This window comes from Sceloporus occidentalis, unplaced genomic scaffold (assembly GCF_023333645.1).
Source record: "Sceloporus occidentalis isolate IW3139 unplaced genomic scaffold, rSceOcc1.0.p SCAF_3, whole genome shotgun sequence".
Lineage (NCBI taxonomy): Eukaryota > Metazoa > Chordata > Lepidosauria > Squamata > Phrynosomatidae > Sceloporus > Sceloporus occidentalis.
In genome coordinates this window covers 101,375,246-101,447,334 of record NW_028316983.1, presented here as the reverse complement: position 1 = coordinate 101,447,334, position 72,089 = coordinate 101,375,246, and the positions used below count along the sequence as shown (strand labels likewise).

The 72,089-nt window shown below is 41.6% G+C and overlaps 1 long non-coding RNA gene across 1 annotated transcript; it reads left to right on the top strand.

Annotated features, from left to right (window-relative positions):
* The first annotated feature begins 56,011 nt into the window (after positions 1 to 56,011).
* Positions 56,012 to 66,110, top strand: LOC149316491 (uncharacterized). The gene is made up of 3 exons (XR_016280705.1): positions 56,012 to 56,543; positions 62,664 to 62,722; positions 65,570 to 66,110. It is a non-coding gene; the product is annotated as an uncharacterized LOC149316491 (long non-coding RNA).
* The last annotated feature ends 5,979 nt before the right edge of the window (positions 66,111 to 72,089 follow it).

Here is a 72,089-nt window from a genome sequence, read left to right as displayed (position 1 = left end):
ATTAGTGGGAGGGAAACAGACATTATTAATATTTCAATATCATGGTGGAAAAAATATCCCTATTTAGCCAACAAACTTTTCTTTACCAACAAATTAGCTGTCTTACCAAATGAGATTGGCTGGGATCGTTATAATCCTCTATTACTTCTACTGGCATTAAATGTCTGAGCAGATTGTCTATAACTAATTACTAATATCTTTTCCCGCTCAGGAGTCAGTGTTGTCTGGCTCCACTGCCCAGGCATGTTTGTACTATGGTTAACCTTCATTTCAAAAAGAAAGAAAAATAAATACAACAGTTCAAGACAACATCCTAATTTAAACTAACGGAAGCATCCTATTCTGTGGGTTCCTATTCCATCATAAAAGTAGTAGCCATCTGTGAAAAGTATAGATGTGGGAACCTCTTGAAGGTTAGGTTGGTAATTGAGAATAACATATTCCTTCACGGTACACAGGATGGTGACTCCAGGTGATTCTGATTTTTGTTTTTTGTTTTTCCTCATTCACTCAAATCCATGTGTGTGTCTGTGACTGTGTGTGTATAGCACTTTCCCCAATGTCTTGGAGTTAATCTTTCATATGAAGCATATCAAGCAGGAATATGCCAGTTTGGTGTCCTATTTTTTCCTCTTCCTCTTTTCAGTAAAATAAAACCAAAGAGACCTGAGTTCCTCCTACCCACTACCATCCAGAGGGAGAGATGGGCAGGCCACCTCCAGGCCTTGCCTGAAAAAGAAGGGCCCTGCCTCTGTCCACCATTATCCAGAGGGAGAGATGGGCAGGCCAGCTTCATCAGGCCCTACCTGAGAAGACAAAGGCCCTCCCTCCATCCACCATCCAGAGAGAGAGAAAGGCAATCCAGCACCATCAGGCCTTGCCTGGAAGAAGAAGGCCCTCCCTCTATCCAGAGGGAGAGAAGGGCAGGGCAGCTCCATCAGGCCTTGCCTGAAAGAAGAAGGTCCTCCATCCATCCAGAGGGAGAGAAGGGCAGGCTAGCTCCATCAGGCCTTGCCTGAAAGAAGAAGGCCCTCCCTCCATCCACCATACAGAGGGAGAGAAGGGCAGGGCAGCTCCATTGAGCCTAATCAGAGTAAGAAGAAGGGCCCTCCTCCAGTCCATCTGTCATGGTCCAGGCCTCCGAGGGAGAGAAGATCTGCTGGACTTTTCCCTTTCCCCTTTTAAGTCTTATCTCTTTAGATTGTAAGCCTGAGGGCAGGGAAATGTCTAATTAGCAATTTGAAAGCTGCTCTGATAGAGGAAAAAGAAGAAACTGAAAAAACAAAAACAGACCACTTGGAGATAGTAAGGGGGGAGAAGGAATAGAACCATGCCTATTTGCACTATGTTACTGACCATGTATCAGAACTTATCACACATGAATTTACAGTAGAAAAGCAGTGCGATAAGGAGACATTGACAGGTTCTGCCCATCAGTGAGAAGGAACACTCCAGTAATGGATGAACTACAGACCAGCTGCTGAACAGACAACATTGTAAGCTAATACAACACATGTGACTATTCTGCTCTAATTCCACTTTTTAAGCCTTGTATGATAAAGCCCACAGTCTCTGGTACTGGAGGTCATATAGAACCATCATCACTAGAAGATACAGATAATTAATCCTCAATTATTTTCTCCAGTCCCCTTTCAAAGCCATTCAACTTTGCAGCCACCATAACATCTTTTGTTAATGAATTCTACAATTAAGTTTTGTGCTCTGTACTTCCTTTTATCTAACCATATTATCTCTTCTCACTTTCCCATCAATCAGATACTTTTCTATATTGGCTTGAAGAATGGTGAACTCTCTCTCTCCTTTGAGTCTTCAGACAGGGATTGGATGGCCATTTCTTGGAAGTGATTTAGTTGTGATTTTGTTGTCCTGAGTGGAAAGAGGTTGGGTTAGATGGACTTTGCAGTCCTTTCCATGATTCAATGATTTTGTTCATTTTCTCCACATCATGTGTCCACATCACACATGTCTAGTTCATTCACAATTTTGGTTTGTGTTCACATCATGCATGGGCTGGGAGGATACTTTTTCAAGTCAGCCCTATCCTTCCCTGTGGTGGGGCCTGCCTTCTCATGAGAAGACCAGTGCCACTGCAGCCACGTTAGGAGGGGTGAGCTTGGCTTTCTCCTTTCCTGCAGTGTGCCAGCTTCCTCATGAGAACACTGGCACTGCCACAGTGGTTAGGAGCTCCCTGCAGTGCGAGGAGGGCCTGACTGGGTGTCATCCCTTTTCTGGGGTGTCATCCAGTGCAGGCCACACCTCACACACTCTCCTTGTCACACCACTAACTTTCCATGGCTATATGAAAGGGGATCCCCCCTTAATATAGCTTCCCACCAATTTACCTGGCATAGATGTTATGCTAATAATTTCCTAACCCCTTCCCCCATTCCCATTTTAACACTGGTGTTACTCTGTCCATTCTCCAGGCCCTAATATAGCAGGGATGGTAAGGATATAGAGAGACCCATGTCAGGAAAATGTAATGAGGACCACTCTTCTGAAACTCACTCCATCCCCTGCACCACGTCTCTGAGTAGACTTGAAGGATTACCTTCCCAGTCCAGACTCACCCTTTTTGCCACCCCTCTCTCAAACACAGCCATGTAGTGGCTAGTGAAGACAGATTCAGCCAATGATAATTGCTGGATATGTGGTTGCTGTTATTATTTATTCATTCATTTATTTATAGCCCGCCTTTCTCCCGATATAGGGACTCAAGATGGCTACCAAGAAATATAAAATAGTTCAAATTAAAAACCATATGCAAGAATTAAAAAATATCAATATAAATATTAAAAAAACAATTAAACAATTAAAAAAGTTTAAAACCTTATACATTAAAAATATTTAAAAGACCAGCCCTCATAAGTGTGGAAAAGCCTGATGGCACAAAAATGTTTTTACCTGCTGCCAAAAGGAGACAAGGGATGGGGCCATCATGGCTTCTCTAGGGAGGGAGCTCCAGAGCTTGGGAACAGACACCGAAAAGATTCTCTCATTTGTTCCCACCAAATAAGCCTGAGACATTGATGGGACAAAGAAAAGGCCTCTCCGGGTGATCTTAGTGCTCTAACGGTCTCAGGTTCAAATAGCTAGTGTATGGCAATGCCTTTACCCTCTGTAGGAGTCCTGTCAGATCCTGGAAGATATCTACATCATTGTATGCTGGCTATCAGGACATATCCAGAGGTAATTTTCAACACCTCTGCCTCCCCAAAACAAACCCTTTCATCTCCTTGCAGATGGGAAAAAATACCCCCAGATTCATATTTTTGCTGCCCCATCTAATTGCTAGCAATGTTCTGATGAATGATACACAAAAATGCAACATCCAAAGCCTTCTGGAAGTCCCAGAGGATAACACTGTCATCATGCACCAGCTATTTGAATGTAGCAGGTGACAATCCACAGCTGGGGAAAAATGGGATGGAGGAAGATTTTTACCCTCCCCTGCAGGAACACCTTCAAAAATTACACAGTTTTAAAAGACATTCCCACAATTGGGATAAAATTGATAACATTGTTTATATTTATATATTTTAATGTTGTATTGTTTTTTAAAGTTGTATTGTTTTGAACCTGCTGTTTGACGCCTTGGGTCCCTATACTGGGAGAAAGGCAGGGTATAAGAAAATATAATAATAATAATAATAATAATAATAATAATAATAATTACACCAATACTATATAGGTGCTGAACATAAGAAGATAGTACATATTTTAGTCAGGAATCAGCAAATTTCCATTTGAGTTCTTTAACAAAGAAGTCTCAGAATAGTTTTTTGTGGGTTTTTCAGGCTATGTGGCTATAGTCTATAAGAGTTTCTTCCTGATGTTTCACCAGCATCTGTGGCTGGCATCTTCAGAGAATGCTAACCTGGAAGAGAATGGGTATATATCTACTGTGTGACCCTGGGTGAGGAGGAGTGATTCCCATGTTAATCTGATCATTGTCTGCTGGGAAAGCCCCTGGCCCTGAGTGGTTTCTCATTGCCATTTGCTGAGTCCTGGTTTTGGTGTTGGCTTCACTGGTAGCCAAACTTTATTTACTTTGAGGGTTTCTTCTTTCCTGTTGAAGTTGTCCAAGTGTTTCTGGATTTCAATGGCTCCCCTGTGCATTCTGACCTGATAGTTGTTGGCATGGTCCAGAATTTCAGTGTTTTCAAACAGCATTTGTTTGTATGTTTCATAGATTGAGAATCATAAGAGCTGGAAAACACCACAGGGGCCATCCAGTCTAACTAACTCTGCCATGCAAGAATATAGAGCTAAAGCACTCCTGAGGGCTGACATCCAACCTTTGTTTGAAGACCTCCAGTGGAGAATCCATCATCTTCTGAGGCAACCCATTCCACTGTTAAACAGCTCTTACTGTGAAGGCATTCTTCCTAATGTTTAGGTGGAAACATTTCTCTGCTAATTTGATTCCACTGGTTCATGTTCTAGTCTGTGAAACAGCAAAAAATCAAACTCATTCCATCCTCTACACAACATCCCTTCATGTATTTAAATATGTCTTAAGTTTATCACACAGGGGAAATCTGGTGCAAAAACGGGATTTGAATGCTGGAAAACCCCTGCAAAAGCAGCTTGATTGTCACACAAGTGAAATGAAAAATGGAAAATAGGTAAAAGCCACTCCTTTTTACTTTCAGGATTTTCTGAAAGTAAACAGGAGCACTTTTTGTCTACTTTTTTTCTACTTTCTGTTCGAGTTAACATCACTTTAACTATGACATTGTGTGAAAATCAACCAGCTTTTGTGTTTTTCCCGATTTAAACTCCCATTTCTGCATGGAATTTCCCCCATGTGATAAACTCCTCTGTCATGTCAACCATTAAGTTTCTCTTCTCTTATCCAAGGTAAACATATCCAGATCCTTATTCTTTTTAGGGCTATCCCACTGCCTGAGGGAAAGATGGTGCTCTTCATTCCATTAAAAAAAACCAAGACCTGATATTTGAGGAAAAGATGGGGTGGAGGAAGAGAAAGGAAAAATAATGCAGAATGCACATAAATTAACATACTATGAGATGTGACGAGAAGAAAATGGATTAGTTGAAGAGTGGATTAGCCAAGAGAAAGAGAAAGGAGTAGCTGGGAGATGGGTTACAAATAGGACAGGTAGGAGATGAGGATGTGAGACTGCTATATGGAGTAAAGAGAAGGAAAGGTAAGATATTGTATCTGCAGAGAAAGAGAAGTTAACAAACCTTGAGGTGCAAATGCAGAGAATGGTAGATTAGAGGTGATCAGCAGAGATGAAAAAGATGTAGCAGACTGTTGAGATAAAAAAAAATGCTTATTGGAGCAGAGAGAGAGTGAAAAAACAGACATAGACTTTCCTCAGACTGCAACTACATTATTTATCCTCATTTATTTATTTCAATATTTAGCCATTACCTGAAGATCCCAGGGTGGCTTACAATAAAATCAGCTTCCGAAGGTTTAAAAGGTTAAAAATATATTAAATAGCTTTTCAGTTTAAAAACAGAGAATTTAAAACTGTTTAAAACAATATTGAATAATATAACTATGGTCCAAAACATGCTGTAGAACTAATCCAGTTTGAGACAGCTTTAACTGAGACGGCACTGAACTAGAGTGCTAGGGAATCCTGAAATTTGTAGTTTATTGTGGCACCAGAGGTCTCTGACAGAGAAGGCTAAATGTCTCACAAAACTACAGTTCCCAGAATTCCCTAGCATTGAGCCAGGGCAGTTAAAAGCCGACTGGATTATTTCTGCAGTGTGTTTTGGACCTGTAAAACATGTGCAGCCTGGCTCAAATCAGCTTGGCCTGAAGGCTTAAATAAAAAGCCAGGCTTTAACTTGGCAGTGAAATGAGTCTAATGTCAATTCCAGATGGAGGGACTCCCACAGCCAGGATGCCATCTCAGAAAAGGTCCTCTCCCATGTCCTCTCACAATGTATTTCAATGTATCTCCCTGCTCAGAATACCTGACAAATATATCACAGCAGGCAACCACGAGTCCTAATCATGGCCTCTCTGAGCCTGATGCCAATATGTCTTTCTCCATTCAGAAAAGCTCTGCTGAACAGTGTGCTGAAGATAGAATAGAGAAGGCATAATAAGTTTTCCCCCCACACTCACTGCTGCATACTAGGCACAATGAGAGGAGGTCTTTGCCAATTTTCACTTGTATTTGCTCCATGACTTGCTCTGTGACCTATGCCACTTGTACTGTAGCCTTTATACAGGCTGTTTCTTTTCCTGTAGATCTTCTGTAAAGCAAGGTGGTTTGTGAGTTTTACAGCATTGAACTGTATATTTAGGAGTGATTGCATCAATGACCCTTTCCACCTCACCATTCCATAGTGAGACCAAGGCCTTAATAGTATTGCCAACCTTGACAGCCACAACCCCCCCCCCCCCCCAGAGAACATTCAGGACTCAGATTCCTTGAGTCTATGGGGGTTAAATGATCTTAACCAGTCCCCCACCCCTGCAGGGAAGTCTGCTACAGCCAAACTAAACTTCACAAGGAAATGATCTGACCATCACAATAAGATTGTTGTGTATGTATGTGCCTTCAATCTACCTATTGATTTATGATGACCCCCATGAATTTCGTAAGGTTTTCTTACACAAGAAATACTCAGAGGTGGTTTTGCCAGTCCCCCTTTCTGAAATATAGCCTACAACACCTGGTATTCATTGGTGGGCTCCCATCCAAGTGTTAACCAGGAATGAACCTACTTAGCTTCTCAGATCAGATGGAATCTAGCACCTTTATTCTACAGCCCCCTTAAACCAGATCACCCTTCATCCATACAATAGCAAAAATCAAGTATAAGCCATGTCCTGCCACATGTGTCAAACCAATGATATCCTGAGACAACTTCATGATTGTCATGGTAGACATGAAGTCCTGTGCAGTTCCTGTCAGAACAGCCTCAGCGGGGATGCTGAACTCCTCTAGAACCGCAGTCCTGGGATTCTCCAACACCACCTCTAAAACCACTTCACTCAGCTCGTGCAGGGAAGCTGCTGCACAGTGGTGTAGGAGGTATATCAGAAGCATCCCTGTTCAGTCTCTTTGGTCCAGTTCAAAGTCGAAACCCTTAAAGTTAGTGCTAGACTTGATGGGCTTCCTTATGAGAGTGATTGAATCCTTATGGATGACAGCAACCCTTTCCTGCCCCAGGCCTCCAGTATTGCCTGATGCTACACTGTATATCAAAGTGGACAAAGCTGGGACAGACTGGTACCACCAAGCTCAGGCCTCAGTAAAACATGCCACCTCAGCCCAGTCATCCACATCCAGGTTGTGGATGGTCATTGTTTTATTACAGACTGACCTGGTATTCAGCAATAGCAACAGCAGAGCAGAAGGCAGGCAGAAAGGGCAACTTGGATCTTGAGGAATGGGGGATGGACCGAAACACAGGATAGGAGCCCTGGTGGCAGAGTGGTTAAATGACTGTACTGCAGCCACTAATAATAATAATAATAATAATAATAATAATAATAATAATAAATTATTATTATTATTATTTATATTCCACTTTTTCACAAAGGAATTTAAGCAGATTACAACAGTTTAAAATTGAAACATCATAGTTTAAAAATTACAATTTATAAAGCCCCAAACCCAACCCTCCCCTCAATCGTAAAACTTATGCAACCCTTAAAAAATTATTAAACAACAAGAAATTTTTAAAACATTCCAATGTGAATAAGCTAAAATTGCGGGCAGTTGGTGCATATATGAGTCTTTCTCTAAAAGGGGAGGGGAGGACAGGGAACAAGGATGTTACTCAACTTCTAATATTGGTATCGATAGAGGGGAGAGGCAGTATAATGGATCTAGGCTAGTCTGGAAAGGCCTACCGGAAGAGATCTGTCTTAATAGCTTTTTTAAAGGTTTCCAGGATGGTAATATGATGGATCTCATCCGGCAGGTCGTTGCAGAGCCTGGGAGCGGCTGATGAGAAGGTCCTCTGGGTCACCGCTGAAAGTCTAGTCTTCTAAGTTGTAGCAGGTTCTTCCCAGAAGACTGAAGTGTGTGGGGAGGATTATATGGAAGTAGGTGCTCCTGCAAGTAGTCAGGACCCAAGCCATGTAGGGCTTTAAAGATTAGAACCAACACTCACTCACAAACCATAAGGTTGTGAGTTCGATACCAGCCAGGGCTCAAGTTTGACTCAAGCCTGCATCCTTCCAAAGTCACCACAATGAGTACCCAGCTTGTTGGGGGCAAATAGCTTACAGTTGTAAACCACTTAGAGACTGCTTAGGTGGTATGAAGTGGTATATAAATGAAGCTGCTATTGCTATTGCTATCTGTTCCTTACCTGGCTTGTCCAGCCCCCAGAACCATACCTCGTAGTGCCCTAGTTTACATCAGTAGGGTCATTCTGTTCCTTTCCCACTCCTGATATTTACCCATGCACATGTACAGACAAAACAAATACAGAAACATAAAGCCAACAAAATATCAATGCAGCAGGTCAGGGACAGTAGTAACAATACTCACCTCTCACATGAGTGACTCCATTTCCCCCCCAGCAATCCCTGCCTCTGACTCAAGGATTCTGGAGTTGGACAGCAAAAAGGGAGCCAACATTCTTACTGGGGGAGGCACCATGTTATCAGACCCTGCCTGTCACCCAAGGTCTAATGTCCATTCTCCAACTGAGAAAGGGTGGTGCTTCTGCCCCTGGGTCTTCCCAAAATGGTGACCCAAAGGAGAACTCCCTTTGGTGTCACCCCTTTGGTGTTGATCCTGATGGCATTAAGCAGAAGACATTAAGCATCAGTTAGACTTGTACAGAGTAAGCCACTGAAATAAAACATCAAGTGTAACAAATGAGGAAGAGAGAGAGAAAAAAAAAACAGACCTTTCAAGACAGTGCTCTTGCCCTAAGATTCTTCCTCTCCCCCTATAAATCAGAGAAGAGGGAGTGGGCCCTGAAACTTTGATAAGCCTAGCACAACTTGAAGTGGCTGCCTTTTTATCACCACTTGATAATGACTGGCTCTGTCTATCTGCTAAAGAGGTTTAAAATTCCCTCTCTTTTCGCCATTGTTTACTTCATCTCCTGATTCTCACTTTCTGGAAACATCCAGCAAGCTCATCTGGCATATATCTTCAGCTGTACTGTCATCCCATGGCCCAAATACTTCCCTAGCTGGTTTCTTATTCCTTATGTATTTAGAGAATTCTTCACTGTCGAACCAGATGCTATTTGTGACATGTTTTTCAGAAGCCTCCTGAACAACCCCAAAACCATGGATTGAATGATGCTATGCAGGCAATCAAATTTGACTTTATGATTATTCCACTGAGGGCAAACAAGAAGAATTGAATAAAAAACCTTATGTAAACTAACTGGCATCCATTTCACAAGTCTCAAATGAGGGAGTCCCTCTACCCTTCTATTTGACTGATTGCAAATGTGTTTCTGAAATGCTATGAGTGTTGGCTCAGATCTAGTGTGAATTCCATTCTGTATCGCATGGCCCCTTTTCATGACAACAAAGAAAACATATCACTTATGTAATCTAGTTGCCTTTATTCTCCTGGGGTACTGATATAACAACTGAATATTGCTGATTTTGTTTTTAAATGGTCTTAAAACGGCTTCTGGGTTTTCTCCTGAGCGAATGGAGAGGTCCAATGAGTGTGAAGCTTCACAGAGCAGAATTATATTTTTATAAGTAGGTCTTTTCTGGTTACTCATCATAAACTCTTAATAGGGTGTCTGCATTTGACTCCATTGAATTTGTTTTCTTTGGCAGCTCTACTTTTTATAGCCAGCTGTTATCATGCTTAAAGGACCTTGACTTTTCTATATGAAATGTGAGAGAACTGTGGCTCTTTAGGAGAGCTGGGCCAAAGCATGGACATAAATAATTACAAATAACTCATTGCTTATCTTAGTTCCTCATCTTAATAACCAAGGTATAACCATACTGCATTGCAATTGCAACTTAATGAGAGACAGTGTCACTAATTTTATACTGTAGCTGTAACTTTTTAGATTTTTTGATAGTTATGGGAATTTGGTTTCCCTAAATAGCAGAGAAAAAGTAGCCTATAGCTCCTTGTTGTTAACTGCTGTCAAGTTGATTTTGACTTATGGTGGCCCTATGAATGAGAGACCTCCAAGTCACCCTACAATCAGCAGCCCTGCTCAGGTCCTGCAGACTCAGAGCTGCAGCTTCCCTGATTGAGTCTATCCACTTGTAATGTGGCCTTCCTCTTAGCCTGCCTCTCTCTGCCTTACCAAGTATCATTCTCTTTTCTAGTGAGTCATATCTTCACAGATATGGCCAAACGGCATCAGCTTCAAATTAGTCATCTTGTTTCTAGGGAGAGTTCTGTCCTTAGATGCTCTGGGACCCATGTATTTGTCTTTTTAGCAGTCCATACTATCCATGGTTAGGGAATCCTAACTTTAATATTCAGTGATATTTACATTTCAGGAACCTGTCTAGCTCCTTCATAGCTGCCTTTCCAAGATCTATTCCTCTTCTGCTTTCTTGAATAAAGGCACCATTATGATGAGTAACTAAGCTAAGGTAAGGGAAATCTTTAACTATTTCAGTGTCTTCATTATTTGGTTTAAAGTGGTCATTATTTTTGTTTTCTTAATGTTAAAACTGTAAATTTGCCTTTGCATTTTCTCCCTTGACTTTCTTCAGTTATCATTCCAAGTCTTTGCTATTCTTTGGTAACAATATTCTGTTGTGTGCATATCTCATATTGTTGAGGTTCCTTTCTCTAATTTTCATGGCTTCTTCCTCCAAGTCTAATCCTGCTTTACATTAAGAATACAAGTTAAATAGATAGGGAGATAAAATACAGCTTTACCTGACCTCCTTGCCAATTGAAAACCATGTAGGTTTTTTGTATTCTGTCCAGTACCCTCTTGCAGGTTACGCATCAGGGCAATCAAATGTGGCACACCCATTTCTTCAAGAACAATCCATAGTTTTTCATGACTACACAATCAAATGCTTTGCTATAATCTGTAAAGCACACAATGATTTTCTTTTGAAATTATTAGGTGCTGTCTATTATCCAATGCATGTTTGTAATATTATCCCTAGTGTCTCTTCTTTTCCTGAACACAGCTTGGACATCTGATATTTTTCACCTTTGCTGGTTGTCTTTGCTGTTAAATTTTGAGCATCACTTTGCTTGCATGGGAAAATAATCCAATGAACCTGTGGTTACCGCAGTCCCTGGTGACCTTACCTGGGAATTGGAATGTATGTTGAACTATTCCAATCTGTCAGCCATTGTTTTGTTTTCAATATTTGTTGACAGATTTTGTGTTAGAACTAGAGTTCTCCACACTGAACAGACAGTACTTCATTAGTCCACATTGGACAAACAGGCCAGTCCTTGCACCAGAGGATAGATAAAGATAAATAAGACATTTTGAATGGGAATACACAAAAACTGGTTGCAGAACGTTTCAGTCTTCCTGGTCATTCCATCTTGAACTTCAGAACATCAATCCAACAACAACAACAACAAAAACAACAACAACCAACACTTACAAAGGAAGACTGGAAAGAGAAACAGCAGAATTGAAATATATACACAAATTGCAACCCATCAGCAGTGGGTTGAACAGAGACAATAGTTTCCTGGCACACTACACACAATCTAGCACTAGCTAACATCCCAGCCTCATGGAGACTCTCTTGGACAGTTCATCACATCCTCGTTTTCGATCGCACACTAGATCCCAGTACTCATTCATATGGTTATCTACTAACCTTGGCTTTAGGCAACATCCTTCCTACAACCTTGTTCCCTAATGACCATCGTTAAAACTGAACTAGTCACATCATCTCCACATCTACAAAGTTTTGTATTCCTTTGGGAATTCCCCCACACATGCTATATGGGTCTGTCCCTGGTCTTTCCACTCTATCTCATGCATCAGAGGAAGCAGGCTCAAATCTAAAAAAGCTCATGCTGCCAGCTTCTTTCTTTCAGTTAATCTCAAAAGTGCTACTAGATCCCTTTGCATACTGATTTTCGAGACTAACATAGCTATGTCTTTGAATCTTTTCATGGGGTGGTGATAGTGTTAGCAACACATGAGTAAGTCTTGTGTCTCAGACATACAGTTACCCTGACTGGAAAACTCAGTAGAGGTGTAGCTAACCTGACTGATTTTGGGAGAGTTTCATAATAGGAGTGCTACCACTGCAAAAGCCCTGCCTTGGGTATCCACTAATCTAATATCTACTGGTGGATAGGATATGCAACAAGGCTTCTGGTGACAAGTGCAGATTTAAAGATCAGTAAAGTTGCCCATTTCATTTCTCCCACTTTCAACTTTTGAGAATTTTGGAAAATTCCATTAACAATGACCTGAAATGAAATTCCCATGTGTTCCTACTCAAAGTATACCCAGGCTTATATGGTAGATGGTGGTTTTTCATCTGTCCTATCACCAAGCTGTTCATTTATCCTCTTCTCTCTCCCAGCTGGCCTTTGCAACTACCACATAGACTTCATGAAAGGAGAAGAGGCTCAGGAATGCCAGGGTTTTCTGTGCAACTTTTATGCAGGGGTGGTTCAAACTCTCCTGCTACCTGAGGCAGGAGCAGTGTGTGGTCTTTCTTCACACTACTGCCAGAACACATTGCCTGTGGAAGCTGGTGGCACTGATGTCTGTGGGCCAACAAATCTACTCCAGGACCTAAATTGCATTGTTAGACCAAACTAAAGTTGACACATGAATCAATTGAATTTACTTACAAGCCAATTTACTGTTCAGTAATTGATTCAATGGGTCTCCTCTAGTTAGAATTAGCCAACAAGTCTATGGTTTGGCCTAAACTTTAAAGGAGATATCCAAAGTGCTGAGCCCATTTAGAGGGTAGGTTTTTGTACTTTGGACATTTCCTTTAAAATACAGGGCAAATCCAGAGTCGATTGAACTATAACCTCCAACCTGGGAGTCTTCAGCCTCCACTGCATATAGCTGACTTAAAGGTATCTGGAAGCAATTGCCATCTGTGTCCCTTTATCATCACATTCATAAAGTGATTTTGTTAATGTTATAACAAAGAGGAGCAGAGAAACATGGGAAATAAGAATGCATTCTTAACCAAGCAAACACTCTGTGTGAGTCATAAATAAATTCATTACTTCAACTTTCTGGAAAGATGATAGAGAATACAGGTGTTCTGGTGTGAGAAGAGACAAATATCGGCAATAAATAAGCTCTCTAAAGTTCAACAGGTGAAGCTATTGCCCGCATGGAGGGCACCTTGTTATACCTGCCTTCCATTTGGGTGTTAAGAATGAGGAGCCCCACAGAAAAACAGAAGTGGCAACTGTAGTTTTAGGATAAACATGGTGGCTAAATATAGAGAGCTTCAAACCTTAGTCAAAATTCTGGCCCTTGATGATGGAGATATCAGTTGTGGTTTCTTTCATGTTCACTCTTTTAAAAATCAACTTTCAATCCTGAATATGAAAAATGTGTGGATTTTAGTAAATTCTTATCCAGCATGAACTGATATGAATTTCTCACTCATCCTTTCATTCATTCTTTAACAGCATTAAAACCATACAGCAATCATTCTTTTCACTCTGTTTATGAATTTAGCATTGCTGGAGTCAGGGGGGATCATAGACTTGTCAACAGTATTTTCCAACTTCTGTGTTGCTGTTCTTGACACAAAGAAAAGGTAAATATAAAACTCTATGAATTCCTAGAATGGTAATAGAATCTGGTAAGGAAGCGAGTGGAAGGTGCAGTTAGAAGAAATGTTGCTTCATCATTCAGTACTATCCAAACATAGATTCTCCAGATTGTAATCTCCCTGGTGATAAAATGTGAAGATGCTTCTTCAAATGTAGTGAGGACTGCTATCAGTGCCAGCCAGAAGGACCACAGATTACAGGAGTCCACGTCTTGAGGACCACATTTCCTCACCCCTTATCTAAACTCTCTCTCACTCTCAATATTTATGTAAAACATTCACCTCCCAGCCCCCAAGATAATGTACAGTGAATAATAACAATTAAAATATTTAAATACATGAATAAAAGCTGTTAAACATTATCTAAATAACAGAATGAATCACTCTTTAAAAATAATGTAAAACCAGCCAGTTAAACCAACCAGAGCAATTTCAAGAACCAAAGGCCATGAGAAACCACACAGTATTAGCAGCCCTCCAGAAATTCAAAAGGGATAGGACTACTTGAGGTCCCTTGAGAATGGATTGCTCAACAGATTGATGAATATTTATTATACTTCACTAATGCAGTTCACAGTGACCCTTAAACTAATCCTTTTATCCCTGTTGTGCAAATTGTTTGTTCTTTCCTATTCAATTATGGAGATGATGATGATGATGATGATGATGATGATGATGATGATGATGATGATGATGGTGATGATGATACCACCACCACCCTCCTCAGTGTGAATTAATTTCCCCACTAACGTGGAAGACACTGGGTACCACGGGTTAAAAATAGGCCCAAAATGCATGGGCCAAATAAGGTGGCTTGCAGCTGCTTTGGGGGGGAGGGGTGTTGTTCAAAAGACGCATGCCCCCCTAATGAACAGAAGCTGCTCCTTTGGACCAGATCAAAAAGGAGCAGATTAAATCTGACTCCTGGTGGTGCCACTCCTTCTGGGATGTTTGTTCAAGGCCAAAGTAGAATTAGGAATGTTCACATCAAAATATGTAGTAAATGATTTTCTCCCTATTCCTTAATTATAAGTAGTATGTGGTGCTCTTCCAACTGCATGGAGAAGCCTGTCTCTAAGGAGATCCCACATGTCTAGGAACACAGTCTTGAAGTAACAAGGTACAAGTAAATGAATTACCTTCAATGAGTTATTTTTTCTTGTGACAAAGATGCAACACAATTTCATTTCAAAATGAACATTCAGCACTGTCTGTGCTCTGGGAGCTATCAATCTTCGGGCCCTGGTACTTGGCACACAGATCCGCGCTGAGCTCTCTGATCCCCCTTTAACAAGAGGTCATTTCGCCCTGTCACAAGATACTTGTACAGGAATGTACATCCATTTCCCCATTCGTCTCTCATGAGCACCATGGTTTCTCTTCAGATCATATAAATCTTTCTCCTTTTACTAAAGATCACCATGAGAATCTGACCAGACACACCGCCATTGGCACTGGAAGGCAAATGAACTTGTCCTCCTTGATAAAATGAGCAACCTTTTCTATTAACCTTCCAAATTACTATAAAAGGAAAATTTTATAGGCATTTTCCAGATGCTATGTCATTCTCTTATCAATCCTAAACATGGTACCGCCAGTATCAAAAATAAAAATCAATAATGCAGTAAGTAATGCACCAAGGAATAAAACTCTATATCAAGTGAAAAGGACCTTTCAAACTTCTCTTTACAAAGACACGTAAGGCTCAAATCCCTGCAGTTCTATTTATGTCAATCTTTATTTACAGTCAATAGACCCAGCACTGAGGTATAATCATTATGCCCCTTATTGAGGGAATAAGTAGCATTAAGCTCATCTGGGGTTACTTCTGAGTAGACATACATAGGACTGCATGGCCTTTGGCTGAGCTACATGGCTGGAGCTTTTCCCATGGCTTCAGAGCCATACCAGATGGAAGCATGCAAACGCCATAGGAAAGACTAACAACAACTTTGAGTTCAGATGGGCAATCAATCCACTCTAGATTTTAGACAGAACTTTAATGAAATTATTCATAGTGCCGAACCCACTTCTCAAAATAATTTCAGCACCATGGGTAGCTCCTTTAAAGTTCATGATAAACCATGGGGTGGATTCCCCACTGGGAACGATTAATGCAATTGTCCCAGCCCATGTGATTTAGTTATTCCCATAGTTAGGTGGGATCCATTTATTTACAGATAAACAGCTATCAAAAGTTGGGGAGAATATTTAAAGAGGAGCTCACTTTCTTCAGGTATCAAATTGATTTTCTAATCAGAATTTCAGCTGCCATGGTGATACCAGCAAAGAAAGAGGATTGTAGTTGCTTTCCCAGAGACACGGACTAGCAGATAATGCACGGCATGCAACATGGGTTGACGGAAATTTATTTGATTAGCCTTGCATAGTGGCTGTGAGTTTGTTACCTACTTCATTATTTTTATTACTTTCTTCTTGTTTTAAGGAAAATCAATAAGGGAGAAAACATTTTTCTCCTCTTCAACGATACCTGAGGTAGGATACTTATTTTAAAATGAAGCCATGAAATAAATGCTCTGCTTGTTCTATAGTTTATAGCCTGCCTTCTGAAAATGTCAAAAGAGGTTAAAGAAAGCTTCCATGCATGTTTGAACATCAGGAAGACATGCAGGTGACTCAAGAATTGACAAAAATATTTTGCTCTCTGAGATGAAGGACACAATGTTGCTGCTCACCACATTCGGTGTACAGACCTCCTTCTTCAACGATAGATGGTTCTAGTAGACTTAATGGCATCAGGTTAGCTTAAAGGACAGAGAGTAGTATCCACATAGTTCTGTCCTCTAATCTTATGCCATCATTCCTAGACCCTAGGATCTGCTGCTTTACTCTGCCAACAGATAGACATGCCCTACAATGGGCATGTCCCCTGTCCCTCAGTCTATGTCATGCAAAGGAATGTAAGTGGTTAAATAACAAAATAAATGCATGGTGTGCATTCTTCTAAATCACTGTGGTTGACACAAAGATTTTATCCCACTTTTAGAAGCATACTGTGATACTAGACATATCAGTTATTCGCTCAAGAGTCAATTCTAGACAATGTTAGCATGTACTGAAAGTTGTAGGGACAGAGGGCAAGAAGCCAAAAAGGATAAAATGCTTCACCAATAAAAAGGACAATAAAGAGGATAAAATTTGCACATTCCAGTTTATTTGCATATAAATGTTATTTTCTGTACAAAAATGTGAATTTTGCACAGACTAAGTCTCAAACTGCAAATTTTTCACAGCGGGAGAAAACTACTAAAATTAATCATTGATTCATTCAAGAATGAAATTAGTGAAGAATTACATCTGTAGATAGAAGATTTTTGTGTTCATCATTCAATATCCCAAAGATGCTGTCCACATTTTGTTCACATGTTTTTCTACTATGACATGTGGTTAAAGTAGGGTGGCCTACTTTACATAAAGCACTCATTTAAAGCAGATGCTTCAGATAAGGCAGTCCTTTGTCTAGCAAGGGAAAGTCCTATTCTGTGAAAAAATCAGTTTTTGCAAAAATAGTGTTTTCTGCACAGGAAACAATATTGCTGCACAAGAATATTATTCTCTGCACAAAAAAATGTTGTTTCTTATGAAAATACCCCATGTGAGAATAAGTCCCCAAATGCAAATATTTTCATCAGTCCAGGATTCTCCTCAGCTGGGAAAAATATTTTTAAAATAACTTTAAAAATGTTTTGAATATTTTGAGCATTCCTCCTTCTATGATGGGACATGCAATGATGCATCTGGGAAGATGGATACATTCTAATCAAGCCAGGAAAGAAGAAACATGTCAAAGCGTAGACATTTCTTTTTAAATCCTGATACTCATTTCAAACACCAGGAACAACTTCAGCAATCCTTTGTTATTGGTTTTTGAATTTTGGGGCAAAGTTTATGCTCTTTCATAATACATCTAAGGGTGACCATTTCTCTACTCCTTTTATACAAATAAGAATAGATGGCTACAGAGTTCAGGACATCCACAAAGGCTGCTCAAACAATTCAACAGTTATTTATTCGATGGCAAGATTTGCACCCCAAAACAAAAAGATTGTGATTCTCCCTTGCTCTTATAAATTGGCTTAGAAATGCTCTAATTCACTTGTGGATTCTAGTACCCAGCACTAGATGTGATCCAAAACACCCTTGCAAAGCATGATACCCTATCAGTACACTTCTGTGGAACTACCCTCTCCTTCTTGCTCTCAGAACCGGCTTTAAAGAATACACACCAGTGGCTTATTTTCTGGCCAGATCAGGGTGATGTGCACCCAGGCAGTGTCCAGCTACAATTTTCCAGTCTGGGTAAAAGTGATGTATCACCCTTCTGGATCTCCAGATCTCACACTGGCTGGAAGTCAGCAAGTGGGGAGACAGTGATGCTGACTAAAATGGCAAAAGCAAAAGGTTGCCTAGTATCTGAGAAGGATAAAAACTTACTGTTGACCTTCACTTCACCACTGACAATTTTGTGTGTATGTGGAAGCAGAACTGTCCATAGAATGACTACTGACCTAATCGAACCGGAGAGTAGTATTTAATATTTAGCCCTGTGCATCGCCAGTAAACGTGCATATTCTGGTCACAGTTCTTTCACAGACTTTCCTAAACTGGCATTAACATACATGTTGGTGGATAAATATTTTCAAACACAAGTTCTGTAGTTTGTGTATATCTGTCACAGCTTTGGAGGACACGGTAGTAATGCCTGAATAATGAGATGAACAAAGCATTTTAATTTTTTCTCTTTCTGTTTTTCTTCTCAAAGATAACTCTGGGTTCAGTTTGAGGAAGATGGTTATCTTTTCCCCTTCAAAGTCCTTGTTTCCAAGTATTCAGAATGTTCTCCTTATCTCAGAGTTCCATTAGAGTCCCTGTACCATGGTATTGTTAGAAATGGCTCCCTTGGGTTAGCTGTGGGCAAACCAGGATCTATGGCGTCATCCTTTTCTAAGTGAAGGAATAATTTAGCCTTGTAATCAACAACCTGTTTACAGAGTTCTTCCTTTTCACTGCATATTTAAATATCTGTTTGCTTTTGACTCTGATACCATGGGGCTACATTCCACAACCCTTTTGTCTTTGCAGTCAATGGGACTATTTGGCGGTAAGTGGAGTAAGGACTTAGAAAAAAATAGGGTCCTCACTCCCTTGTGCTTACTGTTAACTTGAATAGCCATTTGAAAAGCTAAATCAAATGGAACAAATCTTCTGAACTGGTTCCAGAAAAATTGGCATCCAAAATGACAGTTTCATTGGGACAATTCATGTATCATTTTAAAATCAGGTCTGCTTACTTGCTTATTAGTTTTGATTATTTTAAATTTCTTTTAAAATTTCTTTCCCCCTTCCCCACCACCATTCCCTTCTCCTTTTGTGTCTTGTCTTTGTAGATTGTAAGCCTGAGGGCAGGGAACCATCTAATTAAAAAGATTATAGGTACAGAGCTGTGTAAATCTACAGCGCTATAGAAATAAAGCTTAATAATAATAATAATAATAATAATAATAATAATAATAATAATATTTTCAGGACTATGCATTCAACCAAGCAAAGTATGAAAAAAGCTTAGTGTATGATATAGCCACAATAATGCTATAGCAAGCATACTGACTACTTTGGAAGGTTAATGTGTATTGGAACCATGGGATGTTCTTTCCCAGACCATTAGTATGTGCCTTGGGCCTCTAGAAGAGATGATGTTCTGGTTTACAACACTCTCTATTGTCTATGCCTCTGTAAAGCACACCTGTAGTGTCTTATCCCAGGATAAAAGAAACTTGGCTGAGGTGGGGAGCATAAATACCTCTTGATGCCAAGGAAACTACTTTGCAGTTTTCAGATTGATGCTGACAAAATAAATGAAGACAAGTGATCCACACGTACAGTATCGTAATACAATGATATGGCCACTTAGTTTATATCAATCACTTCACAGCATCTGCAGCCTCATGCTTTCATAGCTAATGGGTTGTCCACCAAATGATAAACCTCTCCTTTGATTTCCTGAGAAATTATAGAAAGATTGGTGCAGGCAAATTACTTATGAATAAAGAAGACAAGTATTTGAAGTTTTAAACATATTAGCCAGAACCATATTGGGAACTTATATGGGGCAATTGCAAATTATCTCTACTTATGTTTCTTTTTGGTCACTGTGGACAGAGGTATCCTGCATTAGTATCTGCAATGACCTCCTGCATGCAGCACCTATCTTTCTGCTGGCTGGGAGCCCACCATGACCATTTAGCAGCTGGGGGGGGGGGGGGGGATGAGGATGGTCAGGCAGCATCTGGCTATGTTTATGCAGCTGGGTGGTTCAGGGGTGATGACATTTTTCTGCATCTAGCTGCCCAAACTCTAAATGGTGGGGTTGGGGTGGAGTACCCAGCCAGCAGGGAGGTAGGGGGAACTGGAACTGGTAGAGCTTTATAATCCACCAAGCCAAAGCAGAATCTTGTCCATTACACTATTTTCTGTTCAAGGATTTACCTACTGAAACCCTGTTGAAGTCCCTCATTTTCAGTGTTTCTCAAAGTAGCAAAGCAGAACAGAATGGCTTCCTACTGTGCATCACCTGAGAAACTAAACCAAGGAATTCCCAGGCAAACACTGTTATATAATTGTTGGATTCAGTGCTTTCGGCAGAACTTGTAACTAATTACATAAAAGTACTACAAAAGTAACTAGCTACTATTATATATTCCCAAACTCTCCAGAGTAGATGGATGCTCTTGTAGTAATATTTTAAAGCAACTGGGCATTTCTCAATGGTCACTAAAATAGCACTTGCTCTTTTGTTACTTGAAAAACCTCCAAACATCTGAATGCATCAAGCCCCCAGCCTGTGATACCTATCTAGTTAATCATCACCAGCAATTCTGTTTTCTGCACCCCCATTTCAACTGCTTACACTGGTAAAATGTGAGAGATGAGAGAGAGAAAGAGAAGGAGGGGGAGGTCTGGATGTGTGTGTGGTTGTGATGCATCAGTTAATCTGCTTTCTGATCCTGCTGTCCCCACCTGCATCCCTGGTGAACTCATGCTCAGAGTGGCTGCCTGCCAGAAGACCTCAGGCTGACAAACAAATCATTGTGATGGATAAGGAAGCAAATATTTGCAGGAGGAGTGCTTTGAATGGGATTGTGGCTGACAAGATTGAAGTAGTCAAAACCAGAGAAGCGGAGATTACAGTAGCTGAGTGATGCTAGATAAGAGCCAGGCTAAGAGCTTTGGCAGTCTGGACAAAGAGAAGAACTTAAATCTTGGGGGGTATTATGAGAGGGAGAAAAGCAATAGAGGTTGGAAGTTTCTAATGAATGAAATGCAAGCCTGGGGAGCATTCTAGTAAGTACAACAGCTGCAGAAATTAGAGAAGCAATGTCAGCTTTTTATAGACCTTTCCTTTTCTGGAATTTTCCAGTTAATCTTTCCCAGCTTTTTCTACCTGGGTTATCTGTTAGCGGCAAGTAAAGCCTAATGGGCAAAGAGGTGGAATGGAAGTGATCTATCAGATTTTCATCTCCCTGACCAGGTGCCCTGCCCCACAGTCTGCTGGGTTCAAATGTGTCTTTTTGAAAATGAGGTGGCTGGGACAGAATAGAGATTCTGTTGGTGTACCACCCACCATGCTGCTCAACAGTCTTCCTCCCTGGTCTGGCTGAGTTGGTCTTGGTGGTGTTGTTGGAGTCTCCTTGACTTGTTATACCGGAGGATTTCAACATCCATGTAGAGACTGCTCTGTTAGGAGCAGCTCTGGACTTCATATCTGCCATGACAATCATGGTCTATCCCAAGTAACATCTGGTGACATTCATGTTGCAGAATAATGCTGGTTTTCTGTTCTGGGTGGGTTTATGGTGATCTGGGTATGGAAGAACATTCTGTAATTTCATTGTCACGAGCTGAATACTTCCTGTTTGGGTTTAGACTCACTGGAAGTCAGACCGTCACTCCAGGAAACCTATGGATCCAGATGGAATCCTGTCAGCTCTTGGGGAATTTCCAGTTGCCTTGGCAGGTGATCCTGTTGATCTCTGGAATAAGGAATTGGCCAGGGCAGTGGATACTATTGCTCCTAAGTGTTCGCTCCCATGAAGCGGAGTCAGATGAGCTCCCTAGTGCTGTGGTAGAGACAGATCCAGTGGATGTAACCTTGGTGCCTGCTTCACTGGTATTATTGGATATGTTTCAATTTGGGTTGCCTGAGCATGTGGACAGTATCCTTACAGAGGTGAGCGCCACCACACATATACCATATCTTTGCATTCCTTTCACTTTTTTGTTTAAGCAGGCTTTTAATGTGTAAGCAAGAGAGTTTCTTACTGGAATGTTTTATTTATCCTTTTAAACTTTGGTGTATTTTTAAATGATTTTTTACTGTATCATGTGGTGATTTTATCATTTTAAAATTTATATTGTGAAGGTTTTTAATTGGCTCCCTCTAGGAGCAGTCTTGGTTACTACTCTGGGAGAATGGTGGTATACAGATGAAGTAAATAAAATAAATATGCACGACAACTAATGGAATTCAATAATACATCTGACACCGAATAACAAAAAAATAAAATAAAAAAATCCACCAAACAGTGATACCTTAATGGGACCAATCAAAATGCACAATATACCTGCTGCAAGCATTCAAAGCTCCACTGGCTTCTACATGCAGGTCTGTGACTAACATCTTCAATTTTTTTCTCCTATATGGTTTTTAATGCCTTGCCTGATGAAGAAGCCAGTAGAGCTTCAAATGCTTGCAACATGTATATTGTGCATTTTGGTTGGTCCAATAAAGGTATCACTGTTTGGTGGATTTTTGATATTATTGGATTTGCTATACAGTCAACATGGTTACCCCTGAATGACTGAGATCAGTATAACTTCCCATAAAACAGTAGTCTGTGCTGTGCAGTTCTATAGCATCTAGTCAGAAGTAAGCCTCAAGGAATTAAGTAAAATGTAATCTAAAATAGATGAGTAGGACTGCAGGTTTAATTAGTTTGTTCTGTAGTCCTATGCCTCCTTTCCTGGGAATTTGATGGAGCTTATTTGTTAAAACATAGCATTAATGGCTTGGGGGGGGGATTGTGAGTTAAGAATAATCATGATTATTATATTCTATAATATTATAAAATATTATATTGATTTTCTTCCAAATTTTCAACATGGCACATGACCTGAAAATAAAATCTCATGAAGAATACCAGCATTCAAGATTGTCAAGGCTTTATTTTTGTTTTCCTCAAAGACAGGGAAATAAAATAAACATTCATCCCAGAAGTTATTTACCACTCTTATTGATCCCATTGGCTGTAGAGAAATGCGGAGCTTCACCAAAGATTGTTACAGGATCATTTTCCTATACCTAAAATGCTTGGGACCAGAGGTGTTTGGGATTTTGGATTTTTTAATTACTATTTTGGAATACTTGTGTTTTCATATACATACATAAGGAGATATCTCAAAACTGATTTATGTTTATGTTTCATACACATCTTATACACATAGCCTGAAAGTAATTTTATAAAATATTTTTCGGTAATTATGTGTATAAAATAAAATTTGTGTACAGTGAACCATCATAAAGCGAATGTGTCACCATCTTAGTCACCCATGAAAAAGTTTGGTCTTTCAGATATTTCAGATTTCGGAATTTCAGATAATGGAGACTCAATCTGTATAATTATCTATGAAAGGTATTCTATATTAGGGATAAGAGAAAACTATTTTAGTTCTTATTACTGTATTAACTTATTTAATTGTACATTTTGAAACCAGTATCACTTCTTCAAATTATGAAATGGTGTTCTCAAAAAAAGAGACCAACAACCAAAATAGTAATAATAATAGTAATGCCAAATCAAATATTAAGAAAAAGTTTGCACAAAAATGCAGGCATGGATGAAAATAACATTCAGAGTGCATTATATCAAGCAAAACTGCATAGAAAAAAATAAACATTTTTGAGGGGGGAAAATCACCAAATTGACAAACTTCTCCACATGTGAATCAAACTGATTTTCAAGATGAAAAAAATCTAAAACTTCAGCAGGTACCAAATTTTAAGATTAGAAAAATAAGGAAGTAACAGAATCATTTGGTCTGGTAGTTTGTGCACTGGTCTGTGTTCTAGTCATGAATGTTTGCTGATACCAGCAGTCTTTGGAGCTTATCACACAGCTTTCAGAAAGAGGGTTGCATCTCCTTCCTGGATTTGGATTTACAAGCATGTTACTACTCCTTCACTGTTCTTGCTGAGATCCAGTCATTTAACTAAGCAATGCAATGTTTCTCATATGATACAGAAGCAAGCATGCAATCCAAGGTAGTTCATAATGTGGTTTGTTAAGCAAAAAAAAGAAAAAGAAAAAGAGGAGGGGGGATTTAACAATGTCATAAAATTTACCTTGTAGTGTTTTCTTAGTCTAAAATTAGTTAAAGACGCAAGACAATGTCTCAAAAGGGGTGTATTCACACTGCAGTAATAAAGCACTTTGACACCACTTTAACTATCATGACTCTATCCTACAGAGTCCTGGGATTTGTGGTTTGGTGAAGCCCGTGCAAGCAGGAGTGGCACAGCAGCACCCACATGGCCAGAGGAGCACTCTTGCAGGCTGAAATGGGACCCATACAGACCAAAAGGGCACTTGCATGGGCCGAAGCCGTGCAGTAGCACCAGCACAGGCAAAAGAAACACCCACATGGGCTGAAACGGGACCCGTGCGGGCCTGAAGAGTCCCCACGTGGGCTGAAATAGCACCCACGAGGAGCTTGGGGCCAACTGGGTGTTACCTCCATTTGGGTTGTCACCTGGTGTGACCTGCAACCCCCCTCGCCCCAGTGATGCTACTGATGACAATTAAAGTGGTGTCAAACTGCTTTATTTCTGCATTGTGGATTAGCTCTTGGTTTACAGAGATGGCAAACCATAGTCAAACAAGTGATTCTTATTAACCAAATATTTTTTACTCATAGCAAGGATATTGTGAAAAGGGCGGACCCATGCTGCTGCACAGTGGTAAGACTGTCACCATCTTCAGTTTTGATTCAAGACATTTTGCAGCCTAAAGCAAAGCAGTGAATGGCTCTCACCCAATTCAACATGGATAGCACCTTAGAGCAAGGCAGACAAGTTATTTGCCACTTAAGGTAGAAGATCACAGAACTTTGTGTCTGTTCCTTCTCTCTACTTTTTACTGCACTGACAGTGGATGATGTAGGCACTATGCAAGAAATATTCCAATAACCAAATCAACACCTTTTCTCCTGAATTGGAGAGCTTGGGTTGGCAAATGTTGCTTGCTTGACTTGATATAGCAGGGCAAATAATAGATTGGGTTTCATATCAACCCATTTCAACTTCTGGTTCACAGATGAACACCTCAGAAGCTGGTGTGCAGTTTTGCCAGAGGGTGAAAATCTTCCAATATATAAGACAAAGTGAGAAGCATATTGCAGCAGGGGAGCAAATAACATTCTACTGCTCTCAGGTCAATACATACATTTGTAGCAATGGAGATATCCAAAAACTGGAGGAGCTCTACTTCCAAACAACCTCTACTTCTTAGTGCTCCTTCTTGAACTATGCATTCAGCCAAGAAAAAAGTTTGCTCAGATCAGATGCAAGCTTTCCAGTGTAATCATATTCAAAATGCATTTGCAAGGAAGCAAAAAGGTCCATTCAGCACATGAAGAAAGAGAAAGGGATCACATGCTTTTTTTGAATTGCTTGACTAAAAACAAAACAAAACAAAAAAACCCATTGGTTTTTCTTCTGTGGCTTCTAGGATCCAAAGCAATGATGCAATGTTCATTTGGTCTGTATGATGATAAGTGATGGACATGTCAAACAATTAGTCTAAGATGTACAGCAAAATCATGCATAATAGTGGAAGAAAATGTTATATTTAGGCAGGATGTAGATTTATGTCACCCAAACCTCTTTAGAGTGTGGAATAATGAAGGAAAACACTTGATGGATGCATTCTCTACTCTATTTACATAACGTGGATTCAATATATTTACAATATATTTGCATTGGAAAAATATCTATATATCCAACCACTGAGAAAGGATAACAGGGTTTTACCAACATGCTTATACATTAATAATATTACTTGGCAATCTGATGTTTCAAGACCCAGGGTGAATTACTTATTAAAAACCCATATACAGCTATCTGTCTTTATCTTTCTTCTCTGTGTGGGTCATAATGGCTCTGATTGTTTTCAAAATTACATTTGGACAGGATATGACTGTTACATGAGAACTCTCCAACCAATATCATTTCCCTCACTCATAAAATACATTACACTGCTGGGTGCACTGAGCCAAGTCATTAATGAAGGAAGCTCTAACCTAACCTTTGTGCTTCTGACCAGCCATTATAAGAAACTATCGTTTTAGAAAGCACTCTTGAAAAAGCGAAACTGACACAATTATGAATATTGATATTAAGTTTGCTTAATTTTTCAGCTGCCCTCAGGCATTTTTGTTACTAACAGTTTAGCTGTTTTAGGTAGCTAGGTTTCTGCAGAGCAAAAACGATAACAGGAAAAATACTTCACACTCGGAATAGTTCTATCAACTCATAGCAATAAGGTTGCATTTCACTAACAGAGCAATTATCTTAAATGGGGCTGCTTCCCAGATAAATGGATATAGGCCTGAAGTTTCATTATTTTTTCTTTTTAAAGTTGATCTATAATAAAGGGATATAATGCATGCCATTTTATTAGTTACTTAACTGGACATCCTCAAAGGGAGTTCCTTGTTTTGTTTTGTTTTTTTAAAACACAGCCCTATCAGGATTTTGTAGGGTTCAAATAAAGGAGGAATGGTGGAAAGATCTGGGAATATTTATAATGTATATAAGAGGGAAGGCATTTGCAGTGGTGAAATCTGAATGAGGAATTACCTCTCTAGAGAAGCTCATCTAACATCTACCTTATGGACTGTTTAGCATCAAGTGGAGAACTTTCTGTCCTCTCAGGCATTTGGCTATTAGGTGAAATTTCCTCACAGTCAGAGCTGTTACGCAGTAGATCCAAATGCCTTGGGAGATGGTGGGGTGTTTTTTTCAGCAGGCATTTAAAAGAAGCAGGGCAGCCATTTGCTAGAGGCTGCATCTGCACTGCAGAATTAGTGCAGTTTGACACCACTTTAACTGCCATCGTTCAGTGCTATGGAATTCTGGGATTTGTAGTTTTGTGAGATATTTAGTCTTGTCTATGACCTCTACAACAAACTACAAATCCCAGGATTCCATAGGATGGGCCTATGATAGTTAAAGTGGTGCCAAAGTGCATTAATTATGCAGTGCTGTCCTATGATTTCAGGGTCTTGTGATTCTATGTTGCTGGTTCACCAGAGAGAGATCCAAACTGCAGACTCAGCCACCCTTGACCACATCCTTCCTACCATGTCTATGAAATAATGTTACATTCTTTTAGCCACTGGCATATCTACTATAAAATGGCTGCATCTTCTGTGATGGAGTGTGGGAATTGAGGAAATCTGAAGGGTTGTTCAGTTTACCTGGGACACTGGCAATCTTAGGTTGAAAGGCCAGTCTCAGCATTCAACATCTTCAGAGAGCTGTCAGGAATCAAGTACTGCAGGAGAATCTTTGAAAACCTGACAAGCGACCTGGGCATTCCACAGAAACAACAATGGAAAATCAATTATTTCTATCCAGCCTAAAACCCAACTTGTGGGCCACAGGCTGCACATGTCCCTCTGGCCATTTTTTAAATACCATACTGCTCCCATTTACTATTGTTGCTGTTGCCAAAAGGAGCAGCCCTGCCACCAAGGTCAAAACAAGTGTATGGCTGAAATTCAATACAGCTGCAACATGGGGATTTTCCCTCTTTTGCTTCTCTTTTGGAAAAGAGTTTGCAGTGGTTTCCCGCTCTGGGAAGGCCTTGGAGGTGGTGCCGCGCTTCAGGCCTTGGCCGAGGCCGAGGCCGAGGCCTTCTCCAGTGCTGGAGAGGCCTTAAAGGCGCTGCTGTGCTCTGGGCCTGGGCCAAGGCCCAAGAAGATAAGGTAAGAGAGCTTGGATTGGGTGCTGGGCCTTCTGCTGCTGCCTACACCTCCCTTGCTGCATTTTCGGGGTGGTAGATGAGCAGCAGGGAGGCCTAGGGCCTGGCAGGTCTCTCTGGGGGCTTGGGGTGGGGGCTTAATGTTTTTTTTAAAAAAAAATTATTAATGTGTTTGGCCTTTAATTGGGTGTGTCCTCCATTTTTTAATGTCCTACATTTTGCTCTACAGTTTCCTGGTTTTGAGGTAGAGAATTATGGCAACCCTAAGGGTGGCTTACAACATTAAAAAACACCATACAGTTAAAAACATACAAAAATAGTATATTAAAATATAACTAAATTACTGCAATAATTAAAACAAATTCAATGTGATGTAACCAAGGCATGTACCACTGAGGCCAGATCTGGTGTCTCAAAGAAGGGGTGCAGTTGACGCACAAACTTTAAATATGCAAAACCACTCCTGGTCACCGCAGAGACCTGGGCCTCCAGGTTCAAAGATGAGTCTAGGAATACCCCCAAACTGTGAACCCGTGTCTTCAGAGGAAGTGTAACCCCATCTAACATAGGCTTGATCCCTATTCCTTGATCTACCTTCCAACTGACCAAGAGCACCTCTGTCTTATCTGGATTAAGTTTCAACTTGTTTGCCCTTATCCAGTCCATTACTGAAGACAGGCACTGGTTTAGGACCAGGACAGTCTCCTTGGATTGAAGAGGAATGGAGTAGTAGAGTTGAGTGTCATCTGCATATTCATTACACCGCACCCCAGAACTCTGGATGATCTCTCTCAGCAGTTTCATGTATATGCTAAAGAGCATAGGGGACAACACAGAACCCTGAGGGACCCCACAGGCTAATGGCAGGGGGTTGAGCAGGAGTCCCCTAGCACCATCTTCTGGGTTCGCCTCTCCAGGAAGAAATGGAGCCATTGTAAAATAGTGCCCTCAAGTCCCATCCCAGAGAGGTGGTCCAGAAGGATACCATGGTCGATGGTATTGACAGCTGCTGAGAGGTCCAGGAGAATCAACAGGGACAGACTCATCCTGTCAAGTTCCCTGCATAGGTCATCCACCAACGCAACCAAGGTTGTCTCTGTTCCATAGCCAGGGCTGAAACCAGATTGAAATAGAGCTAGATAATCCATTTCATCCAGAAACCCCTGGAGTTGGCAAGCCACCACAAGTTTTAAAACCTTGCCCAAAAATGGTAGGTTGGACACTGGCCAATAATTATTCATTATTGTGGGATCCAGGGATGGCTTTTTAAACAGAGGCCTCACAACTTCCTCCTTTAGGCAAGATAGAACTCTGCCTTGTAGGGAGGCATTGATTACCTCCTTTACCCACTCAGCCAGCCCCCCTCTGTCCTATTTAATAAGCCAAGGACAAGGGTCCAAGACACATGTAGTGGTTTTTACCTCTCCAAGGATCCTGTACACATCATTAGGCTGCACAAGTTGAAAAGTATCCATTAATGCTGGACTGACAGGAGCTAAAGTTACATCCACTGGTATTGTATTAGCTGAAGCATCCAAGTTGGAGTCGATCTGAGTGACTTTATCTGCAAAATGCTGTGCTAATTCTTCACAGAGGGCCTCCAAGTGGTCTGCATTTTCTACCTGAGGGTGAGTGTGTAAAAGACCCCTGACCACTCAGAACCTGCTGGACAGCTCTATGCAGATGCAATGCTGGCAGCAAAAAATAATTTATTTGCTGCTCGCACTGTCACAGAGTAGGCCTTCAAATAGGCTATAGCCCATGTTTGGTCAGATTCACTTTGAATCTTCCAGCAATGTTGCTCTAGTCTCCATCTCACTTGCTTCATCACCATCAACTCCCTGGAGAACCAAGGGGCTTGTTTGGCTCCACTCCATAAGAGGAGACACTCAGGAGTGATTGTGTCCACCGCCCTGGCCATTTCCTCATTCCAAAGGTTGGCCAAAGCTTCAACAGAATAACCTAACAAGGTGACACTGCACAAGAATCCATTCCCTCAGGAATCCATCTGGATCCATCAGCCTCCTGGGGCAGACCATCCTAATGGGTCCCCCCACCCCTGCAGAGGTTCTGATCCCAGTGAGTCTAAACCTGACCAGATAATGATCTGTCAATGACAACAGAACTGTGGAAAGTTCCTCCACATCATCACCCCATCCAGCACAGAAAAAAAGTCCCAGAGTTTGCCCAGCAGCATGAGTAGGGCCAGTTTCCACTTGAGACAGACCCATGGTTTTCATGAAGGCCATAAAGGCCTGAGCCACTCCTGAAAGGGCAGTCTCAGAATGGATGTTGAAGCCCCCCCCAGCACTAATAAACACCAAACCTGAGACCACCCTGGCTAGCTCAGGAAGGGAGAGTGTTGTGCAGTGGGGTGGGCGGTACACCAACAGAATCCCTATTTTGTCCCAGATACCCACCTTTAGGTACACACACTCAAAACTTGTAGACTGTGTGAGGGGGCATCTGGTCAGGGGGAGGAAATCACGATAGACCACTGCAACTCCACCTCCCCACCCCGCAAGTCTTGCCTGCTGCTGTACAGAGAAACCTTGTAGGCAAAGCTGAGAGAGATTAACCCACCCGCACCCCCACCCCACCCCAGCCTCATCCAACTAGGTCTCTGTTATACATGCCAGGTCAGCTTGTTCTTCCAAGATCAGGTCCTGACCTGGCATTCATTGACCTGGCATTCAGCAGCAGCATTTTCAGTCTGGCCTGGGGGGGGGGGGGGTGTCTGTCACCAAGGCTATGTACACTATCTGGGCTGGGAGACAACTTGGAGACCACAAACACCCTCTTGTGCTCCTCTCTTTCTTGGTGTCTCCTCCCTCCATATCTCCCTCTGCCCTGAATGACTCCAGTGGCTGCTCCCTAACTCTGTACGTCCCCTCCTTCCTCAAGAAAACACATCCTTCCTCTGTTAGGCCAACATGCCAGTAGCTATTAAAACAGTCCACTAAACAGACAGGCAGATAATATGAACAGAAATAATCAAAACAGATAACAGCCATGAAAAGGCCAGGACCTCGCCCTCTGTATCCAGCACCACTATGCTGAGTGAGGGCCTCAGTCCTGAAGAGAGAAGGAATCCCACAAAGAAGGCAGTGGTCTGAGCAGCGGTGGAACCAGCAGCTTCTTCTTCCCAGTGCCTCCAGATAGCCACTCTGGTCCTCCCTCTCTCTTTGCTGGGGTGTTTACTCTTCCTTCCTTTTACTAGAGTTTGTCTGGGAAACCATGTAGTTTCCTGGCATAAAGGGGAAAAAAAAATCTTACAAGAAACCACACTTGTGTGATGCACCATTTTACAGGATTCTGTCATACCAGACTGCAGGTTGACTTAGGGGCTGTGCAAACAGCCTTGAAGGAGTGGCCTCCAGACATCCCTTCTCCAGCCAGACAGGAATGTAGCCGGGGGGGGGGGGGTTCTTGGGGTCCGGACCCCCCCTTCCATTAGAAAAATGAATGGTGTGTGCTGCTGTGCTGCCGCACCCAAGCCCCATTATAATGGTGGCAGTTAGTCTGCAACCCCCCCCTTCCTAAAATCCTAGCTACGTCCCTGAGCCAGATCGGGCTCATGGCAACCACATGCCAATGTCCCAATCTGGCTTTCCAGGGTGCGAAAAGGAGCCGTAAAAAGCAGCTCCTTTTTGCATCCTGGAAAGGGCGCAATAGCCATGGCGTTGTGGCTATACAGTGCTCCCATTACACTGCATCATCCAGATGCAGTGCTGGAGGAATGCCATGATGCTGTTCACTGTGCAGTGCGGCATGCACTGTCTCACCACCCTGGGTGCAGAGCTGGGGCATGCGTCATGGAGACATTATACCCTAATTCCACCCCCAACCTGGCCTTTAAGGCCAGTGTGCACAGGACCTTAAAGAATATTACATATCAGTCATGCTTTTTTAAAAGGCACCCTTTAAAAGAAGCATTTCTCTAGAAACATTCTGTAAAAGAGTTCTTTAGTTTTGCACATCTGAAATGGTACAACCCAAAAAGTGAGCAGTGTTGTTGTTTTTCTGCTTTGAGGCAAACAAGAGTTGGTTTCCACCAACCAGTTCCATTCATCCCAACTCTGGCTCCCCATATGATCTCCTACTAGGAGTACCTGGGCAGTCCTAACATGAAAGAACATATTTGTTAGCATACCATGACAAGGAATTCAAGAACAAAACCAGGGTTTAGACTTTTCTCGATTTCTAACGCTCTTTCCTCCTATTTTAGGATTGACTTCAAGTTTACAATAACCTTGTGAGGTACATTAAACTGATATGGACACTGAGTCAAAGTTAACCAATGAGCTTTTTTGACTAGAGTTCTTCTATTGTGATTTGAATACAAGTCTTGTTAATCCAAGTCTAATATTCCAGCCACCATTGTAGCCAGGATTTTTAATTCAGAGTGAGGATATAAATACTAGAACTCCAAAGTATACAGTTTCCAATCGGTCTTATTAAGTGATATGAACATTGTGGCAAGATTAATCTAATTGTAACCTAAATGCTGCTGATCCATAACATTTTAGAGGAAGAAATGCAGAGGATAAGAGCTCCCACCCCCCTGCCATGCTTGGTATGCACTCCCTGTCCTTTACATCTGCCAATCACTGAGACTGGAAATATCAAAACTAGAGTTTTAGAACCGAGTCAAATATTTGCAATGAGCTTTGAATTCAAGAAATGTCATCCATTCGCAGAGTGCAAACTGAACTGGAAAATTGCCTTTCTATTATCACCATAGAAGCTTACCATAGAGGCCTTTGTCACTCCATCATCAGTGAATTCACTATTTGATATGTGTGAATTCACATCTCCCTGTTTGGCAGAGCTGCCTTGGAAGTTGATCAATCTGCCCAGAGAACAGCTTGGAACAATAGTACAAATAGTTCAGTCTGTCAAGATTTCAGTTAGAGGGCCCACAAACCTAATTTAGTTTACATTAACATTATCGGAGAAGCTTTGTAATGCACTCAATTAATTGTTAAGTTATTGAATGGTTTTGAAACAAATCCTAAAAGAAGTTGTAATATGTTACTATGTGGTTGACACCATTGCCCCCTAGTGGCAAAATTTGTGGTTTACTCCATTACATGACTTTTTGGGTGGTTTAAGTTGCCTTCCCCACCCTGGCCATTTCAAGATACCTTGGAGTATATTATGCAACACATGTGGAAATTGCTGTCCCATAGCATGGGATCTAATAAATGGTAACTTTTATGTTATCACTCATTTTCGACTTTCCTTCTCCAGTCATCACTCCATCATGTGTACTATTCTATTTCCCATCAAACACCATCAATTCTTTGTCTGGCTTAGAGAGTTTTAATAAGAAAATAGGAGTTAAATACAATAACCCTAGTCCAAGATAGGCTTGTGTCACTGAAATCAATGGGACCAGGTTAATCAGCACTAATGTATGTTCCATCGATTCCATAGCTGTTACTGGAAATTGACTAGAATCCTATTGATTAGCCTCAATCAGAATAGATCCATTGAATCAACTGTTGAATGGTGAGTCTGCAAATGAGTAAATCCAGTTGATTCAGTGGCTCTACTCTAGTTGGGACTAACAATAGGATTGAGGTCAGAATGTGATATTTCTTGGAAGAAGAATTTGTGAAGACAAATTTATGAATTCTGCCTTGGATGAGTTAGGCTTTTTTAAAGAAAAAAACCTGAATGTGGGATACTTTATCTGATCTTTGGTGGTGATGGGGAATTCAAAACCAAGAGAAATAAAAGCAGCCCTAGTTGAACATTTTGATTATTTTTTTCTAAAACAAAAATATACTTAATCATTATCAAGGAAAGATTTTTTGAGGAACATCTGTTGAATTATACTGGAGTAAACATGTGGATTAGAGTATAGTGGGCCCTTGCCTTATGCAGGGATCCGTTCTGGAACCCCTGCGTAAGGCAAATTCTGCCTATGCTCAAGCCCCATTCATTTGAATGGTGCTCATGTGTGGCGGCGCGGCGCGGTGGGAGCGTGTGGGGCGCCACGGGTGCTCGCCCCATTCATTTGAATGGGATGCGCCGCCCCGCACACCCCATGTGCTCCCCGCGGCTTGAGCATGTACACTCAAGTCTGTGTAAAGTGCACCGTGTATAACACGGGCGCACTGTATTCATTTTTTGCCTAAACTTTGTGATTTGAGGGTGACATAATACATTAATAATAATATGCCTATTTCCAGATTTACCCAATGATGTTACCCCATTATTAAAGAAAAAAAGACAAGAGTAACTAGTAATGAGCGTGGCATGTTACTTCTAAAAAATAGTTTGATTTGTTTTTGAATTGGGATGAATAAAAAATTGGCATCTATTTTGCAGTAGAAACATAGAATGTTTCTTAACCAGTTTCAAAACCAGGGATTATAAGAACCTTTTCATTATTCCAGAGTGTCAAAAAACTTTCCCTTCTACAGTAGATGGCATTTCTGGTACTTCAACAGTCATAAATTGAGTGTTGTATCACTCCTTTATATAACTTATAGTTGGCTTCCTGCATGCCACAAAAGTGTTAACAAAATGACTGCTTCTATTTTTTGCTCCCATAGAAATACATTTCTTGATTTGAGTAGACATAGAACTAGCCGAAGTAGTCTGATCACACATCGTAGTAGGTATCTTAAAGTAATGTTGACAGCTTGTTTTCTTGTTAACCTGTAGCAATTTTGGAGTGTTCGAGCTGCAAAACTATCCAGGAAGATTGAAGACATATACATGAAGAACCCATAAGAAATGGGTTCCCCACTTTTTGGGGAACTGCAGCACAAGTTCATTCCGGTCCTCTGGGAGGAACTTGTTGCAGCCTCAAAAATCGAGGCTTGCGGCGACCTCCTGGAGGGCTTTTTCTGCTGTCGCCCCCAGGCTCTGGAACGACTTGCCGGATGAGATCCGTCAATTAACATCTTTGGACAAGCTTCAAAAAGGCTGTCAAGATGGATCTCTTCAGGCAGGCCTTTCCAGACTAAAATATCCCGGCCTCAGGATCTCAGGATCTCCCCCCTCCTCAGTAATGTCTCCAAAGCCCCCTTTTCTTTTCTTTAGAACTGAAGTTACAGTGGTTTATCGGTTGGTATTATTTTGTTTAATTTATTGTTGTTCTAACTAGTTATTGTGGTTTTAATTTATATATGCAGTTTAATAACTTTTTAAGGGGGGAGGGAAATATATTGTTTTTATACTGTATGTTATTTTAATGTTGTAAACCGCCTGGATTGGTTCGCCACAGAGCGGTATATAAATAAAAAAATATTATTATTATTATATTATAGATATTTCAGCCGAAGTCCCAGTGAATAGTCCCTACTAGAGCAGACCCACAGAATTAATTGTTGAATGAATAGCTGACCTATAGATAAGCCCAATTGATTTAATGGTTCTGTTTTCATTTGGGCTGCATCTGCACTATGGAAATAATGCAGTTGGACACCACTTTACCTCCATGGGTCAATGATATGGGATTTGTAGCATTGTGAAATATTTACTCTTCTCTGTCACAGAGTTCTGGTTCGACAACAAACTACAAGTCCCCGGTGTCTATAGCATTCAGCCACGGCAGTTAAAATGGTGTCAAATTGCATTATTTTTCTAGTTTGGTTACAGCCTTGGACTAACACTAGGATTTATTTAGCATCTACCTATTTGTGGGTGGTGGTGGTGGTAGTGTGTGTGTGTGTGTGTGTGTGAAAGAGAGAGAAACTGTTTTGGGTAGTAATTAGAACTTTAAAGAAGCTATTGAGGTTGCTCAACCTATTTTGGGGGATAGGGTTAGGTGCCTTCAATAAATCCTTTAAATTTTAAACTACAAACTAATTCACTATCCCATTGACACAGAACCACCACTGTCTCCATCCCTGAAATAAATACACCACGTTAAGAAATGAGAAGATGCTTATTTTGTGGGGAGGATACTTCTCTTTATTAATATATTTGGATTATATAATGCATGCAGCATATAAAATTAAAGTAGCAAGCACAAAAATCAGTGATACACATAGGCCAATTTAAAAAAGGTCTATTTAAATTGGTGAAAACATCACATCAGACTGAATATTTCCCCCTGCTTTTGTATTCTATAAAGTGACAAAAAGTTTTTCCTATCTGTATGAATTGAATTTCAAGCCTCAAGTTCTCTCTTGATCTTATATAATATGTCAGTTTCATCGAGATGGCAATATTCCCACATCTTAAGGAACCAGTCAGATAATGGTGGAGGCATATGAAGCTATTGAAATTCTAAATGCTCCTCCTAACAAAATGCTGAGCCAATTCTATATTCATGGCTGGCAATGTTCTTCCAATGAAGGGTAAAGGGGGGAAAAAAGAGGGAGACTGCACTCTTTTGGGGTACTTGGCCTTGAGCCAGAGGATATGTACCCGAGGGAGAAGAATAAAGTGAGTAATTTCCTTGTGTTAATTTCTGTTGTGTCTGCATCTCAGGCTGGAGTCAAGACCAAGCTTTACTAATTCAGATTCTACTACAAATATGATAGGCAACTTTCTGCTGTTGCATCTGATATCAGGCTTGGATTTAGGTTTGATTTGTTAGCTAGGTAGCCTTAGACCTTCTTTTTCTCCTCCTCTTGTACTTGGCAGTTAACTTTAATGGGTCTGATATGTATGTATGTATGTATGTATGTATGTTATTTTAACGATTCATAATCACATAGGCATTGTCTCTCCTTTTATGAGATTGTTTGTTTCTGGATAACTAGAGCAGTGGAAAATGCCATGGCTTGTGACCAAAAAATAAAAGGGGAGTGTAGGTACTGCAGTAAGCATTTCCTCTGTTAAATAGGGATCAGCTTGGAATTCATAATACAAACTCTTCTGTTAATACCGTGAAGCTGTTCAAAATGGAAACCTGGCAGTTGTCTTTCCAAATGATCTTGTGCATACATGCAGCCCAGAAAGTGGTAAAGCTAAGAAATCTTTTTTTTCTCTTTCTCTCTCCATTTGAACTCTTTCCAAATGCATTCAGCAGGATACTGGGAGACCACTTTCATGTGTTAATTATTTCTGCCCAGATTGCTTGGCAACACATAGCACTGGAGAGACAGTATCACACTTTGCTGTTTGTTAAAGCTTCCAGCTGAACCACAGAAAGGATCTGGAACACAAGAGCTTTACCTGGACTAAAAGAACATAGAAAGATGAGAAAAGAAAAAGTGGTGCTATGTTTAGATTGATTTTTTTTAAAAAAAGAACCCCAACCATTGCAGCAGTGCCACTTTTTCAAGCCTCTGTTTGAACTAATTTTTCAAATCATCTATACCACCTTCTACCAATAGCGTCAACCTAGACATTTTGTTATACAATTAACAGAAGGACAATCCTTTCTGTGCATTTATTGATGAGCTGGGAAAGTCTGCTGAGGGTAGTTTTTACTGCCTTGTTGTCAGGCAAAAAGGACATACTCCCCCCCCCCTTTTTTTTCTTTCTGGTTAATAGAGGATGTGTGTCTTTTAAGAATGGCACAACAGGCAGAAATCCTACTAATTTCATCTCTTGCCTCATTTGAGCAAGCAGTGCACCTTGGGATAAGGGGGATGAGGGGAAGGAATAGTCATTGACCACACATAGCTAGGAATGGATCATCAATACTCACAGCTTCATTAGTTACAGCTCAGAGTGTGATGTGGCATAAGGGATAGATTCAGTCACCAAGCAGCCAATTCTCTACCTCTGTTTGTATGCTGGATAACACAGGGCTGACAGGATTTGGAGGAGTGGTTCACTCCCAAGATCCATTATGGAGACCCCACATTTGGAGAATAGGGTACTCACCTGCCCCTTAAGAAATATATCTAGTACATAACACCTGCCATGGAAGAGTTCTGACAGAGAGAGACTAAGCGAATCAACACTCCCTATTATTATATGCTACTGTGCAGGAGGCAAGACTGAAAGAAAACAGTTCAGTTTCAATAAGTAGAAAAACTCACTCATATAACTAGCTAAATTTTTTGCATTGGGAAAGAGCAAAGCCTATGCTGGTGGGAAGTGGCATGGTTGGCATGCAGCGAGTGCCAGTAAATACTAGGTGAGAATGCGTTCTTCTTTTCCTCCCTGTTCTCAATGCAAGAAAGTCAGGTTCCCATCCAGGTCCTGTTTAGAGACAGTTTCTACGATTTTTCAGCTAGGTCTTTGATGGGAAACTGGTGAAATACGGAATGTGGTCATCTTACCTCCCCTAATATCATCCAGTCCATAGAACGGTTGGAACAGTGGCATTTGGTGGCATCCTTTGGATGGTGATCTTTTTCACTCTTTGGATAGTGAACACTTTGGGTTCTGAATTTTCAAGGAGATTCCCAAGATGTTGCTGAGCTTATTTCTGGAATGAGGCGGTTAAGGTTCAGCCTCCAGTAGTGTACAGGGTTTTAGGTGAAACTTTGGAGCCAATTTTTGGATAATGTTCAACCCCTTGTACAGCCCATTTAACGTTCAAACTAAAATTCAGTGGAGTCTCACTGTCCCACTGAACTTGGGACCCACTATCTTTCCCCTCCCCACAAGTTTTTAAAGCTTTGATCTTACAGGATAGCATGTATTTCTGTCAACAAACTTGTGGGATAAATTAAATGGGACGTTTATGACTTACCCAAGGTAAGTTTTATGACATCACTCCGGCGCCTTAAAAAAGAACCCAGTAACACTGGGTTCTTTTTACTCCAGAGGGAACCTGCACAGTTTGGTGGCTGCAGCTCCCCTCCAGAAGGAAATAGGCTACTGCCAGCCCAGGCATTCCTAAAAGTATGTACTGGGCCCTAAAAATCTCTGAATTTCATTACAGGGAATATACAGGGAACATACGTTGAACTTTTAATGCTGCAGTACTGTTCAGAATTATGCAAGGATGAGCTATAACTCAGTGGATGACCATCCGTTCTGCATGCAAAAAGTCCTAGGTTTATTCTCCAGCATCTTTCAGGAAGAGCTAAGAAAAAGCTTTTCCTAATACTCTGGAGTGGAGATAGATATGAGCTAGATGGTTTTATGTGATATAAGATAACCATTTCCCTGGGGAATATACTCCATTGAGCTGTGTAGGACATAACTCCTGAATAAAGTTGCTGACTGGCATTCTACATTGCTTGTGTAGTTACATATGTGTAACTAAGAGCATTTCTTGGCCCCACACCTATTTATTAGGCAACAGTGGCACTGAGAAAAAGAAGTCCATTCAGTTGGCAATAAGGGGCAGAAGGAAGATGTTTCTACCTCCTTCCCACCAGCCATTGACAACAACCAGATGCAAGACTGCTGTCTTAATTCCTTGTTATAGCCTTGCTGGTTGGTGGGACAGGGGTGAAAATGTCATCCTTCTGGGCCCTGATTATCAGCTTACTACATCTCCATCCCTCGGTGCAGCTGCTGCCTGGTCACATAGATTTGGGAGGGTATTCACAATCATGGCAAGAGTGCCACAATTGTGACTACATAGTGTTTGTGGATACAGATCGGTTATGGATCCATAACTCAAGGATACATATTCCATAACTATAATACTGAATTCCAGCCTTTGTGTGAACCAACAATGCTGGATTTCTGCACTAGTTACTTGGGGTGCTACACGGTGGAAATAATGCAGTTTAACACCACTGTAAGTGCTATATCCTATATCCTGTATGCCATAGAATCCTGGGATTTGTAGCTTTCCAAGGTCTTTAGCCTTCTTTGCCAAAGAGTGCTGTCACTTCACAAAACTACAAGTCCCAGGATTCTGTAGAATGAAGCCATGTCAGTTAAAATGGTGTCAGACTGCATTATTTCTACAGTATAGATTCAACCCCAGTCACCAGTGTTGAAAACCAACATTGTTGGTCCACACAAAGCATAGACATACCCCGAACAAATGCAGCATACAGATAGACCAGATGGTATGTTAATACTATAGGCTAGTACTAATATATGCATACTAGTTATAATATGCTAAAAGAAATATGCATGAGATATATAGTCATTTGCTACATATTGTCATTTGAAAATAATTAAGTATGACTTAGAAAATGACTAGTTTACTACTGCATCGAGAAATTTGTTCTACTAAAAGGAGAATTTGTTCTACTAAAAGGCACACGCAGACTTTAGAGCGACCTCACACAATCAAATAATTTCTCCTCCTCCAGTGCTGCTCACCCTGAGATTTCTTTCTGTATGTGGAGTCCTGGGGAAGCCCATGCATTCACTGAAAGAAACTTCATCCATAGCCTTGAGAACTAGCAACTCCAACTCTGACTGATGCTAGGCTAGCTGACTAATCATTACTGAGTAAATCAGAGCAATTCCTAACATCTGTATAGTAAATGCAAGCACACTTTCTACATGCAGAGTCTTGGTAGTAAGTTGATCTTGGAAAGAGCTTTGAATTAGGCAATAACAGCAGCGAATAGTTGTCTTTTTCTGGCCCCTTTCTCTTCCTGTTGGATAATTGTTTTCCTATGAAATATTGGGCCCTTAAACTGAGCTGTATTGAGATCTGACTCACTAGGAATTGAAACCTAAGAAAATTATCACATGGAGAAAAAGATCCGAAATAGATTTGGGAATGCAAACTCAAAGGAGGGTATTATCACACGTAAAATCACTGCTGCTGCCGCTGGGCTACTACAACCCAAATCCCAGCAGTGCTTTGCAAAAATGGGAGCTTTCCATGCAAAAATGGGAGCTGTTTCGGGTCTTTTTCTCCATGTGTTAATCTCCTTAGTAAGGGTTGACCCAAGAGCTTTTGGCGCCAGAGGCAAAGGAGAAGATGAAGCCAATTCATTGTGCAGTGTATCCAAGCTAACTAGACTGGTGCCTGTATCTGACGTATTTCTTAGAGAAGTTACTTTTTATTTCGTAACTCCAAGATTTAGTCATGCTGGCTGGGTATTTTAGGAGCTCTGGTCCAATAAACAATTTTTTCAAGTTGTGTTTCATCATTGGTGATGGGTTAGCAACCACAGCATCCTCCAATAGCAATTTCTACTGTGCCTAAGGCAGCAGACTAGGTTAGGGGCACAGTTCAGAGTGTGTCACATAGTAGGGACATAAGTCATTGACAATTTCTTCCTCACATTGAGGACAGATAATTATGTAATTTCTCTGTGTAACAGTTGTGTTGGGGAAGTCTTCCACAGTATTCTCCCTGTACACAAACTTCCTGAAGTGTTGTCTAGGAGTTATTCTGTGTACAAAAATGTGGGGTTTTGCACAAAAATTCCTCCTTTTGTGCAGAAAAAATATTCCTGCAGAGGAAACAAGTTTTCTGTACAGAAGACAGGCGTATGCAGTGAAATCCACTTGTTTTTCTATGCAGAATAATTCCTCCACAGTCCTTCAGGAAGTTTGAATACTGGGAGAAAACTGCACAAGACTTCTCTAATTTATTATGCTTCCTGGTGGACTTGAAGGGCTGTATCTTTACATATGAGCCTGCCCAAGCTTTAAGATCTCCAGGGAAGGTGCTTATCCTGTTGCCTTCACAGGCATGGCTGGTGGAAACAGAGGAGAAGGCCTTCTCTGGCTGGTCTCACACTTTGGAACATCCTCCTTAGGAAAGTTAGAAAGGGTCCTTCTTTCTTGACCTTTCTGCAGCAGGTTCAAATGTTTTTGTTTTCAGCAAACCTTTGATTTTATCAAGAAAAGAGCTTTTTTGGTACTGTACTCTTTTTAATCTTTGATTTTAAGTAATATTTTAAGTTGTTTTAGTTCTACTGTTACTCAATATGGTTTCAATTGTAATTTTGCATGTTTCAACTATAAGTGTTATATTGTAATTTTCTGTCTTTTATAAGGCCTCATTCCCACTGCATAGAATCATATAATCATAGAGTTGGAAGAGACACAAGGGCCATCCAGTCCAACCCCATTCTGCCATACAGGAACTCTCAATCAAAGCATCCCCAACAGATGGCCATCCAGCCTCTTCTTAAAGACCTCAAAGGAGGCAGACTCCACTACACTCCAAGGAAGTGTGTTCCACTGTTGAACAGCCCTTACTGTCAGGAAGTTCCTCCTAATGTTGAGGTGGAATCTCTTTTCCTGCAGCTTGCATCCATTGTTCTGGGTCCTGTTCTCTGGAGCAGCGGAAAACAAGTTTGCTCCCTCCTCAATATGACATCCCTTCAAATATTTAAACAGGGCTATCATATCACCTCTTAAACTTCTCTTCTCCAGGCTAAACATCCCCAGATCCCTGAGTCTTAGGGCATGGTTTTAAATTAGATTGTAAATCGGTTTGAACCAGATCAAATGACCCTGGTTCCCACTTAATCCGAATCGCTGAAGCTATTCCAAGGTGGGGGAGCATGCTCCAGACCCATTTAACCCATGTCTTTTTTACGCTGATTTTTTCAGCTTCTTTTCTGATAAATTGATTAGTGCTAGTGTAAACCAGAAGAAGATCAGAATCGATTCAAATTTCCCCTTTGGCCTGCTGGAACCGATTCATTTTGAATTGATTCCTTGATTAATGGGAACCACAAGTGGGTTATTTTGGTGACAGAAAATGCAATCGAGGTAAGTGTAGTGGGAACCATGATCCGATGTCGGATCGATCCATCGATTCAGATCATACACCAATTTATCTGTAAGTGGGAATGAGGCCAAAGCCACTTTGAGTCCCAGTGGGATGGAAGTAATTGGATGAGTTTCCCAATTATTGAAAAACCTGTTTTTCAACCTGGGAATGAATAATAATGAATAATGGCTCCATACAGACAGGCCAAAATAAAGCTGCTTCAGGTCACTTTGGAGGTATGCTGTTTAAATGATGCATGTGTCACGCTCCAGTCCTTTGGCTTTGGCACAGCTTCCGTACTTATAGGATGCATGCATTATTTAAACAGCATACCTCCAAAGTGATCTGAAGCAGCTTTATTTTGGCCTGTCTGTATGGGGCCAATATTTCCATCTCTATCACATACATATACACAGTTCAACAGAAGGGACTGCCTTAGAAGTTATAGCTGAGTTAAAGTTACCTGAGGTCCTGAAACCACTTTGTCTAATCAGTGAAGTCAGCCCTGTTCTCATCCATGGAATGTTTATAGGAAGAAATACCTTCTCAGTCTTAAGTCTCTCCTGCCTTGCCAATTCATTGCAATGTGAGATAACAATCGACTGGTGGCGTTTCAGGGTTCAAATGAGTACCCTCATTATGTGCACAAAATGCTTTAAATATACTGCATGGAAATGTTAACTACTTATATATTTAGAATGGAAGGGTCGATTCCCTTACATTCCTAGTAGGGATCGGTTTGTCAGATTTTGTGCCACCCCACAACCACTCTGAATTCATCTCACTGAAGTCTGGTTTAATACAAACTAACTTTGAAAAAAAAAATAACCACAGAATTGTAATTGCAAGGGGAAACGCCCCCCCTCAAACTATCATCCTGTAAGAAAGCACAAAGCTATCCCTTTTGTATAAGCTTACACCTGGTATTATGAAAGGTCTAGTAAATGCCCCCCCTTTTGTCTATCTTATCCCCAGGTAAAAAGAATAGGACAAATCTAGAGTTTTTATCAACGTGGATACACCCACACACTGCAGATTTCACTTTGGAGTTGTTCAGGTATAATTAACTCCCTCCTCTCTCTCTCGCTCCCTCTCTTTTAACTTAGTCCTTGTAGGCATTCTGTGTATTGGATTGTATATGGAAGACATACTGAAACAATACTTTAAAAAAAGCACAGTGTGGTTTTGAGTATTCATTAAATATCTGTAGGAGTTGGTACAAAAGGAATAATCTTTTAATAAAAGCAAAAGTTTAGGAAATGTTCCTTCTGATCTTGACATCACTCTAAATAACACACATCAGTGAACACATTTTAGTGCAGTTCGTCTTTATTGTTTAGAAAGCCAACACTGACAACAACAATCTTCACCCAACTGTCACATATCATCTCTAATGACAGGGTAGCTTCTGTTCTAAATTCACTTTCATAAAGGCCTTCATTTTAATATTCTGATTTTCTGCACTTCACCTTAAAATAGTACATACTACAAGCGCTCTGTACTGATAGCAATATACCTTTACAATAGAATTTTGGCTTGATTCCTATGCTTTTATAATGGCACACATCCCCTCCACCCCTACAGATCCTGGCACTCTGTAATTTCTCCCCAGATATATACAGTTGTAAACTCACTGGAACAGAATGTACCTGTTGCTAGTTTGTGTGTGAAAAATATTTCGGCTTTAACCAGTGTCTTACTAAAGACCTGTCATGTGTCCCCCCCCCCCCCACCTCTCAACCAGGGAGGCTGCTTCAGATCTTGGTTCTTTAGCCTACATTTTATACTTTTATTGGTGTTGTATATCTTCAAGTCTTTCCTTGAAGGCATTCAACACCAATGGTGGCCCTAAGGTAAACCTATCATGGGTTTTCTTGACAAGATTTGTTCAGAGTGTTTTTTTCTTCTTCCATTGCTTTCCTTTGAGGCTGAAAGCATGTGACTGAGTGGTAATTCAGACCCTGGACTTCCAGAGTGCCAGTCAAGCCACTACACAACACTGGTTCTCACTAATTTTATATTATAGTCCCATACTCTTTCAGCCAGCATAAATATGGGCATTGGTGAGCTGTAATACAAAAAAGCAACTTCCAAGTTTTTTTTAATTGGTATAGTTGCCAACAGCTGTCATTCTTCCTCCTCCTCTTCCTCCTTTTTTACCATCTATCATCTGGTTCCTTGTCAGAAAGTTGGTGAACAAGCAGGGAATGACAGCTACCAGTATGATAGCTCAACATTTTCTGCTTGCTTGCTTGTTTGTTCATTCCCTTGGGAACAGAATGAGATGTGGGTGAACAAACAGGCTGCAATAATGCAAAGGAGGAGCAGGTTTGGGGAGCTTTTTTCCCATTGACCCAATTAATTTTGGCTCTTTATTCTGGAACTATGCAACACTTGGCACCAACTTTGAATCTGCAAACTGTTTCCCATTATGAAATATTTCAAGACTCTAAAACATGTATAGGACTAGAGATTTCTTGTGAAAACTGGAATTTTAGAAGCCAAGTTATGCTCATACATTCCATACCTCAGGCAAGTCAATACAACAATGGAAGATTAGCTATTCAGGTATAGGGTGTTTGTAGGGTGAACATGTTTCCTGCTTCACAGAGGGCAGTACTTTCTCAAAGAGAAATACACTTTTGGTTTAAAGGTAAAGAGCCATGAGAAAGTAGAATTGCAGGGGCCTTGGAGTTGCTCATCAACAGTTAGTCCAGATAATAGGATGGTCTTGTTTAATAGGTACTGACAGTAGTAGCTAGTGGATTCCGTGTCAGACTTTTAGTAAATCCAGTCTAGCATTTATTGAAGACTTAAAACTATCAAAAATGTTGAATCCTATCCCTAAAACAGGTGCAGTATCTTGAATAGCCACTGCCTGCCACTGATATTTTGTTTACTAGATGTGCTTCTGTCCCACCATCCTAGGAAAGTCATGTAGCACCCTGAGACCAACTCTGTAAGTCTAAAAATGTTTATGCCTGAGGATGTTCATCATTATTTATTTATTTAATCTGCTGCCTTTCTCCCAAACTGGATCCAATAGTTTCACAAAAGATGTTTACAGAAAATAAAACCTAAACAATTTTAAATAAATTAATAGAGCAGGTCAAAATAGAACAAGTTAAAAATGTAAAATCCTTTAAAAGACTAAGGAAAAAAATACAAAGTATACTGAAAACATCCCAATAAGAAGCATGCAAAAACGGAGAACTTCAAAAGTTTTCTTTCTGATTTGTGAAATTTAGGATGAATTTTTCATTTTTTGTACAATCAACATTTTCACACACACACACACACACACACACACACACACAGGAGAAAAAGCTCAAAGGATCTTATCACACCATGGCAGTATGGTGACATAGTGACACAGTAACACCACCAGTGATCATGCCCTACCACATGAAGTCATTGGTGTTTTGGCAACATGCAATGTAGCACTATTGCAAATATCCATTTTTGAAAACTGGAAATAATCCATTAAATACCAGCCCCCTTTATGCCATCAAACAATAGCTTTTAGTGCCTCAGAACTCAGATCCTGCTTCCTTCTGTAAGACCTCCATTGCTGGATGGGATGTTGGTGGGTTGGGATGTAGCATCTTGTTCCTTTCTCAGAATTCCTCTGGAGGTTTATGCAGCTACTTGGTCTGAGATCACTCTCAGCACCCTTCTGGGTTGGCCTCATGTTGCACAAATGCTATGATGCTGCAGTGGCAAGGAAATGGTTAAATGATAAAGCATACCCCACTACAGAAGTTCAGATCAAAAGTTCAAAAATTCAAAATGAAACATCAAAATTTTCATTTACACAAGATGGAGAAAAAAATAGTGGGAGTAGCATGATCATCTTCTTTTCCTGTTCAGCCTCTTGTGAGAAAAGGTCTCACCCACTGCCAGGAGTTAGTATGATGTATTTTTGCTGTGATGCTATGATGGGAAAAACAAACAAACAAACAAACAAACAAACAGGACCGATCATGAAGTTGGCTACAGGTTAGAGATGGAGGCTATGGTGCAAGTATTGCAGAAGAGAAATCTCTGTGTGGGGCATGCTAATGGCAAGACTTCTGCAGAAAAGCAGCAAAGTGCAATACAATTCAGTATCCCTGCTGTGCATGGGAGAAATGTGTTTTGCCATTCCCGCACTCCCCATGGAATGTTACAATTTGTTGAAGTACCCTTACTCACGGAGGACTAGAAAATTTCAAAATATTCCTTGCAACACTTGAAGTCCATCATAAATATATCTCTAACCAAGAAACTAAGAAGCAAGTGGTCTCAGAGGGTTAACATCTATTTAATTTCTTCATAAAGAAATTCTCCTTTACATCATCACTTACTGTATGTCTTAATTTTACATTCCACACATTCTCCCATTCTTCAAAAATTGTTCTTTGTCTTAGGCCCATTGAATCATATCATATTAACGGCCTCCTCCTCCATTTCTAAATTCAGTTAAAGCTTGTATAATTTTGATATTGGAGTTTGTCACATCACTAAAAAACCCAGCTTACCTTTTCTGTTTTGAAATCTAATGCAGGATACACCTGAGTATTATCAGATGCATTTTGCCGCTGATGCCACCGGCCGAGTGCAGCCCGGTTAACTTCCAGCTAGAATCCGATATCAGCTGGCCTTTTTTCAAAACCAGGAAGCTCCCAGCTTTGCAAATCGGCCAGCTAAGCTTGGATTCTAGCCAGAAGTTAGCCAGGCTGCACTCAGACGGTGGCATTAGTGGCAAAATGCATTTGATAATAGCCAGCTACATCCAGAATTATGTGTTTGTAAATATGTTTTTAATGATGGTTAAAAACTTTTAATAATAATCAAAAAATATGTCAATTTCTAAGCAATGGGAAGGTGAACTTCCTAAACAACTAAGGAGCTTATCACATTGCCTTTGCTCCTGCTATAGATGTGGTAGGTAACTTTAAGAAGGTGAATCTTATTACATTTCCCCATTGCTGGGCAGTACACTGCCTGTATGCAACCTGGGCTTCTCCAGGCTTTTCCTGCATCTTTACCAGAATGGGATTTTCCTGTTCTTGAAAAGCTATGGCAGAACCCCAGGTTGCATACAGGCTGCATACTGCCCAGCAACGGGGAAATGCAATAAGACCCACCTTTTAAAATTACTTCCTACATCTATCATGGGAGCAAAGGCAACGCGCTAAACTCCATTATCCACTATTTAGAATCAAGACTGAAGTCTCTTGTGGAACAACTTTAATAAAACAACAACTAGAAGGAATTAAAATGGGCATCATGTATGCACTTGATTTCATAGCTAATTTTAAAATGTCTCATGTTTTTCCTTTTTTTAAAAAAAAAATTAACTAAAAGGGAAAAAAAGAGAAACGAGTGCATGTGTGACTATGTACACAAACGTTCCATAATGTTGTATCTGTCAGATATTTTGGACTACAACTCCAATCAGCAATTCCTAAAATAACCAATGGTCAGGGACAGTGGGAGTTTGTAGTCTGAAACATCTAGAAGCAGTTGTGTATTTGTATTCCCTGGTGTGTGTTTCACATGGTAAATACTTATGGGTTTTTTAAAACTGACATGAACTGTCAGACAAAATGTGTTCTCAGATGTGTTACAGACAGGTAAAGAGCACTAAGGATATGCCCCAGTTTCTCCAAGAGGAATATCAGAGTTGAAAACAGTCATGACCTCAGGATATTGTAAAAAGACACCGAGAAGCATTCTAGTGAGAATCAAGGCTTTAATATTCTGGAGAAAACTAATATGCCCTGTAGGGGAAAAGGCTGTGCTGAAGCTATAGTGGGGGGAAATCATTTCTGTACTCAGATACAGAGAAAGCTGTCCAAGAATATTTCACGTGCAAAAACAGAGCTACAGCTATGGTGTTAAAAATAATGAAATATAGGATGTTAAGTACCACATGTGTTGCAGAATAGGTTAGAAGTGCCCAAGGCTGCTTCAGTTTTATTTTCCTAGTTTTACAAGGTTTTTCTTTTCTTTAAAAAATGGATTTAAGTGTTTTTAAAGAGGACCAAAGCTAAGGTTGGGAGTGAAGAGGAGGAGTGGTCATGACCCTAGGGATAACCTAGCATACTGATAACTGATTCTTCAACTAAAAAAGAAAGAAAAGGGAAAAAGGAAAAAGAAGGGAAGGGAAGGGAAGGGAGAAAGAAGGTCTGACTTATTAATGCAGTTAGTGCCATAGATACTCTGTAGTAGGAATACAGGATTCTGACAACAATTCTGTAGCCGGAACACTTAGATTGTGCAAAAGAATTCTGCAGTCCAGTGTCAATTCTTGGAGACACGATAGATACTGGTTCTATCCCATCCTCTGCCTGCTTTCCCTGGGATGGCACTGCTGATTGTGCACTTGAATGTTCCCAGCACATTCCTCTTGGAGTTTGGTATCCATTTTAAAATTTCCATTGTGCAATGCTACAGAGTGCCCAACAGAATGATGCTATGAGGGATACTCTGGTTTGTTGCAAGTTGGTAAATTTAAAAAGGTGATGCTTGGCTATGATAGGAACTGTGCCAGTGTGACCAGGCAATCCTGCTTGGTGTGTGTGTGTGTATGTGTATGTGTTGGTGTCTGCACTTGATTAGCACCAGTACTGTTAGGGGAGGGATGGAATTATTCCCAGCAGAAGGCCCATAGTAGTGTTTTCTTTTAGCTAAATGTGCATCCATTTCTATTCAGATGACTTCTTTTGACTGACCAGAGAGGGAAAGAGCACTGTGAGTGACTGGAAATCATTCTGCATGTCACCTTGAGGACAATCCTAGGTCTCTGCATGCATATTCCTTGATATTAAGACTACTCTTCTGCTGCAAATTCATAATAACCAATCTAAGTCACTGCTTCCTTTGCAGCCAGTCACCTTGGGAGCAGCGACTGAGCAGCTGGCTGAGCAGATACTGAGAAGCCTCTTGCCTGTGTCAGCCTTGCAACAAAGGCCAGCCCAGGCAAAAGGATTCTCAGTCACTGCTTGACTGACTGCTGGTCACTCCTCCTTTTGCGGGGATCATCCTAGGAACCTGTCATCCTGGGACAAGTATCCTGGGACCAGATTCTCACCCATGCTTGAGGCAAAGGCCAGTGCAGGCAAGAGGCCTCAGCCAGCTCCTTGGTTGCTGTTCCCAAGGTGTCTGGGTTCAAAGGGAGATGATTTTTCCTTGTCAGGAAGGACTCTCGATCCTTTTTTGTTGTGGCAGAGAGGTGTATAGCCAGTGTGGGTGTAGGGGTTTCACAGAGGGCATATGATCTCGACAGGAGACTGGCATGGACTTGCTGCAAACTGCGCCATTTCTGACTACCTGGCACTTGACTTTCCACTCTCTGACCATCATTTAATCTCCTTTGCTCTCACTTATACTCCTCCTCCTCGCCATACTATTCAACGTCTTTTTCGTGATCTTCAATCTGTCGACTCTAACCATCTTGGTCTGACCCTGGATTCATCTCTCTCTTCCCTAAATCTCGGGGATTCTGCTGATTCAGCTATGTCTTTATTTAACTCCACTCTTTCCTCAACTCTTGACCATTTTGCCCCTGTCTCTGTACACACTTCTTCCTCCAAGACTAGACCTCAGCCCTGGCTTACCCCCAACATTAAGTTTCTCCGGTCCTGCTCTAGAGCGGCCGAACGTCTTTGGAGAAAGTCCAAAAAGTGGGCTGATTTTATCCATTTCAAATTTGTTCTTTCTTCCTTCTCACGCGCCCTCTCTATGGCAAAACAGAATTATTACAAATCATTGATCTCTGCCAATGAGAGGTGCCCGCAGCGTTTGTTCTCCACCTTCAATACTTTGCTTAAACCTCCCTCTCCTCCTGTCTCTTCATCTTTCTCTCCTAATGACTTTGCTAACTATTTCATCTCTAAGATTACCACTATTCGCTCTGAGATAGTCCCTCCTGATTCTTCTGCTCTTAATCTTCTATCGCCTTCGCCTAACAAATTTTCTGTCTTTCCTCCTGCCTCTTTGGATGAACTCTCTACACTTCTGAACTCTTCCAAACCTGCTACCTGTCCTCTTGATCCTATTCCTACTCGTCTTCTAATCTCTATAGCTCCCTCCTTTCTGCCCTCGCTCCTCCATATCTTCAATCTCTCTCTCTCTACAGGCTCCTTCCCCTCGGACTTCAAACATGCTCTCATTTCCCCAATTCTGAAAAAACCTTCTCTTGACCCCTCCTCCTTGTCTAGCTATCGTCCGATTTCTCTTCTCCCCTTTCTTTCTAAGGTTTTGGAACGGGTTGTCTATTCGCGCTGTCTTGAGTTTCTTGAAGCCAACTCCATTCTCGATCCCTTTCAGTCTGGTTTCCGCCCAAGGCATTCTACAGAGACAGCTCTCACTAAGATCTCGAATGACCTTTTACAGGCCAAGGCTAATGGCCTTTACTCTGTTCTCATTCTTCTCGATTTGTCTGCAGCCTTTGACACTGTTGATCACTGTCTCCTAATTGACATACTCTCTGACCTTGGGTTCTCAGACTCTGTTCTCGACTGGTTTAGATCTTACTTGTCTGGCAGATCTTTTGCAGTAGTTGCAGGGGGTCAGACTTCTTCTCCTGTTCCCTTATCTGTTGGAGTTCCCCAGGGCTCTGTTCTGGGTCCCCTTCTATTTTCTCTCTACACACTGTCCTTAGGAAAACTCATCAGCTCTTTTGGCTTTTCCTACCATCTGTATGCTGATGACACCCAGCTGTATCTTTCTGCCCCTGACCTTTCTCCAAGGCTTGAACAGCAAGTCTCGTCTTGCCTTACAGCTGTCTCACAGTGGATGCGCCATCGGCGGTTGAAGCTCAACATGTCCAAGACGGAGCTTCTTGTCTTTCCTCCTAACCCCAACCTTCAACACTCCTTTTCTGTCTCTGTGGACAACATCTCCATTCAACCAGTCCAGCAAGCCCGCAGTCTTGGCTTTATCTTTGACTCTTCTCTGTCGTGTATCCCTCAGATCCAGACCACAGCCAAGGCTTGTAGATTCTTTTTGTACAATATTGCCAAAATCCGACCATATCTCTCCGCCTCTACTGCCAAGATCCTGGTCCATGCCCTAGTGGTCTCACGACTTGATTACTGTAATGTCCTCCTGGCTGGTCTTCCTTTTTCTCACCTCCGTCCCTTAATCTCTGTCCAGCATTCAGCTGCACGCATTATCACTTCCACCCACCGCTCTGACCACATCTCTCCTGTGTTGGCATCCCTTCACTGGCTCCCTCTCCCTTTCCGCATTCAGTATAAGCTCCTGCTGTCGACATTCAAAGCCCTCCATGGACTGGCCCCTCCTTACTTATCAGACCTTCTTTCTCCTCACCTTCCCACCAGGGCCCTCCGTTCTGGTAGTCAAGGGTTCCTGTCTCAGCCCAGGATTTCCTCTGCCCCATCTCGGATTCGCCCCTTTTCACTTGCTGCCCCTCACTCCTGGAACCTTCTTCCTCCACAAGCAAGAGCCATCACTTCTTTAACCAGCTTCAAAACGGAGCTGAAAACCATCCTGTTCAGAGAAGCCTTCCCAGGCATCGCATAATTGTCGCTTACTATCTGATGTTCTGTTGTTGGCTGTTTATCGATCCATTTCCTGTATTGCTATGTACTGTATATGTATTATCCTACTTGTGAGTATGTATTTTCCCTGGATAATGATTAACCTTCCATTTTGGAGCCAAGCCCTCCCTCCAGTCCATCTGCCTTGGTCCAGGCCTCGGAGGTAGAGAGGAACTGCTGGACCTCTTACCCTTTCCCGTCACCACTCCCTTCTCCTTCTGTGTCATGTCTTTTTAGATTGTAAGCCTGAGGGCAGGGAACCATCTAACTAAAAAGATTGCATGTACAGCGCTGTGTAAATTTACAGCGCTTCATAAATAAAGGTTAATAATAATAATAATAAAATGGATGGGGTAAAGAAGAGATTTTAATTACAGCAGCCACTCCAAGGTGAAAGTCTCTTTCCAAGAATTGACCCCGGATACTCTTCACCCTTCTTCCCCAGAGATGCATCTTCCCCTTCAAGTGCACCCTCCCCAAATACACGAACATTGTTTCTTCTGCTACCTCTTCTTTCAGCCTGTTAGATGAAAGAAAGCAGAAGCAGCAATGCAGCTCCAACCAGCCAAGTCTCAGCAAAGTTCACAAAGCTTAAGCAGTGTCCCAAATTTTGAAAGCTCCTTTTTTGCTGCCACTTCCCACCACCACCATCACATGCTCTAACTCCTTGCTCCAGTCAGTCTGTCTGTCCCACTCTGAGCCACTGAAACAATGCTCTGTGCCCAAGCCTCATAAGTATCCCAACTACCATTGCCACTACTCACAAAAGATGTGGCTAAGGGAATGAGCTCACATGGCAGGTGAAGAGTGGGAGACATCCCCACAAAAAGTAATTGGTGAGGTCACACAGTGGTTTTAAGGGAGCCTGAAAAAAGTTTCATGCAACCCTCATCCCCACCACAATTCTAAAGGCTGATGGTTCCCCTTGTCTTTCTTGCACACCAATACTTTGATTGAAAGTCTCCCCCACCACCCCCTTTTCCCTCAGTGCCCCCTGCTGCACCCTTTCTCCAACACAGCCCCCTGGATCTTTCCACCTCCTGTGGGGGGGCTTACTGTCCACTTTGGGAATCATTGGTCTAGTGTTCTTTTCAAATGGTCCCAAAGTCAATCCTTGGCATTTCTGATTATAAAAAGATTGGCTTGCATGGTATGGCATTGGGGAGAACTAGTTCTGACTGAGAATTTGGGTGCCTTCCCCTACATCCATAGTGTGTCCACCCAGTAGAGCTTAGATGGACTTGATTTGAATGAACTGCAGGCTGGACTAAGTCTACAGACCAGGAGCATTAAATAACTAACAATTTGCTGCCCTTTCCTGACATGGTAGGATTGTTCCTGGCTCATTCAGATGTCAAAAAAGTCACTATAAAACAAGTTCAACCATTCATGTAAACCAGGACCAAAACCATTCATTCTATCAGAATTACTATATATACTCATGTATAAGTCTAGAAATTTCAGTCAAAAAATTGACCCAAAAAACCTGAGTCGACTTATCCACGGGTCAATATAGGTACTGTATATATGTCGAATTTTGTAAGTTTTTGGGCATTGTTTTCCTTTGTATCATCCTTTAGATCCTTTGTTACATGCCCCTAGATTTTACCCTCGACTTATCCATGGGGGAGATCAAAATCCATGATTTTGACCCCAAAACTTGCCCTGAACTTACACATGAGGTTGACTTATAGTTTTTTTAGTAGGTATTTCTGAATCACACCAAGGAATAGAATATTATATCTTACCGAATTCACAGAAGAACTGGACTAGTATTCAAAAGTAGCCACTCCCTTTGGTGCATACTAGCATGCCATGATAAACAAATTAGCAGTATTTTTTTTTGGGGGGGGGGGGGTTGGTTTGTGTTTCCATATTTCTCATACAAAGAACTTGAGATGTGCCAAGCATTAACAGGCTGCGTGCCTTCTGATTTAACATTCCTCAATCAGATTGATCAGAACAGATGCCACATTCTTTCCCGTGCGTAAACAAGATTTAGTTTTATATTAGCATCATCCTCTTTGCAGTTTATCTGACAGTATGTTATTTCACTGGCTTAACATCTTGCTTCTCTGTTACTCATAACTATACTCAGACTGTCAAGAAAGTAGTGAAATTAAATTATCAATCAAAATGATGAAATTTGAGAGGCATAATAGAAACTTGGATGCACGCAGGAACCTGACAGAAACCTGAGAGTTCACCTGCTGCTGTTTCTCTTCTGATTTATGTTATTGGTCAGACTTTATCTTTAATCAGCCTTCCCCAGTGGTCATGATGACTGGGAAAAATGGGTTTGAAGTGCAACACTCCTGCAAGGCACCAGGTTGGTGAAAGTTGCTCCAAAGGGTTATGTTGTCTTTAAATGCGTGGTCATGTTTAACTGATCCACAGGGCTGGGACCAATGAGCAGAAAAAGCTATCTGAAAGAAAAACACCTGCCTCTGGAAGTGGTAGACATTTCTTCATAGGATGTATTTAAGCAAAGACTGAGGAGCATCTGTCAGAATGCTATAATTGCATCCTCCTTTGCAGATCCTTCACTAAACAGGGTATTGGATTAGTCTAATCTTGCTCAAGTAGGGCTTGAAAGAATATTCATATTTATTTGCCACCAGGATGGAAAATAGATCTCCAGACAGTTGGTAACCTAACCACTATGAGAAAGATCAGTGAGAATTTTGTGCATTTTCTTCTGGTAGTCAAAGTCTCAAAGTGTTGTCCTCATATTTAAACATCCTAAAGTGTTGTGGAGAAATTATTCTGTGGGGAAAAACAGATGGTTGGTGTGTGTGTGTGTGTGTGTGTGCATGCTGTGTGCACACTCCTCCTGTTTTCTGCGCAGAAAATACATTTCCTGCACAGAACCTGGAAATCCATTTTCTATGCAGAAAACAGGAATCTCTAATCAGGAATATATAATGCATAGTGAACACTGTAGAGGAAAAATATGAGCTTTTTTGTACCAAACCCCCCGTATTTTTCCTCTACTATGCATTATATATTCCTGATTAGAGAAACGATTAATTTGATAATGCTGGATGCCTCCCCTTCATAATTTTAAAGATTTGGAACTATTAGTTATCCAACACAAATTATTTCTCTCTCTCTCTCTCTCTCTCTCTCTCTCTCTCTCTCTGTGTGTGTGTGTGTGTGTGTATTATAGGAACAAGGGGTTTTGATCCAACAGATGCCTCCATAGACAGAAAAGGAGCAGAGATTCCCCTACACCTTATCTTCCCGCCTGCTTTGCAGCTTCTGATACCTCTGCCAAATCTTCTCCAGAGGTTTGGAGGACCCTCCAGAACAGCATGGAATCAGACACAAGGGGGTTGAAGTGAGAGATGAAATAGTTGAAAATTACCTTCTTTCCTCTTCTGCTAGTGAGATTCTCTGCTAGATCAAAGATTGTTCTGAAAATGGAAGGTATCCTTTGATGTTGAAAAGGAAACACCTGGTGCAGGTTTTTTTTTAAGTGTTATGTCCTCAAAATAGCATGACACATTAGCCCTGTTCAAGTGTTCAGCCAAATGAATTAAAGCAAAAACCTTATAAGTTACCTTTAAGTATCACTTCCACAGTGCCAATTGAAACTATGAGCATCATGCAAATAGAATCCCCTCTGTTATCTTGGATCACTGACTGGAGATAACAACAAGGATTCTTCTCCCATTTCCTTCCAGGAGGTGGGACTTGAGGGAAGACTGTTCAAGAGTCTTTACAGCCTGTACAAAGAACTCCATGAATAGGATTAAGCTCAAGGGCTAAAGATTTCCCATCACTGGATTAGAATTTTAACATAAGTCTACAGAGCACTGCTAATAAAGTGAAGCATGGACAATATATTTGGTGATGATGTACACATCATTGATGTGCATCTGTATCTGATTAGTTTTGAATTCATGGCTTTTGCAGAAAAACAGTAGATGCTACCATACATTTGTTGTATTATTATTATTATTGCAATATTTTCATGGTGAAATCTTTACCCACAAGTGTAAAGAAGTTGACTCAGCACTTAAAATATCACTATAAATTTGTTTTGGCAATCAAGAGAGGTCAAATATGGCAAATAGTGATTTCAATTTACTTTTTCTTGGTATTCTAAATGAATGGCATAATATAATCCCATAAGAGAATTCAGAGGAGTCCTGTTCCAACTCCCCAGTCTTTGGTTCATAGGCCTGGACTGTTAAGGGAAATGAGAGTAATACACAGGCCTCCCATATTCCCATACAGCAGCTGACCATGCCCTATTCATTGATAGTTATTCATTTTCTGTGTCATGAATAACTTACATTTTACAGGAGGCTCGGTGAACAGTAAATACAGTACAGAGCAAGCACCTTGAGAGCCAAGTTAGGGATGATGTACCTTTCTTGCTATTAGTACAATAATATATAAGGAGTGTAGTGGCTTGAGCACTGGACAAGGACTCTGGAGACCAAGATTTGAATCCCCACTCTGCCATGGAAACCAACTGAGTGACTTTGGGCAAGTCACATCCTTTCAACCTCAGAGAAAGGCAAAGACAAACCTGCATTGAACAAATCTTGCCAAGAAAACACCATCTTAAGTTTGTGTTAGGGTTCCTATAAGTCAACAACGACTTGAAGGCACACAACAACAATGCAAACAAGAGCTGGGAAAGGAAGAATGATTTTTAGAACCAAAACAAAGAGGTAATTTTTTTTTACTCTATCACTTCAGCTAATTTAATATTCACAATGCTAATGATTTCTTACAAATGCCACTTATATAAACATATAAGTCCTCAAAAATAATGCATTAGATTTAACATGTTAGTCACAGTTGGCTTAAATTTTCTTTAATGACAGCTCAGTAACATCAGCATTAGCTTCTGACCAGCAATGCTGGGGAAGCTGGCATGGCGTTAATGATGTTTGACTTATTAACACTGTGGCTGCTAGCTAAATGGTAGAAGAGTACTGGAAGAGAGGAGGAAGAAGAAGAGGCAGGGATCAGTCATATGGATTTTCCCATTAAAACTTAACGACTATATTCCTAGATGCCTTGAGGATGTACAAAAGTACCTTAAAATCACTTCCTTTTTTTTTAATTTGTGAAAAGAAGCGGGGCTCTAGATACCAGATGCAAACTTCCAGCTACTTTTGGTGTCACTGGGAAAAGATAATGCAATCTGAGTAGGGTCAGGGAAAGAAGGAAATGTTCCTCCAGAAATTCTAAATGTGTGTGTCTTGGCTTCAGCAGCTACTATTATTACCTACTGTACCAGGCATGGGCTACATGGTGAGATGTAGCATGATTAGCAGTAATGATAAATAACAATCAGCTCAACACACACACACGCACACACACACACACACAGAGGATATGTCCCTATTGTAATATAACTATCCTCCAAAGCCTGGGAAAATACATTGAATAAGAATAAATTCAGTGACAAGTGGGATCCTCCCGTACAAGGAACCGTGCTAAAATTATTATCTGGGTCTCAGAGTAGTATTTGTCCCCATGCATCTGGGGAAGGTGGCTCAAGTCTACAAAAGCTCATGCTACCAGCTTCTTTCTCTCAGTTAGTCTCAAAGGTGCTTCCCTTTGCGTATTACCACTGCTATATAATGTATGGATGAGGTCTTCATGTCATCTATATTTATTCTTCAATAAAGAGACTTTCCAGGTTCTGCTTTCAACATCCACACACTGGATATAAATCTGTGAAGGGCTCAGAGTTTCACATCACATATATGTAGCAGGCTGTCTTCTACAGACATATCCCTTAACATGGGTAGCAGAGTGTTTAGGGCTAAGAGGGACACAGAGGCTAAGATACTGTATCAGGTAGCTGGAGCATAATATCCCACATGACCTATTTTTCACCCCTTTCCTTTCACCCTGGGGCACTCTGTAATGGCCATTTATTGTCCAAGGTTAGGGATGGCATGAGGTGTCCCTTGAGCATGCTGCCTACCCAGGAGAAGAGAGGCAGGAGACGCACAGGCAGCACTCAGCTTCAGAGCTGCACTGAGGGGAAAATGCTAATCAGTGGTTGCAAATGTGAGAGGGTAATGCCAACTTTCCTCACCTGGCTGCAAGACCTTAGTTGGATGCTGCTTTGGTTGTTGTGGTTAACTAACCTCAAGTCGGCTCCAACTTATGGTGACCTTTTGGATGAGACATCTCCAACATCTGCAATACTCCACTGCTCTGCTTAGGTACTCTAGATTCAGGGCTGTGTCCTCCTTAATTGAATCTGGCTACTTTGATATCTCTCTTCATTCTTTCCTGGCCAGTAAATGGCCATGGCAGTGCACTACTGGTGTATGGAACATACCAAAGAGGAGGTGGACACTGAACAAGCAGATACTAAATGACTCCTCTACAGTTTCTAAGGACATGTATGGCTATAATCTACACCTAGATGGGGCTAACAAATTATCAGTTTGGTTTTGTCCCATATTCACATTTCTGTGATCTCAATTTTCTCCCTCCCAAGACATTTGCAAATTTTGTATATTCTTACCAAAAACGTGAAAACCCCACCCATCCTTAGTAGGTGTACCCTGCCATACATAATTATAAGATTTAAAATTGATTTACATCTCAAACCATCAGTGATACAAAATAACATCCTTCCAACTGCTGCAAATGACTTTTAATGTTTTTTTAAACAAAATCATTAAATTAAACTTGAATTACCAAAAAGAGACATCTTTTTGTGTGCTGATGGAGCTTAGAAGAAGATTTTGTGAACTCTTTCAGTCTAAGTCTGTCTCCCTGACAAAAGCAGGCATCTCACACTCTTTCCCCACTGTAGGAACAAAACATAAATAGCATTTTTCATGGTGCATTTTGAACTGCATGCAGGATTTTTCACCTATTTGGAGTTACATGGCATTGGTTCTGGTTCCTTGATTTGCTGAGCCTACCCCAGGTGGTCTGGAGATTAAGCACAAGCCAATTTTTATCATCTTCCCTGCAGTTAAGCTGCTCTGTAAAAAGTCTTCCAGTTTATGCTGGTCTCTTTTCTTTTCTTGTTTCTTTCCATATTTTTCTTGCACGGAAGTGTAACCAACTTCAGAAATTATTATTTGATAATGTTTCACATTTTCCATTTGTTCACCCCCTTCTGTGTGTAGCCATCACCCTGGATCGGTCGCAGGAAAAGGTCTTTCCCAAACTAAACCTCTCCTCCATTTTCAAAATGTTTGGATCTTTGTATCTTAGAAGAAAAAACAGACTACTGTGAGAGAGCCTGCTAGAAGATAAATTGTGGGAGATTTGAGATAGTAAAAGGAAGCATTTGTTCGTGTGTTATATAATCACTGGAAAAAATTTGTTTCCAAAAGTGAGGGCTGTGGAGGATAAAGCTATTAATGTCTATTGCTCATTGTTAAGAACAATGCACTGGTTTACTGGTTTGAGGAAAAATCTCACAGGCACTAACTCTCTGCAGGACCTTTCACAGTGAAAGTTTTTAAAATGGGAAATTAACCAGAGTGACTATGAGGGAATGAGGTAGAAGGGAGGAAATCAGGTCCAGGACAAGCTGGTTTTGCAGCAAAAACAATTATTTCTTTATTATAAATAAATAGCAGTGGAAACTGACAGAGCAGTCTATATTCAAAGCAAGCTGTTTCCCAAAGTAAAAGAGGGCGGAAACAGTATGGGGGCTACAACCTACTCCTGACTAATCTAAACAAGGACTAAAGATGTAGTTAAACATAAAGGATTCCAGACTAAAATGTACACATTGCTTTTCTCACCCTCAGATGTGATGAAGAGTCTATGTCTGTCTCTGTGAGTTGCTTTGGCCCTTTGCCTATATTAAACCTTTTGAGGGCTGTTGTCCTGCTTATCTCTACTGAGAGCAGCACAACAGGGAAGTATACAAGGAGTAGTCCAGAGTCCAGTCTAAAGGGCACACAATACCAGTCAGTCAGTCACAGCAAAGGGCAGAGGCAAGAGCATAGTCACAAGGCAAGTCCAGGGATCAGATAACCAGAGTCATGAATCAAGAGCAAGGAATAACAAGGCTGCAAGCAACTGGAGGTCTTTTAAAAGGTCTCTGCTTCTCTCAGCTGAAACCTATTAGCTCTCCTCTTGGCTTCCAGCGTGGAAGACCTCCTCAAAGACTCCTTGACCTGCCTTCTCTCCACAGGTCTTAGCACCTGCAACCTAGAGCCCATATAACCAGAGTCATGAATCAAAGAGTAAGGAACAACAAGGCCACAAGACTGGTGATCAGCTATAAAGAATCTCTGCAACTGGAATTCTTTTAAAAGACCTTGACTTCTCCTAGCTGAAACCTATTAGCTCTCCTCTTGGCTTCTAGCCTGGAAGAACGGCTTCTTGACCTGTCTTCGCCCTACAGGTCCTAGCACTTGCAGCCTAGGGTCCGTAGTCTGTTTCTCCTTCTGCAGCTTGCTGAGTCTGTTCTGGGACTGTTGATCCAGATCTGCCCCTGTCTCAGCCTCCTTCATGTCTTCAGAGTCTGAGTCCTCTGACTGTGCCTCTAAATCAGGCCCAGGGCAGTTCATGACAGCTGTCACCTGGAATGGAAGGGACACCTCTAAATGGTCTATTTGCAGAAGGTAGATGTGTATGTGACCTTTGCATGGTACCTCTGGGCACTAATAACAATTCTTAAGTGGCCTGGGGGATTGAAAGCATTGTTGGAAACAATGGATATGTATATGTGAGACAAAGCCAATTAAGTATGGGCATTTACCCTATTTCAAATCCAGATAGAATAACCCAGTGTCCCTGGAAAATGCACAATACAGTGCGTCCTTGGTATACGTGGGGGATCTGTTCCGGACCCCCCCGCGTATACCAAAATCCACGTATGCTCAAGTCCCATTGTCCCCAATGGTGGCGCGCATGCACACGGGCCACCATTGGGGACAACTTCCCTCCCTCCCCTCTCCTCCCCCCAACTCTTTCTTTCCTTCCCTCCCTCCCTCCCTCCCTCCCTCCCTCCCTCCCTCCTTACTTACCTTTTTGTCACCGGTGCCGCGTCGCTGCTGCTGCCGCCACAGCCTCAGCCGGAGCCGGGGGGAAGGCCGGGTGGGGGTTTTGGAGGCCAAGAAGCCTCCAGCCTGCCACCCGGCCCTTCTGCGGCGGCGGCAGCAGCGGAGCATCAGCGCCAGAGGCCTCTTCGGCCCCCTCTCCGCCACCATCGCTGTCAGGAGAAAGGCCGGGTGCTGTTCCTGGAGGACTCCAGGAGCAGCACCAGGCCTTTCCCCTGGCAGTAGCCGCGGAGGGGAGGCCTCTGGCGCTGGAGGACCAGCGCCAGAGGCCCCCTCTCTGCCGCCATCGCTGCCGGGAGAAAGGCCGGGTGCTGTTCCTGGAGGACTCCAGGAGCAGCACCAGGCCTTTCCCCTGGCAGTAGCCACGGAGGGGAGGCCTCTGGCGCTGGAGGACCAGCGCCAGAGGCCCCCTCTCCGCCGCCATCGCTGCTGGGAGAAAGGCCGGGTGCTGTTCCTGGAGGACTCCAGGAGCAGCACCAGGCCTTTCCCCTGGCAGTAGCCGCAGAGGGGAGGCCTCTGGCGCTGGAGGACCAGCGCCAGAGGCCCCCTCTCCGCTGCCATCGCTGCCGGGAGAAAGGCCGAGTACTGTTCCTGGAGGACTCCAGGAGCAGCACCAGGCCTTTCCCCTGGCAGTAGCCACGGAGGGGAGGCCTCTGGCGCTGGAGGACCAGCACCAGAGGCCCCCTCTCCGCCACCATCGCTGGCAGCGGCGGCGGCGGAGTGGGGGCCGAAGAGGCCTCTGGCGCTGGTGCTCCGCTGCTGCCGCTGCCGCCGCCACCGCCGCAGAAGGGCCGGGTGGCAGGCTGGAGGCTTCTTGGCCTCCAAAACCGCCACCTGGCCTTCCCCCTGGCTCCGGCTGAGGCGGCGGCGGCAGCAGCAGTGACGCGGCACCGGCGACAAAAAGGTAAGTAAGGGAGGGAGGGAAGGAAAGGGTTGGGGGGAGGAGAGGGGAGGGAGGGAAGTTGTCCCCAATGGCGGCGCGCGTGCACGTGCGCCGCCATTGGGGACAACTTCCGGATTTGCCATGCGCGTATGCTCAAATCCGCGCATGGCAAATCCGCGTATAAGGAGGACCGACTGTACCTCACAATGGGTATATGCCAGTCTGAGCCATTCTGGCAGGGTCTCCATTCAGTGGAGTTAAACAAGGCGATTAAATATTGATTGCTTTTCTGAACACATTATTGAGACCATTTCCTTGTCAGCAGGTGAGTGGGAGGGAAATCGGTTTGTACTTTGAATTGAGGCTTGGCTCTATTGTTCTACCTTCCAGCATGCCTTCTTCCAATGCATACAGATTCTGGCAATGGGCAGCTTCCTGACTTATGTATCAACGCATATTTATTGAGCATGACTCATAACAATTAGGATGGCTATGTATTACTTCCGGAATCAGAAGAACTGCCTCTTTACAGTTGTTAAAAACACAAGCAGAAAGCTGGTGTTGTGTTCATGTCTTACCAGTGGGCTTCCTATTGACAAAGGATGATTGTTGTGGGAGTAAATGTCAGACTGGCAGAGTCATTGGTCTAATTCAGCACAGCTCTTCTCATATTGATAGGTTCTTCTGTGGGCACTTTGCATTCCATACAGAGGAAGAGGTGTGTAAGGATATGAGAAGTATGTGTTTCCCATAATAGTGGGTGCTTGATACCACTCCTTTCCTAACTGTCCCCTTTTCTTGAACTTTCTGTGCTTTGGATTCATTTTAGGACAGTTGCATAAGATTTTCTTTTTTCATTCTCAAAATGGGTCACCAGAATTCTCTTTTTGTCATGTCCTTTGTAGCTGGGGAGGTCAAGCCAACAAGATATTTCCACAGAGAACTGACCATAATTTTTGCAGATGTGAGTATGCTTTTTAATATCCATTTGTTTTCCAATAATATTTTCTATCCCATACAGCAACCTTCTGGTGACACTGGAGATAACTAGTTTTTAAAACCTTCACATATTTCCAGGTAGAACTGAATATAAACCCAACTAGAACTTGGACAAATTCCTCCTCACTCAGTTCGTACATGGTCTTGCTACATTAGCTTGAGGATTCTGTGAGATGTAGTTAAAAATTAAGCTTCCCAAGCTCTGGAACATACTTGCACAATATGCACTCCCTATGGTGTGTGTGTGACACACCAGACATGTATCTAGGTCCTGTGTGTGCATCATGTTCTCATGTTTCCAGCCCAACATTGTGGAACATAATGGGCCTGAGCAGGGTCAAGCAGTACATGTAAGAGGAAACTCACTCCCACAAACATTCTCATCCCTGCCTGTTCAGTCCACGTTTCTACCATAATCAGCAGAAAGGTCTGTAGACACAGACTCTGATTTTTATGTGCAAGTCAACTGTGTGGAGGGTTCTATTCCCATTCAAGTGAACAGGAATGGAAGCCCCCTAGAGGACTCCTTCCTCAACACATGACAGTCAGACACTGTAAAAAAAAGGAAGTACATTCATCCCTCCATATTTGCGGCTGTGATATTCGCAGATTTGCTTATTCATATGTTCTCTCTAAGAATAGCTAGGTCCTCCAGGGCAACTCTGTGGTCAACTTTAGCTAAAAGTTGCACTGAAAGACTTAGAGATTCCTACAGAGAAGACTCTACTAGGCATTTGTAGCTCTTCCAGTGCAGTTCTATGGTCAGTGTCTGTTGGACATTGACTACAGTTGCACTGGAGGAGCTAGAAATTCCTAGAGAGGTGTCCTCTCAGGTAAAAACATCGTGTTCTTGTTATTTGAGGTTTTTCCATATTTATGGGGGGGGGGGGCATCTTGTGTCCCTAAACCTAGTGAATATGGAGGGACCAAATGTAATTCTGGTGTGTCCAGTGATGTTCAGGATGAGGACAGTGTAAGGAGCCAGATGCCTCTTGCATGTATTTCTGTGCCTTCTTTAAATCAAAGTACCTGAACAGAGTTCCTGAGGTTCTATGTTGAATTTGTCTGAATAGCAGCTTCCAGGGCCAACCCAACCATGAGACAGATTAAGGCAATTTCTCAAGTGATAGATACCGGGATGTGGTAATGCCAGAGGAGAGAACTCTTCCAATGTGACATGGTGCCAGTGCCTTGGGACTTGGGATGTCTATTCCTGTCCAAACAAGCCTGTAGTGGGTACTATCCTATAGCTAATAATGAAAGAAGGCCACAAGATTTTGGACATGCAGCAGGACATCTTGCACATTGCCTCAAGACTTGACCAATGGCTAAGGAGTAACAGCAGAAGGTGAATATTGCTCCTTTTGGAAATCTTAGAAGCCTCTGATTGTAGACTGTGGGAAGCATGATATAGAACTAGGTGGATCTATGGTTTGATCTATCATAGTTATTCTTAAGTTGTCAGTGAAATTTATACATCAGCAAAGAAGCCAGAAATGAAGGAGAGGAGTACTTGACTCAGGTCAGTCTTGGTTTTCATGCAGCAAAGTTGTGACAGCCATAATAGCTCTTAGTTTTAGCACAACAGTGGTTCTATAATAAATACCAGGTTTTGTTATATAAACACCAATATTTCTCCTTGAATTTCATATAGCTCATCAAATTACAATAGGTAATTAGATGAGTCACATTTTTATTCACCTTGGAAAGGGATTTGAAAAACTCTCAGTCTTGATGGGGTTGCATCCTTTCTCCAAATAACACCTGCATTCCTGTCCCATCCTTCATATAATTTACAAACTCTTCTTTTTTTGCTTCTTGCATATAAATTCACCTGCATTTTCCATACACTTTATCCATAATTCCCACTTTTATCTACACACTTTTTCTAATGTACACATTTTGTGCATTTTCCTCATTGTGTCTCTGTGCATATTTTTCAAGCGGCACATTTTTAGCCTTACATATGTTGTGATTTCCTGAGGCCAAAATGTACAGAAAGCATTACAAATCCATGTGTTTCTAGTATGCTTTGTCTGACAATCATCTCAGGAAGTTCAGAATAGGTTATTCAGAATGGATTATTCATTCAATGAGAATCTTTGCTGTAGAGTTAGAGGCTAAACAGACTAATGTTATATGCTGGCATGGGGGTGGCGTGGGGGCTTGACCACCCCCACACCCCTCCCACACCGTGCACCTAACCACATGGCAGGGGGCTTTACAGTGCTCCGTTGGAACAGTGTTTAGACACGCTGCACCAAAGGAGTGCCAAAAAGCCACCACCGCCACAGTAAGAGTGCCTTTTTGCCAATGCTAAAAGGAACAGCATTTTACCATTCCTTTTATCACCGGCAAAACGCCGGATTGGGCCACAGCGTGTGGTTATTGCGGTCCTGATCCAGTGCTAAAAGGGATGACAGGATGCCACTCCAAAGGGGCGGTCTGTCGAGCCTCTTAGTATAATCCAGTGTATTTTAAGGAACTTGGGGCATCTCTCATTAAAATTATTAACAACCAAGAGTGTACAAGTATTTATGAACTACTGTGCTAGTCATAGATTAGATTATTCACTTATTGCTTTTCTTAGAGGCTTTCTTTTTTAAAAAAAATAAAATAAAAATCATAATACATAAAGCACAGACAAGCTCTACATGCTGTGAAAAATGTAAGTGTGGGAGACTGATAATGGTATTTAGATCCTTACACATCTGCATTGCCATCCCAGCCAGGGCTGGCAGTGGATATGTGGAAAGAAGTATCATCTGATGGGGTTTGTGCAACCAACTGGATGTCCTGTTCTTCTTTTCAGGTGTCCACACACATCTGAAATGATCGCTACACTTGAGCTCCTTGCTGGGATTCTCTGCAACAGCTAAAGACTTATTGAGCATGAATGCTGCACTAATCTTCTTCCAGAGCCACCAAGCCTGCTATTTGGCAGAGCTATTTGCCAACTGGCATTCAAATGAGCAGAGAACTGAACTTTGATGAAATAAACAGAAGGCTTAACACTTTATATTCTCCTTGCTAAACTTATTGAACAGCTGTAGTTTTCATTTTGATTTGTGCCCATGACTTATGAAGAGGAGGACATATCCCAAAGGCTTGTGTTTCCCCTCCACACAGGTATGAACCATTGGTGTAAAATATAGTTTAGCCAAACCTTGTCAGCAAAGTTGAATTGTGTAGTTTTGCACACCTCAGTACCCTGATTATTAAGATGTTTCTGACCTAGTCTTTCACAGAAGAGTTGGGAAAAACGTAAGGGCTGCATATTCTACTTTCTTTCTTGCTAGAGCTCCAAGATCCACAAAATGGAGTCTCATGCAAAGTAGGGGTTGGAGGGTAGAATGGAGGCAGAAACAAAAAGATGACTCAGGCCTGTTACAGACTGCCAGAATAAAGCTGCTTCGTGTCTCTTTGGAGATATGCTATTTAAATGATGCATGGGTCCTAAGAGTCCGGAGGTCGCGCCAAAGCCACACTCCATTCCTAAGCACTGGAGTGCAGCTTTGGTGCAGCTTCCGGATTCTTAGGATGCATGCATCATTTAAACAGCATACCTCCAAAGAGACCCGAAGCAGCTTTATTTTGGCAGTCTGTAACAGGACTCAGTACCAGCTAAATCTCAGGTTTGATCTCAGACTGCTCTATGCAGGGCTTGAAAAGATTCTTGCCTAAATCTCTGGAGAAGTGCTACCAGTCACAGGGCACAACACTGAACTAAATGGGCCAATGATATGACTCAATATAAAGCAATTGATTGTCCCACTATCAAATAGCTCCTAATGTTTAGGGGAAATCTGTTTCCCTGCAATTTCCAACTACTGATTCTGGTTCTGCCCTTAGAGGAAATAGAAAAGCATCCTACTTCATCTTCTGCTTGACAATCCTTCCACTATTATGTACCCTCTCAACCTTAGTCTTTCTTAAACATGCCAGATGTTTCAACCATTGCTCTTAGGTCATGGTTATGAGATCCCTTGCCATTTTGTTTTCCCCTAGTTTGTTTCCTTCAGATTTTCCTGTTGGATAGCTTTAAGACCCCACTCGAACAGGGGGAAAGCTTGGAAAGCTTGTTGTTTTTAAATGCAATTAGTTGTATAATTTTTATGGAACCCCAAAGATCTTATGTTATTAATTAAGTTTTTGTTCCACTGAGGAGGGGGGACTCTTTATAAGATCTAAAAGGGTTTTTGGAGGGTTGGGGTGGGGAGAGGAATTTCTCAAAATGTTACTTAAAGTAAAATGAATAAAAATACTGATATTATTAGTTGTTATATTACTTTTAAAACTAATACTGTTATGCTTCTCTATTTCCAAAAAGTAATACATCATAGTTGATGCCATCACTTACAATACAGGTAGGAAACACAATGCCCTCTGATTATTCTAGAGCTCCCACCATCTCTTATCATCGGCAGTGCATCTGTGTGCAGAGAATGTATGTACTGAATTTATATCCCATTTCTGTCCTGAGCATGGGATTCAAGTCAACTTACAAAAAGGGGGCTGCATTCATGAGTGATAAAATGCGGTTTCACTCTGTTTTGAAACCTACCTGTTTAAATGATGCATGTGGCCAACACAGAGAAATCCAAGAGGAAACCATGCGCCAGAGCTAAACAATGCAACAAAATAACCCTCAGTTTGTTCTGGGCCAAGCAGGAAAGTGAGTACCATCATCCCAGCATACAAACTGCACAATGCGAGTCTGGGCATGTGGGAAGGCCCAGGCAGATTGTGGAAGTGGTTCGGAGCATGCGTCCTGGGCCTGATGAGATGCAGATGCCAGTACCCTTACTCACCATAGTGAGTGGTGGTGGTGGTGTGTATGGGTGCACAAGTGGTCAGCTGTACCATCAACCCATTGCACCATCAAGCTGTCACACATACTATGAAGCAAAATGACAACAAGCACAGCAGGTTGCCAACAATGCAGTGGATTTAATAAAAATATTAACAAATTTGACAGTCCAAAAGAGGACTATGTGCTAAAGGGGGGATCATGCTTTTCCAGTGTATATCCTATCACCGTATGTCCAGTGTGTCCAATGCACTGTATGGGCAGTCAATCACTTGTGCCAGTTGCATGGGGCATCCAATGAACTGGCAGCTAGGTAGGGCAAGGGAAGCATTAGTAGCCGCTGTTGGTGCACCCATGAGATTTTAGGAAGAATGTAACTGCATCCAGCAGAGACTGCCTTTTAGCCAAAAGTACCTCTTGAACTGAGCAAGTTTGTTTGTTCATCCTCACTACTGAGAGCTGACAATGGTTTAGTAGTGAAACAGTTTCCTTGGAATTAGATAGAAAGGAAAAATAGAATTTGGTGTCTTCAACATACTGGTGACATTGGAGGCCAGAATTTCAGACAGGCCCTCCAAGCAATTTCATGCATATGTTGTATAGAATGGAGGACAGAACCAAGCCCTGGGGAATTCCACAGTCCAGTGGCCAGGATGTGGATTAGATATTCCCCAGCACCAGCTTCTGAAGGTGTCCTCCAAGAAGAAGTGGAACTATCTCAAAATAGTGCCCTCAGTCTAATCCCAGCAAAGAAAACCAAGGGTGATGGTACTGAAGCTTCTGAAAGATCCAGCAAAACCAAAGGAAGACACTCACCTTGTTGCCAAACCCACCAAGGTCATCTGCTGTAGGTCATTCATCAGGGCAACCAAAGTTTTCTCCATCTTATAATCAGGCCTGAAACTAGAATGAAATGGATCTAGACAATATCTTTCAAATAGGATCATGCTTTTCCAATTCCCCAGAGCATGTAGACGACCAGGAATTGCAGTGAAATGACATCTGGAGGCTACATGATTTCCACCTCTGAATTGTTACTTCCAAACACTGAGTGGGAAGATTTGACATACGGTGTTAGGTTCTAGAAATACCATTGATTGCTCTGTGTTGATTCCTTAGCTCTAGAGTTTTCCTAAGGTCTAGACAGAGGGTTGTCTCCTTGGTTTGCAAAACAGACAGCATGGCCTTAGTGATACCACACAAGTACCTACAAATGAATGTGAATGACTATTATGCAATGTATCCTATTAGTGCCCTTGTGGCAACACATACATAAGCAGAAAGAAATTATATAACTGTCTTTCAGGGACAGTGCTTTTTATAATTTCTCTTTCCAAAGTCCTGTGAAAAAAATACCAGAAAATCTTTTGTCACCATAAGGTCACCATAAATCAACAGGCACATTCACACACATGTATGCACAGAGAGAGAGAGAGAGAGAGAGAGAGTGCAAATCCCATGAATCCATAGGATGTTGCCATGGCAGTTAAAGTGAAATCATAGCATTATAACTGTGTGGTGTGAAAGTGTAATGCAGCCTGCCTGGTAGTATGGAAATCCTATAAAAGGGACAAGGCATTTGTCTCAATAACCTAGTCCTAAATATTTTAATGGTCATGGAATAGGACTTTGTGTTTCACACTGAAAAGTAAATGCAGAACATATCATCCAAATAAGCAAACTATGCAGAGCAGTTTAATATTCAGCCACAGGGCAGTTTTCTTGGCACTAGATTTGGTCACTAGCCTAATTTTTAATTTTATATAATTCATTTGTTTTGCTTGAAATGGCAACATACTAACAACCGAGTACATATGGCTCATTGCCAGTTCAGGATTCATCTGGGTTTTTATTTTTTAAAAAAATAGGAGATCAGAGAGCATAACTTTTCTCATAGAAATTTTAATTTATTTGGGTTGATTTTTATGCTAGCATGTGGAGAGCTTAGAATTCATCAAAGGAAGATGCAACTCCAGATGGATCCAATTATGCACTTGAATTTTAAAAAAGTCTTTGTATGTTCTCCTAATGGATGCAGCTTAAAACCATTGTCACAACAGAGCAGAGAAAGAGAAGTAAGCCAGGGCCCCATTCTCACTAGCCCATTTGCACTGGATAGAACTGGGTAGATCTGGTTGCCCCCATACTGAATCAGCCCAGTTACAAGTGCCCACTACCCTTTACCTCAATTGGGGCAATTTGCCCCTCTGAAGTTCACATTTGCAGTACCGCTTTAAAATGGAGCCTCCTTTGTTGTCAATCAAATTCACTTCTGCTTTCTTCAAAGGTGACATATCCTACAGCCATTGGGCAACCGAATGGGTGCTTTCCCCCCTCCTTTAAAAAAAACTGTTGGCAGCATGTGCATATTCTGTCAACTTGTCAAAGGTGTGTGTGTGTGTGTGTGTGTGTGTGTGTTGTGTGTATTACCCTAAAATGACCCCATCCTGGGGTTTTCTTGGCAAGATTGGTTCCGATGAGATTTGCCATTGCCTTTCCCCTGAGGCTGAGAGAGGGTGACTCCCCCAAAGTCATGGGTTTCCACAGCCTTCCCTCTGAATGCCAGTCTCTGGCTTCCCCTTCGCTTCCAGCCCAGCATTTCCTCCTCTTTGGAACCTCTTCCCTTCCCTTCCCTTCTAGCCCAAAGCATTCACATAATCTGTCACAATACTAACAACAACACCACCAACAACAACAAATGTCACTTGCAGGGAAGGCCACCTGAATGCCATCTCTGCATCTGCTTTCCCTCCGATTGCCACCCCAGAATGCCACCTCTCCTTACATACACACATGTAGCACAAGCATTCACACATTGTATCAAATTGCCAAATTGAAAGGGAAACATTTGTAACATTCGCATTGTAGCATTCGCACACAAAAATAATTTTTTTAAAAAATGCCACTTGCAAAGTGAGGTGCCTTGCCGGCAGCAAGCAAACAAAAGGGAAATGTAGCACAAGAAAACACATTCTATCAATATGTATCAACCTGTAGAATAAGCATTCACATAATCTGTCACAATAGTAATAATAATAATAATACCACTTCACCTCAGAATGCCATCTCTGCATCCTCTTTCTTTGCTTTCCCTCCAATGTTGCAGCCCTGGTCTCTCTTTTCTGTGGCACAAAAAGGAGCAGTAAAAAGCAGCTTCTTTTAGTACCCTGGAAAGGGCCCCATAGCCGCCAGTGCGTGGCTTTTCTGTGGCATCATGTAGACCCAGGGACAGAGGAGTATGGTGCAGTGTGCGGCATCACATCAGCCTGGGTGCGAAGTTGGGGTGTGTGTCATGTTGGCCTATGACTCTGGAGACCAGGGTTTGATTACCACCTCAGCCATAAAATTCACTCTGTGACCTTGGAAAGACAGTGGCAAATCTCCTCTGATCAAATCTTGCCAAGAAAACCCCATGATAGGTTTACCTTAGGGTTGCCATAAGTTGGAAGCTACATGAAGGCACACAACAATAAAAGTAATATCCTAACACGTGGTTTTTAGTTACTAGCTTTGCACAAATGTTCGCTGACACCATTCTCAGCATTAAAAAACAGGAACAAATTTTTAAATGATGTATTTTGAGAGAGTCCGAGATATAGCTGGTCTTTGAAATGTATTTTGAATAAAGTCAGTAGAAATGTACCTTTCTTAAAAATCTGCTGTTATTTGTTGAATTATTTAGGTGGCACTGACGTCTATCACCTTGCAAATTGTTACAACCACAGTAGTTTCTCTAAAAACTTTGTCCAATTCAACCATGGATTCTCGGCACAAATATTCCAGCCAGGCTCAGGATGATTCACAGGACCATCTGTTACAATCTGACATGAACATGACTTGCTCATTTCAGTGAATTATGATGGGTTGAACCTGTCCAATGGAATGATAGAACACAGTCCAGTTAATGAATTACTGCTGCTGAGTGTGACCCACTCATTCAAGTGAGTCATGCTCTAGGCATGTACTCTATTGCATCTTCATATAGCCTGCCTTTATCCTTGTGTTAACTAGCTGTGTGTGAATCCAGCCTAAATATGTCTTTTATAGGTCAGACTCTGGCTTGCAAATCTTGATCATAACATATGAAATGAGATCTGAACAAGAAACATTTTACATTTCTTTGCCTAATCTAAAGAAAATCTGTGGTTACATGAAAGCTGAAAGAACATCAGGTACTCGGTAGGAAAATGTCTAAAGATCACACAGAAGTTATCAGAAGCTGACTTGAAATAGCAGGCAGGTCACTCAGCACTTAGCAGGGCTAAGACATTTACCCTGTTCTTTTATGTGTTATTACCAACTTTTAAAATGCCTTATCTTTTAACTTTTGCCTCACTCTCTTTGTAACATATTCCCTTATAGTGGCAGCGACTTATACTTTAGACTCCACTCTTGGCGTGGGTGCACATATAGTTAATAGCCACTTGATAGTCTATTTCCATCAGTCATCACATTTTGGGTTTATGATAGGCACTTGCCCTTCATCATCTTGGCTATTATCAATCAGAAGCAGTTAAAGTGA